Raw genomic sequence first — 72089 nt, 5'->3', positions numbered from 1 at the left:
TCAATCAATGAGAGAGCCTCACCAAAGTAGTCCGGATTCCGCCGAACGTGAGCAAGGTCAATCCACTGCACTGGGACAATAATCTTCTTGAAGGGCTTGATGATGTCGCGATAGATCATGCAGTGATCCCGTGGCCAAACATACTCGATATTCTTGATCTGAGCCTTGTCTTCAAGATAGTGATTGCGGTTCCGGAATAACAGAAAATCCTTAGGGGGCATAGTGCGAGCGTTGATCCCCTTGTTCTTGGAACCAGTCTTCTTGAAGGACCTCTTCTTGGGAGTCAGCCCGGAAGTGGCGGAGTCCTCTGGAGCCTCTGAAGTGTGATACTGCTTCGGTTGGGTGTCACGTGGGGGATTCGAGTGGGGAGCACCACCTGTGACACATAAGAAACACACCAAAAAAGAGTGACAGGAGGAGTCAAGGCAATGGTCACAAGAATCATAAGAATAAACACACATTGCCAAACACAAGGAAAAATATCTTCCTGGCGGTAGTACCGTTGGGGTCCTGGCAGTAGTACCGCTACACCTGGCGGTAGTACCGTTGGGGTCCTGGCGGTAGTACCGCTGGGGTCCTAGCAGTAGTACCGCCAGGCTGGCGGTAGTATCGCTAGGGAGTTGACTTTCAGATCTGAATATAAAGAAACCCACAAGAACTGCTAGATTTGATTGAAAAGGTCCACGGTGAGTGCAAAAACCCACTAAGAAACACCATAGCCCTAACATATGGGGACCTCAAGAACATCTAGATGGATACATGCCTAGTCAAGGAGATTCAAGTTTTAGATCTAATCCAAGAGAAGTACGATAAGAACTATCGATCTAAAACATGGAGAACTAGGGAAAGTCAAAATAAATGCAATGAATCATAGAACCTAAACTCCCCTAGGATATCTCCTTTGTTCCATCCAAAAACTAAGCACAAACCATAGCCATGGCTCCAAATCACCAAGCTCCTAACCCTAGAACAAGAGAACATCAATCAAGGGAATAAAGTGAGGAGCTTTACCGGCGTCCATGGCACTTGATGGAGGAAGGAGAAGTGGAGCAAACCCTCCAACTCAAGGGAGAGAAGGGGCTCCGCATATAGAGATCCAAACGGGGGGAGTTCGGAGTAGAGGAAGGGAGAGCCACGAGGAAGAAACGGGGCAAGAAAAACGGGCTCCCCCTCCTTTATATAGCCCAAGGGGTATGGGCCAGTGGTAGTACCGCTGGGGTCCTAGCGGTAGTACCGCTGCCCTAGCGGTAGTACCGCTAACTCTCACGGTAGTACCGCTGGGGTCCTGGCGGTAGTACCGCTCCCCCTTGAGACAGCCCTAAAAAGCCCTAGTCAAGTCGTGATAGGCTGGGGTCCTCGCGGTAGTACCGCTGGGGTCCTGGCGGTAGTACCGCTAACCCTGGCGGTAGTACCGCTGGGGTCCTCGCGGTAGTACCGCTACCCTGGCGGTAGTGCCGCTCAAAACACAACTAGACATAGGATTTCGTGGAAAGGACATGGGCAGCGACTAGTCAGTGAAATAACAAGAGAACACGAGCAAGGTATACTGACTAGTCATTGTGTATCATTTCTTTCATATGAGAGAAAGGTGGGGGCGGTGGCCGAGGCCACCTATGTTTGAGGCAAAGGTATGACACCGCGAAGAATTATACTTGGGTTCATGACCAACGCTCGTCTTTGAAGCACAAATGCCATTTAGTAATGGCTAAAGTGAAAGACTTGATCGATTTATGCATAATGGGGGGAGGGAAAGCTCATTGAGAGAACAACACTCCCCCTATGTCCTTGCCTACATCTAGAACCGGATGTAATGCATAGTGAGGTGCAAAGTGCCTAGTTTCAATCCACATTACTTGAATCAATGATATTTAGCTGATGCCTTAACACCCGGAATCGTGCTTCATCTAGGGGCTTAGTGAAAATATCTGCAAGTTGCTGTTCAGTGTTGATGAAGTGGACCTCAATATCACCTTGCTTGATATGTTCACGAATGAAGTGATGACGAATATCAATATGCTTGGTCTTTCTATGTTGCACCAGATTGAGGAAAATCTTGATAGCACTTTGATTGTCGCATAGAAGAGGCACTTTGTCACAAGTAACACCGTAATCCTTTAAAGTTTGCCTCATCCATAGCAATTGTGCACAACAACTTGCAGCTGCCACATACTCAGCTTCGATGGATGATAGTGAGACACAATTCTGCTTCTTTGAAGACCAACTTACCAGTGAGCGACCAAGGAATTGGCATCCTCCAGAAGTTGACTTCCTCTCCACACAATCTCTCGCCCAATCTGAGTCAGAATAGCCCACTAGGTTGAAGTTTGCTCCTTTGGATACCATAGACCAAAGTTTGGGGTATGAGCCAAATATCAAAAGATTCGCTTAACAGCCATATAATGACTTTCTTTTGGTGCGGATTGAAACCGTGCACAGATCCCTACACTCAACATAATATCTGGTCTAGATGCACAAAGGTAAAGGAGGGATCCAATCATGGAGCGATATACCTTTTGATCTACTGCTTTACCATTGGGATCATTGTCAAGCTTGCATCTTGTTGGCATGGGGAACTTGACCGGCTTGACATCCTCGAGCTCGAACCTCTTGAGCATGTATTGAATGTACTTGGCTTGTTTGATGAAGGTCCCTTCTAAGCCTTGTTTAATCTCGAATCCGAGGAAGAACTTCAACTCACCCATCATAGACATCTCAAATTTCTCGGTCATTAGTGCAGCAAATTCTTCATTGAAAGAAATGTTAGCAGAATCAAAAATGATATCATCAACATATAGTTGGCATATGAACAAATCCCCTTTAACCCTCTTAGTAAAAAGAGTGGGATCTATCTTCCCAATTTCAAACCCACAATCTTGTAACAACTCAGTAAGATACTCATACCACACACGTGGGGCTTGTTTAAGGCCATAGAGTGCCTTATTAAGTTTGTACACATGATTGGGGAGCTTGGGATGTTCGAATCCCGGGGGTTGTTTGACATAGACCAACTCATTTAAAGGACCATTAAGAAAAGCACTTTTCACATCCATTTGCTGTAATTTGAAATTATGATGAGAAGCAAATGCAAGCAGCATGCGAATAGATTCTAGACGAGCAAGAGGGGCAAAGGTTTCACCGTAGTCGATACCCTCGACTTGGGAGTAGCCTTGAGCCACCAATCTTGCCTTGTTTCAAATCACAATCCCATTGGCATCTTGCTTGTTTTTGAAAATCCATTTGGTCCCGATGACATTATGTTCCTCCTTTAGTCTTGGCACTAAATCCCAGACTTGATTACGCTCGAAGTTGTTGAGTTCTTCATGCATGTCCATAAGCCAATCCTCATCATCGAGCGCTTCCGGTACCTGTTGAGGTTCACAATATGAAACAAACGCGTGATGCTCACAATAATTCCAAATCTGTTGACGAGTGGATACTCCCCTTTTCAAACTGCCAAGCACATTCTTCATAAGATGTGACTTGACTCTTAGCTTGTTCGCAATCTTGGCTGCTCGGCGCTCCAAGAGTTCTGCATTGGATAACTGGGGAGCATCGACTTGATTACTTTTCTTGCCCTTGCATTTTGAACCTCCCTTGGCACCAGTAGTCCTTCTTGGCACTGCGGAAGGGAATTGCGAGACAGTATCCTGATCAACATGATTTTCGACTTGAGCAGGTTCACTGGTTTGTCCTTGTTCTTGTGGTTGCTCTTGATCTCGATCTTGTGCTTCTATTTGGTCTGGATCTTGTAGTTGCACTTGATCTTGATCTTGAGCAGGTTCGGAACCTTGGGTAAGTGCTTGTACATCATGGGACACATCACCATCTTTGGGCAATTGATCTTGTCCTTGAGCTTGTTCAACTTGTTGAGGGTCTTCTCTTTGTTCATCGGAAGAGTGTGGGGCTTGTGAGGGTGATGGCTCCACTTGAGTAGAGCATTGTCCTTCTCCTTCGGCCACAAGGGGTTCCTTAATGGGGAATATTTGACCAATCCCCATTCTTCTTATGGCTTGGGGAGGAATTTCATCACCTACATCACAAAGACCACTTTTCTCCACTTGGGAGCCATTATTTTCATCAAACTCCACATTACACGTCTCCTCAATGAGTCTGGTGGACTTGTTGAGGACACGGTAAGCATGAGAGTTTGTAGCATAACCAAAAAAGATGCCCTCTTGTGCTCTAGAATCAAATTTAGCTAAACGTGCACCTTTCTTGAGAATGAAACACTTACAACCGAATACCCGGAAGTACTTGAGATTGGGTTTGTTTCCGGTGTGAATCTCATATGGAGTCATGTTCAAGCCTTTGAGGATATATAGCCGATTCGATGCATGGCATGCTGTGTTGATGGCCCCAGCCCAAAAGTTATATGGAGATTTGAATTCTACCATCATTGTTCTTGCAGCATCCATCAATGTCCGGTTCTTCCTTTCCGCCACACCATTTTGTTGAGGGGTATATGGTGCTGAATATTGATGTTTTATTCCCTCATCACCTAGAAACTCATCCAAGGTGTAGTTCTTGAACTCGGTGCCGTTGTCACTTCTAACCATCAAAATCTTTGCTTCATGTTGACGTTGAGCTTCATTAGCAAAGTTGATGACAGTTTGTTGAGTCTCACTCTTCCTCTTGAAGAAATATACCCAGGTGTATCTTGAGTAGTCATCAACAATCAGCAAGCAGTACTTTCTGCCTCCAAGACTATCAAATGATGGAGAACCGAAAAGATCCATTTGGAGGAGCTCCAATGGCCTCTTAGTGTAAATGAGAGACGTTGGACGATGAGCAGTTTCATGAATCTTTCCTTCAATGCAGGCACTACAAGCACGATCTCCGGCAAAACTCACATTTGTTAGTCCATGAATATGGTCCCCTTTGAGGAGACTTTGCAAAGATCTCATATTGACATGAGCTAGTCAGCGATGCCAAAGCCAGCCCACATCAACTTTAGCCATTAGACAAGTCGCAGTCTTAGTGGGTCGCTTTGAAAAGTTCACCACATAGAGACCATTTTCGACATATCCAACATAGGCTACTTTAAGAGTCTTGCTACACAAGAGGACCACAGTATCAAGATTAAAGAATGTGGAAAAACCCATAATTGCTAGTTGATGAACCGAAAGTAAATTGTAGGCAAGAGACTCAACAAGCATGACCTTCTCAATAGATAACTCTTGAGAGATGATCACCTTACCAAATCCCAATAACTTTGACGAGGATGCATCGGCGAATTAGACATGGGTGGGCATAGATGGAGAAGGATGCACATCCACCACTAAGTCCTTGCTTCCAGTCATATGATTTGTTGCTCCACTATCGAGCAACCATGACACCCCACCGGAAGCAAACTCCTGCAATAGATCAAGGCTTGGTTTTAGGTACCCATTTTTGAATGGGTCCTTTAATGTTAGAGACAAGGGTCTTAGGAACCCAAATAGCCCATTCAATGGACTCATAGTAAGAACCAACAAATCTGGCATAAACATGCTCATCACCAGCACGACATAAAACATAGGAAGGATTGAGTTTGTCGGCTGTGTTGGTAGGAATCGTTTTGCCCTTCTTGATGCTACCATCGTCCACCTTGTTCATGTTCACCTCCTGAGACCCTTCGCCCTCTTTGACAAAGATGTCCATGAGAGTAGGGGGTCATTTGTTCCTGTTCCTCCTTTATCTTTTTGACTTGGATGTAAGTCCAAGTTCCTCCTTTCCTACCACACCCTTTTGATTGCTCAAGAGGTCGTTCAGGCTCTTCTCGTCTTGGATGCATGACACAAGGCCCTTCTCAAGTCTCTCCTTTAACTTGGCATTTTCCTCCACAAGATTTACATGCTCACAACAAGGGTTAGTTGTACAAGCATTATCAATTAAAACGAAGGGAGGACAAGTAGAGATTTCCTTGGTAAGCTTTGCTTGGAGTTGATCATGAGACTCTTTCAGAGAGAAATGAACACCTTTCAAGACCTTGTGAGCCTTGTCGAGTGTGTCAAACTCCACTTTGAGTCTGTCATGGCCAACCCCAAGAGCATCCTTTTCAGACTTAAGCATACGAGTAAGAACAGTAGCATGATCTAGTTTCTTTTGCATTTTAGCACAGTCATCGTTGTATGACTCCTCAAGAGCCAAACGAAGAGTGTGCTCCTTTTCTAGTGCAATAGATAGTTCAGCAATCTCATCGGCATAGTCACGACTATGTCCCTGAAGCTCGGAGATGGTCTCCTCATGAGACTCGATGAGGTCATTAGCCTCACCCAGTTGTTCCAAGAGAGCAACAAAGTGCTTCTTGGGTTCTCCCTTGATAGTGCACAGAAATTTGTCAAGATCATGCTCATTTAGTTCCACAACATCACTATCATCAACACAATTCAACAATGAAGGAGCAGTAGCGATGTTGGTCTTAATAATGGGGGTTACCTAATCGATACCTTTGGCCATGAGGCACTTGGCGATGTGGTTCTCGTTGGGGACGTTGAAGAGAGACACCTTCTTGGGAGAAGGGGTGGTGTCACATCCCTGGAATTCCCTACTTAGGGTTTAGCAACTTGTGCTCATGCCTTCTTTCATTGCATTTAACAAATAGAAATAAACTCAAAAGAAGTGGTGAAATCCAAAGCAAAACCCTAGACACTCTTTATTCAAAAGAAATCCAACTATTGCCAAAATCAATGAACCCAAAATGGCCATTATAAAAGTTCACCTTTTCTGATAAATGTAGAAAACAAGATATCAGGGGTGAAACTTATATTCAAATTACTTTTGGAATTTTATTTTAAATCAGAAAATCACTGAATTCAACTTTATATTTGGTTTCAAAAAAATTAAAGTTTTCAAAAATGCTGAAAACTTTATGTGTAGTTGGGAATATTCCAACTAACACCCCAGTATATTTCAAACTATTTTTGAATTGGGTTTAGAGCCAAAAACAAATAAAAACAAATGTCAGAAAGAATAAACAGAAACTGAAGGAAGAAAAAAAATGCAAAAACACTATCTAGTGCTCACCTTGGCCCACCCACCTTCCCGTGTCGTCTACCTCCTACCAGTCGGAGCAGGAGGTGGCCGCTCCTCCCGGCGCGCCCACGCAGCTGTGTGCTCGCCTGCCTCGCCCTGATGCGCTGGAGGGGAGGGATAAGATCCCCGCGCTCCATCCCCGAGCTCTCCCCCTCTCCATTCGCCCCCTGCTCTCTCCCCCTCTCGGCCGCCATGACCGCGAGCTCGAGCTCGAGCTAGCAGTCGCTCCAGCCTCTCTTCCTCTCTCCTGATCCGCGCAACAGCTCCGTCGAAGCTCCCTGAAGCTCATAAGCCAGTCGCTCGACGCCGAGAAACTCTGAAATGTCGTGACGCCATCATCTTCCTCCTCGGGTCACGAGAGCTCGCCGCCGTCGTTCTCCCTCCTCAGACCATCCCCGAGCCCACTTTCGTCGCCTCTGCACTCCTCGTGAGCTCAGGAATCTTTCCCCCAAGTTTTCCCCCTCGATTCCTTCCTCTTTCACCTGATCCCACCGGAGCCTGACGAGATCCTTCGCGGGAGCTCGTCGCCGATAGCTCTCCGGTGAACGGCTAGTCGTTCTGAGGCCACCAAAAGCTTCAGCACGATGCGTAGGTGCTCTAGGAGCTAAGCCCCGCTCGATTTTCCATCGGTTTCATCGATCCCGACATAGCCCGAGCTCCGACAACCGTCGATCTCGTCGTCGGCGTCATCTCCGGCCATCTTAGCCTCGGTTCTTTGCAAAAATGAACTGCGGATGAGTGCTGGTTTGTTTGGTGCTCTCTGCCGTGCAAATGGTCGCCGGAATCGAATTCCCGAAGCTCTTCGTCGTCCCTGTGGTCGCCGGAGCTCACCGCCGGCGAGTTCCACCTCGCCGCCGGTGGATCTGAGCATCTCTGTGCAGCTGACATGTGGGGCCAGCCCCCTGGCTAATTAAGTTTAGGTTAATAAAATAATTAATTAATTAAAAAACCTAAACAATCACTAACATGTGGGTCCAGCCCTGTTAAATACCTAATTAAGTTTAAATTTAACTAAACCCTGGCGAGAGTCACTGACCAGTGTGTCCCACTGGTCACGTTTGACTTTCAACGGCCAGATTGACCTGTTGATGTCATGCTGATGCAATAAAACCTTTTCTGTTTAAAAACAATTCCAGAATAAGTCCAAAACTTTGGAAATTCATAGAAAATTGAATATAACTCCAAATTTGACAAATAATATATGTAAAATGATCAAAAAAAATCAAGGAATCCAATGGTGCTATTTTCTTGCATGAAGAACAAAGTTATGAAATAGCATCAGGTCAAATCGATTAAAAGAATTTGATAAATTATAATTCAAATGATATTTGAATTATTATTTCAAATCAAGATCACCCCAAAGGGTTCTGCTAGTCATCTTAAACCATGCTACATTGCATTTCATGCATCATTTTGTTGCATATGTTTGATATTGATTGATTGTTGTTATTCCGGTAGGCTCCGCCCCTCCGGATACATCTGATTATCCGACTGACGAATATCACCCCTCTGCTGAGCAACAAGGCAAGCAACCATTTTGATCATCCCGATAAATCCCATGTTCTCGCTCCTGCTCTTACTTATTGCATTAGATCAAAATGCTTTCAATGCTTTTACCACGTTAGTTGAACCCACTTCCTTTGCATGACCTGTCCTTGTCACAGTAAATAGCTGAATCTTGCAACCTAGCATACCTGGTAGATGCTTGAGCCATGATGTGCCTTATCCTGCTATGCATGCTATGCTTAGAGTTGTGTATGGTCTGTCATTTGGGTGATGAACAGGATCGTGAGAATATGTTCAGTTACTATAGGTTGTGTGTTGAACCTGATTTGGTAAAGGTACCGGTGAAAGGCTATGTAGGAGTACATGGCGGGTTGTTTCATTGGAACCGTCCTCAGGAACTGAGTTCCATGTATGTAATCCAAGACTAGATACTACCACACGTTGGGATACTTAATTGACCCTCTCGACTTATTAATCGCTTAGTACTCGGTCCAGGAGTTGCAAGTAGTTTCTGGTGTTTATAGTCATGCTGGAGGCCGTGCGTAGTGCTGACCTTAGAGGTGGACTATGATGCGATAGGCAGTGGCACGGTGTACCAAGTGGCACCCGGATGGTGGGCTTGGGAACCCTGCGCACATCGTTTGGGGCCGTGGCAGAAACCTCGGCCGGACTTCCGTGCGGGTTACCCTCAGATAGGCGATAAACCTGGACTAGGTATTAGAGTGGTTAACGGTCGTGGCCGACTCCCTCGCTGGGCTTCCGCTTGAAGGTTGTCGAGTTGCATGACGTGCACATAGCGATAAGTGGCGAGAGCGTGTGTGAAGGAGTACACCCCTGGAGGGTTATGATCTATTCGAATAGCCGCGTCCGCGGATATGGACTACTTGGAAACATATGTTGTTCATAGATAACTATAATGGCTACTCATAAAATTGTCAAGATAGTGTGAGTGTCGTGGATGGCATTTCCGTAGGGTGACGGAATGATTCCATGATGGAGTATTGTTGTGGTGTTAGTGGACTCGTGTGCGAGAAATCAAAGTTGTCAAAGTTATTTGAAAATGTAAGTTGTCTAGCCAAGTGTCAAATGTTGGCTTTCCGCATGAAACTCCACAACTCCTTGTTGATACATTGCATGAGTAGATAGATTATCCTAAAGTCTTGCTAAGTACTTTTGTACTCACTTTGCTTAATTAATTGTTGCAGAGGTTGTTAATGACCCTAATGGAGGGTTCTGTATAGACATTGACGATGACGAGTAGTTGGTGTCCCAGCTACGATCTGGCCCTAGGTTGGGTCTGTAGATAGTCAGGCCATGTGCCTTTGACCTTTCCATCTGTCTGTACTCAGACAGTTTTAATCTTCCGTTGTCTTGTAAGACTTGTTTGTATGACTTGTGATGATGGGTCGTGAGACCCCTATCTGTGTAATATTATGTGTGTGGCTCGTCTGAGCTCTCTAAATAAAGTTTGTATGTTTATGGTTATGTTGTGATGCCATCGATATATCTATGCATATCGATATGCCATGCGTACGTGTGTTGTACTTGATATGTATGGGGTTTGAATACCTAGTCGTGTGCCTTAGTAGCACTCCTTACAGGGAAATGTCCCTTTGTGTTTCCACCGAGCCATGGTAGTTCGCTACTGCTCCGGACACATTGGTTGACCGGCATGTGTCCTTCTTAGCTGATGTGTCTGTCCCTTTCGGGAAATGTCTCGCGGTGTAATGGAGTCCTTGTAGCTTGCTACGACTCGTGTACACTCGCTGACGACCGACACCTGCTTTGTTGGGTCATGTATGTCTGTCCCTGTATGGAACTGCCGCTTGAGTTTATGACTAGACATGTCGATCCGGGTTCTTTGACATTGGAATGCTAGCGACACAATTGCATACGCGAGTCAAAAGGCGCAAACGGTCCCGGCTAAGGTAAGGCTGCAGCCGTGGGGATAACCGTGCGTGAGACAACAAAGGGATGTGATGTGTTACCGGCTGGATTCCTATGGCTTAGGATCGGGGTCCCGACAGCGTTGGTATCAGAGCCTGACTGACTGTAGGATTACTAAGCCAAACTGGTCGAAGTTGAGTCTAGAATTGCTTTAGTTATATATAAGGGAATTGTTTGTGGAAGGGAACGTAAGACTCTTGCTTCTCTTCTCAAGTTATTCTATTCTGGTCATCCTCGTCTTTTCTGCGGGGATTAAGGACTAGGTTACTTATTTTTCTCTTACGCTCGTGTTTTTCTGATCGGTAGATTATAGGACAACGAGTCGAGAGTTACTCCGGGTTTCTTTTATTCCAAGGAAAAGAAAGTAAGTTTTGATGACCATGGAATTGAACATGATAGTTGAGTGGTTATGCTATCTTATCTTTGTGGGATGTCTCAAAATTGTTTTTGAGCATTTATAGCCGTTATGTTGCCCAAATTTTGTCTTGAGAGCTCTAATGCTTTTGCATTACTCTCTATTTTCATATGTTTGGATGTCCTTCTCGTGAGGTGGTCCGTCTGACTAGGTGCATTGATGTGTCGGGTCACACGGCCATGCTAGTCCGGATGATGTCAGTAGCCGGTTACCGCTGGTACCCAGAGTACACAGTGGAGGAGCAGTACCGGGATTTCAATCAAAGTCAGTTTCTGTGCACTGTTAGGGTATTCCCAGATTACCCTGGAGCTGAGGAGCCGATCCATTGGGCTTATGGATTGGGGGTTACTGTTGGCATGACAGTACAAGATGTTGCCTATTCAATGCTTACCATCATGAGGGCCAGACATGCACTTCTGCAGAATTCAGAGTTCTGCTATGTTCCTGCCTCTCAGCCAGGAGAAGAAGGATACCTCAATGGGGTCTACTTTGATTCCTCTATGGAGGATCCGCTGCTGCAGTCCACTGCTGAGATGTTAGAGAATAGAGATAGGGATGCCCGTGCCCTTCGTATGGAGCTCTATGCTACACGTGCCCGTCTATGGACGGCTTTGACACAGCTGGCACCTGTAGTCCAGACAGGGTATGGAGATATGGAGATGCTGAACCCTGTTAGGACCCATCTTCCGGCTCATGTTGACTCGCGTGCTATAGGAGGAGTCACCCCTCTTCGGGGGCCTCTACTACCACCAGTCATGGGACCAAGGCCACATCCGTGTCCTTACGGTTCCCAGGGTACTCAGGCTCGAGTATTTCCTGATCCTCAGGTTGAGCTTCCAGGCCATGGAGGCAACCTTTATGAGATGTTCTATGCGGATGCCTGAATTCGTGAGTGGAAGAGTAGTATGGTAGTAGATGTACTTCCATAGTCCTGTGTGTCTTGTGGAGTATGCTTATGTCGTGAGATGAATTCCGGAGGCATGGATAAATGATGTATAGGAAGCTTGGAAAGCCTCTGATGAGTTGTGTCATCTTTTCAGTAGTTTGCTCTTCGGTTAAGGTTGTACTAAACTATGTAATGGTGTGTATGAACCATGGTGTATATATAGCAGTTGCTTGTTACCATGTTGTTCGGATGTTCATTTCTACATTCCATGTGTTCAGTGCATCCTTAATCCATAGTTAGTACTTATGTTGATATTGGTCTAAGCTGTGAGTTTGTTTGTTGGGATGGTGTTCACCAGGTTGAACCGTGCCCCTGCTCATGAGTAGGGAGAGGGTAGTCAAGCATCGCAGGAGGAACTGCCTCACCCGCCCTCTCTGGCGGAAGTTATACTTGAGGCAGAAAGAAACAAAAGGGAGACCAACCGTTTGCTAGAACGTATTGAGCAAAATACGGCTCGTCAGCCGAGGAATGATGCAGTGTCCCTCAATGACTTCGTGAAGCTGAATCCTCTGAAGTTCCATCACTCCGTCGACCCCCTCGACACTGGTGACTGGTTGTGCAGTATATCGCGCAAAATTCGCTCTGCAAATGTTTCTAAGGCCGACAAGGTGACCTTTGCGGCGTACTTTCTGGAAGGACCCGCCAATCTGTGGTGGGAGAACTTTGAAGCTATGCGTCCTGTCGCACCAGTAGCCACATGGGCAGACTTTAGTGCAGCCTTCCGTCTGCACCATATTCCAGAGGGTCTGTTGGATAGAAAGAGAGAGGAGTTTTGTGCATTCACCCAGGGAAAATTGACCGTGGATGCCTATAGCTGCGAGTTCGGTAACCTCGCCCGCTATGCAACTAAAGAGGTGTCAACTAACGCCAAGAAGCAAGCAAGATTCCGCAAGGGTCTGAGCCTTGAACTTCGTTGTGATTTGCGCCTCCACGAATGTACAAGCTTTCAAGCTCTTGTCAACAAGGCGATCAGTGCCGAGACTGGTCATACCGACTATGAAGCCACAAGGAAGCACTCCCGTGACTCTGGCTCGTCATCTAGTTCAGCGTTCCCAAAACGCAGGCTGTGGGTTTAGTTCTCTGCCGCCAAGATATACCCCGAGGCCATCCTATGTGGCACCTCAGGCGAATCAGACCAACCTCCAGCAAAAACCTATGGTGGTCCAGCTAGCAATGCTGCGCCACGTGCCAATCAGGTGATCTGTTACAAGTGTGGAGAACCAGGGCACTATTCCCGAGAGTGTCCACAGAATATGGGTGCCAAGCAACCCGAAAAGTCCGTTGGGCAAGGCAAGTCGGGCAAAGCTTACTATGTGAAGCCAACTCTTGCACCTAGCCGTGTGAACTATGTTTCAATAGAAGAAGCTGCAGAGGATTCCGACGTTATACTGGGTACGCTCCTTGTTAATCATCACCTAGCGTCTGTTCTTTTTGACACTGGGTCATCTCATTCCTTCATTTCAGTAAGTTACGCACAGTTGCGTAACATGTCTTTTTGTGATATGCCAATCCCATTGGTTGTCCAAACACCTGGTAGTAAGTGGAAAACCTCCAGGATAACCTATGATAATGAAATTCTAGTAGACAGGCTAGTTTTTCTAGCATCTTTGATAGCCCTGAAATCTTCGGATATCAATATCATCTTGGGTATGGACTGGATGCCAGCTCATTATGCCAAGATTGATACTCATTCTAGAAATGTTCAGCTTACCCATCCCTCGGGTGAGATAGTCAATGTCTCTACTCGAGTTGCCAAATGTCAACTCTATTCCCTCAATGCCAACCCTCTTCCAGAACTTGCAGACATTCCGGTAGTCCGTGACTTCCCGGATGTTTTTTCAGAGGAACTGCCAGGAATTCCACCTGACAGGGATGTAGAGTTTGTGATAGACCTTGTTCCGGGAACCGTTCCAATAGCCAGAAGGCCTTATAAGATGGCACCTCTGGAGCTAGCCGAACTTAAGAAGCAATTAGATGAGGCCTTGAATAAAGGTTTCATTCGTCCTAGCTCTTCTCCTTGGGCTTGTCCCGTCCTCTTCGTCAAGAAGAAAGACGGAACGGATCGGATGGTTGTAGATTATCGACCAGTTAATCTGGTCACCATAAAGAACAAGTATCCTCTCCCCAGGATCAACGACCTGTATGATCAGCTTGTTGGATCCCCAGTCTTCTCCAAAATGGATTTGAGGTTGGGTTACCATCAAATCAAGATCAAGAACGAGGACATTCCAAAAACGGCTTTTGTCACTCGTTATGGCCAATACGAGTACACTGTCATGTCCTTTGGTTTAACCAATGCCCCAGCCACCTTCTCTCGCTTGATGAATTCAATCTTCATGGAGTATTTGGATAAATTCGTCGTAGTATACCTCGATGATATTCTCATCTACTCGAAGAACGAACAAGAACATGTCGAGCATCTAAGGCTGGTATTGATGAAACTTCGAGAGCATCGCCTTTATGCCAAGTTTTCAAAATGTGAATTTTGGTTACCAAAAGTGGCCTTTCTAGGCCACGTAATCTCTGGTAAGGGTATTGTTGTTAATCCCGAGAGAGTTCAAGCCGTCCTTGATTGGACTCAACCTGAATCGGTTAAGCAAGTTAGGAGTTTTCTTGGTCTAGCGAGCTATTGTCGCCGCTTTGTCGAGAATTTCTCCAAGGTTGCAAAGCCTCTAACCGAACTCCTCAAGAAAGATAAAAAGTTCGAGTGGACACCACAGTGTGAGCATAGTTTTCAGGAACTGAAAAGACGCCTGACTTCCGCACCTGTGTTGTTACCACCAGATTTCTCTAAGCACTTTGTTATCTATTGCGATGCCTCGCGACAAGGATTAGGTTGCATTCTCATGCAGGATCGTCATGTGATTGCATACGCATCTCGACAGTTGCGTACACATGAGGATAATTATCCTACACATGATCTTGAGCTTGCAGTTGTAGTCCATGCACTTAAAACCTGGCGACATTACCTTCTTGGTAATCGTTGTGAAATATTCACTGATCACCAAAGTCTGAAATATATCTTCACCCAGCCGGATTTGAATCTCACGCAAAGACGGTGGGTTGAGTTGATCACAGATTACGACTTAGGAATAACTTACACCCCGGGGAAGGCCAATGTTATGGTTGATGCACTAAGTCATAAGTCTTACTGTAACAACCTGATGCTACAATGAGGTCAACCACATCTCTATGAGGAATTTCGGAAGTTAAATCTTCACATTGTTCCTCAAGGATTCCTTTCTACCCTGGTGGCGAAGCCTACTCTTAGGGATCAAATCATAGCCGTGCAGGCATATGATAAGGGTATATCCCGGATCAAGGAGAATATTGCTAGCAGAAACGCTAGGGATTTATCTATCAATAAGCAAGGTGTTGTGTTCTTTCAGAACCGTCTAGTGGTTCCTAAGAGCAAACGTCTGCGGCAATTGATCCTTAAGGAGGCTCATGATTCTCCTCTCACCATTCATCCTGGTAGTACTAAGATGTATCAGGACCTACGCCAGAGGTTTTGGTGGACTAGGATGAAGAGAGAAATTGCTGAGTTAGTTGCTAACTGTGACGTTTGTCGTCGAGTTAAGGCAGAACATCAAAGGCCTGCTGGCACCCTTCAATCTTTAGCTATTCCTGAATGGAAATGAGATAAGGTCGGTATGGATTTCATCACCGGATTTCCCAAGACCAAGAAAGGAAATAATGCTATGTTTGTGGTCATCGACCGTCTTTCCAAAGTAGCTCATTTTCTTCCAGTTCGTGAGAGTATAACAGCTAGCCAGCTAGCAGAGTTATATATCTCTCGAATAGTGTCTCTTCATGGTGTTCCTTTGGAGATTAACTCAGACCGTGGAAGTATCTTTACTTCTCACTTCTGTGAGAGTTTTCAGAATGCCATGGGGACTCACTTATCTTTTAGCATTGCTTTCCATCCTCAATCAAGTGGTCAAGTAGAAAGAGTGAATCAAGTCCTAGAAGATATGCTCCAAGCTTGTGTTATATTGTTCGGTATGAATTGGGAGAAGTGCCTTCCATTCGCCGAATTTGCCTATAACAATAGTTATCAATCAAGCTTGGGTAAAGCTCCTTTTGAAGTTCTCTATGGACGAAGATGTCGAACACCTCTTAATTGGTCAGAAACCGGAGAGAGGCAACTCTTTGGTCCGGATATGATCGAGGATGCAGAAGAGCAAGTTCGCATTATTCGTGAAAAGTTGAAAACAGCCCAGTCTCGTCGAAAGAGCCAATATGATTGTCATCATAAGGTTGTGACCTTTGACGTTGATGAGAAGGCTTACCTTCGGGTTACACCTTTGAAGGGAACCCATCGTTTCGGTATCAAGGGCAAGTTGGCTCCTCGTTATATCGGTCCTTTTCGCATTTTTGCCAAACGAGGAGAAGTTGCCTACCAATTGGAACTTCCTCCGCATCTTTCCAAGGTTCATGATGTATTCCACGTCTCGCAACTCACGCGTTGCTTTTCGGATCTTATCCGCAAAGTGGACCACGAAACGCTTGATCTCCAAGATACCTTTCATACAGAGAATACCCTGTGCGTATTCTAGATCAAGCTGAGCGTACCACTCGACGTCGAAACCTCAAGTTTCTTAAAGTTCAATGGTCAAATCATTCTGAAAAGGAGGCAACATGGGAAAGAGAGGACCGTCTTCGACTTGAGTATCCCACGTTATTCCCGACGACTTCTAAATCTCGGGACGAGATTCTTTTGAGTGGGGGTGAGTTGTCACATCCCTGGAATTCCCTACTTAGGGTTTAGCAACTTGTGCTCATGTCTTATTTCATTGCATTGAAGAAATGGCAATAAACTCAAAAGAAGTGGTGAAATCCAAAGCAAAACCCTAGCCACTCTTTATTCAAAAGAAATCCAACTATTGCCAAAATCAATGAACCCAAAATGGCCATATAAAAGTTCACCTTTTCTGATAAATGTAGAAAACAAGATATGAGGGGTGAAACTTATATTCAAATTACTTTTGGCATTTTATTTTAAATCATAAAATCACTGAATTCAACTTTATATTTGGTTTCAAAAATATTAAAGTTTTCAAAAATGCTGAAAACTTTATGTGTAGTTGGGAATATTCCAACTAACACCCCAGTATATATCAAACTATTTTTGAATTGGTTTTAGAGCCAAAAACAAATAAAAACAAATGTTAGAAAGAATAAACAGAAACTGAAGGAAGAAAAAAAATGCAAAAACACTATCTAGTGCTCACCTTGGCCCAGCCCACCTTCCCGTGTCGTCTACCTCCTGCCAGTCGGAGCAGGAGGTGGTCGTCGCTCCTCCCGGCGTGCCCACGCAGCTGTGTGCTCACCTGCCTCGCCCTGATGCGCTCGAGGGGAGGGATAAGATCCCCGAGCTCTCCCCCTCTCCATTCGCCCCCTGCTCTCTCCCCCTCTCGGCCACCATGACCGCGAGCTCGAGCTCGAGCTAGCAGCCACTCCAGCCTCTCTTCCTCTCTCCTGATCCGCGCAACAGCTCCGCCGAAGCTCCCTGAAGCTCCTAAGCCAGTCGCTCGACGCCGAGAAGCTCTGAAACACCGTGATGCCGTCATCTTCCTCCTCGGATCACCGGAGCTCGCCGCCGTCATTATCCCTCCTCAGGCCATCCCCGAGCCCACTTTCGTCGCCTCTGCACTCCTCGTGAGCTCAGGAATCTTTCCCCCAAGTTTTCCCCCTCGATTCCTTCCTCTTTCACCCGATCCCACCGGAGCCCGACGAGATCCGTCGCGGGAGCTCGTCGCCGGTAGCTCTCCAGTGAACGGCTAGTCGTTCTGAGGCCACCAAAAGCTTCAGCACGTTGCGTAGGTGCTCTAGGAGCTAAGCCCCGCTCGATTTGCCTTCGGTTTCATCGATCCCGACATAGCCCGAGCTCCGGCAGCCGTCGAGCTCATCGTCGGCGTCATCTCCGGCCATCTTAGCCTCGGTTCTTTGCAAAAATGGAACTGTGGCTGAGTGCTAGTTCGTTTGGTGCTCTCTGTCGTGCAAATGGTCGCCGGAATCGAATTCCCGAAGCTCTCCGCCGTCACTGTGGTCGTCGGAGCTCACCGCCGGCGAGTTCCACCTCGCCGCCGGTGGATCTGAGCCTCTCTATGCAGCTGACATGTGGGGCCAGCCCCCTGGCTAATTAAGTTTAAGTTAATAAAATAATTAATTACTTAAAAAACCTAAACAGTCACTAACATGTGGGTCCAGCCCTGTTAAATACCTAATTAATTTTAAATTTAACTAAACCCTGGCGAGAGTCACTGACCAGTGTGTCCCACTGGTCAGGTTTGACTTTCAACGGCCAGGTTGACCTGCTGATGTCATGCTGATGCAATAAAACCTTTTCTGTTTAAAAACAATTCCAGAATAAGTCCAAAACTTTGGAAATTCATAGAAAATTGAATATAACTCCAAATTTGACAAATAATATATGTAAAATGATCAGAAAAATTCAAGGAATCCAATGGTGCTATGTTCTTGCATGAAAAACAAAGTTATGAAACAGCATCAGGTCAAATCAATTAAAAGAATTTGATAAATTATAATTCAAATGATATTTGAATTATGATTTCAAATCAAGATCACCCCAAAGGGTTCTGCTAGTCATCTTAAACCATGCTACATTGCATTTCATGCATCATTTTGTTGCATATGTTTGATATTGATTGATTGTTGTTATTCCGGTAGGCTTCGCCCCTCCGGATACATCTGATTATCCGACTGACGGATATCACCCCTCTGCTGAGCAACAAGGCAAGCAACCATTTTGATCATCCCGATAAATCCCATGTTCTCGCTCCTGCTCTTACTTATTGCATTAGATCAAAATGCTTTCAATGCTTTTACCACGTTAGTTGAACCCACTTCCTTTGCATGACCTGTCCTTGTCACGGTAAATAGCTGAACCTTGCAACCTAGCATACCTGGTAGATGCTTGAGCCATGATGTCCCTTATCCTGCTATGCATGCTATGCTTAGAGTTGTGTATGGTCTGTCATCTGGGTGATGAACAGGATCGTGAGAATGTGTTCGGTTACTATAGGTTGTGTGTTGAACCTGATTTGGTAAAGGTACCGGTGAAAGGCAATGTAGGAGTACATGGCGGGTTGTTTCATTGGAACTGTCCTTAGGAACTGAGTTCCATGTATGTAATCCAAGACTAGATACTACCACACGTTGGGATACTTAATTGACCCTCTCGACTTATTAATCGCTTAGTACTCGGTCCAGGAGTTGCAAGTAGTTTCTGGTGTTTATAGTCATGCTGGAGGCCGTGCGTAGTGCTGACCTTAGAGGTGGACTATGATGCGATAGGCAGTGGCACGGTGTACCAAGTGGCACCCGGATGGTGGGCTTGGGAACCCTGCGCACATCGTTTGGGGCCGTGGCAGAAACCTCGGCCGGACTTCCGTGCGGGTTACCCTCAGATAGGCGATAAACCTGGACTAGGTATTAGAGTGGTTAACGGTCGTGGCCGACTCCCTCGCTGGGCTTCCGCTTGAAGGTTGTCGAGTTGCATGACGTGCACATAGCGATAAGTGGCGAGAGCGTGTGTGAAGGAGTACACCCCTGCAGGGTTATGATCTATTCGAATAGCCGCGTCCGCGGATATGGACTACTTGGAAACATATGTTGTTCATAGATAACTATAATGGCTACTCATAAAATTGTCAAGATAAGTGTGAGTGTCGTGGATGGCGTTTTCGTAGGGTGACGGAATGATTCCATGATGGAGTATTGTTGTGGTGTTAGCGGACTCGTGTGCGAGAAATCAAAGTTGTCAAAGTTATTTGAAAATGTAAGTTGTCTACCAAGTGTCAAATGTTGGCTTTCCGCATGAAACCCCACAACTCCTTGTTGATACATTGCATGAGTAGATAGATTATCCTAAAGTCTTGCTGAGTACTTTTGTACTCACGTTTGCTTAATTAATTGTTGCAGAGGTTGTTAATGACCCTAATGGAGGGTTCTATCTAGACATTGATGACGACGAGTAGCTGATGTCCCAGCTACGATCTGGCCCTAGGTTGGGTCTGTAGATAGTCTGGCCATGTGCCTTTTACCTTTCCATCTGTCTGTACTCAGACAGTTTGAATCTTCCGCTGGCTTGTAAGACTTGTTTGTATGACTTGTGATGATGGGTCGTGAGACCCCTATTTGTGTAATATTATGTGTGTGGCCCGTCTGAGCTCTCTAAATAAAGTTTGTATGTTTATGGTTATGTTGTGATGCCATCGATGTATCTATGCATATCGATGTGCCATGCGTACGTGTGTTGTACTTGATATGTATGGGGTTCGAATACCTAGTCGTATGCCTTCGTAGCACTCCTTAGAGGGAAATGCCCCTTTGTGTTTCCACCGAGCCATGGTAGTTCGCTACTGTTCCGGACACATTGGTTGACCGGCATGTGTCCTTCTTAGTTGTTGTGTCTGCCCCTTTGGGGAAATGTCTCGCGGTGTAATGGAGTCCTTGTAGCTTGCTACGACTCGTCTACACTCGCTGACGACCGACGCCTGCTTTGTTGGGTCATGTATGTTTGTCCCTGTACGGAACTGCCGCTTGAGTTTATGACTAGACATGTCGATCCGGGTTCTTTGACATTGGAATGCTAGCGACACAATTGCATACGCGAGTCAAAAGGCGCAAATGGTCCCGGCTAAGGTAAGGCTGCAACCGTGGGGATAACCGTGCGTGAGACCGCGAAGGGATGTGATGTGTTACAGGCTGGATTCCTATGGCTTACGATCGGGGTCCCGACAGGTGACAATGGCGACAGTTGCAGTTGCCACCATATCGTCATTGTCATCATCATCGGAGGGGTACTCTTCAAGAGCCACCATGCCCTTTGGGTGGGGTTTCTTGACAAAGTTGTTCTTGTTTGGGAATGACTTGGTTTTGTCTTTGCGAATGAGTTTGCCCCCATTGTCTTCCCTCTTCTCATAGGGACATTCGGCCACGAAGTGACTCACATTACCACAGTTATAGCATGTCCTCACTCGTTGCTTGGATTTGAACCCACTTGAGTTGTTCTTGGTGAAGTTGGGTTTTGAGTTCCTCTTGTTGCCCCAGAATTGCCTTGACGCAAGAGCCATGTGCTCGTGATAAGCATACTTCGTGTCTTCAGGGCATCTCTCATCTTCCTCATCCTCTTCTTCTTCTTCAGAAGCAGCTTTTGCCTTTAATGCAAGGTTGGGTGAAGCTGTCTTTGAGCGAACTCGAGCAAGTGCATTGTCAGCTATCTCGTTCATGATTGACATTGCAATGAATTCATCCAACACGTCACTGGAAGACAAGGAGTGGAAATCTGGTCGTTTGCGAATGACAAATGACATGGCTTTATTGAAAGGCATGATGGCCTTGAGAAACTTGCGCTTGACCCATGTATCATCCACATCCTTGCTCCCATGATCCTTGAGATCCACAGCAATAGTAGTCACCCTTCGATAGAGATCATGAGGGTCCTCATCTTCCTTCATCACAAACTCATCGGCCTTATCAAGTACCACTTCATAGTTGGACCGTTGAATGCTTGAGCTTTCCTTGTACAACACCATAATGTGCTCCCAACAGTCCTTAGCCAGAGTGAAGGGGCGCAAGTGAGGAAGATCTTCAGGTGGTACTGCGGACTGGAGAATAAACAATGCGGAGTGATTATATTGATTCTCCGCTTCTTCTCTTGGAGTGAGGTTGCTTGTCATGGGGATAGTAGCCTTGCTCGATGATTCTCCACAAATTTGTTGAGATGTGATTCAAATGAGACTTAATAGAAAATACCCAGTTAGCAAAATCACCCTTTACAAGCTTAGGAGGAGGACCAACGGGCTTAAGACGCGGTGTGGGAACCGGTCCTCCATAGACCATGGGTGGTGGAACTGAGGCATAAGTTCCATTCCCATCATTTTCGAGAGGAGGGGAAGGTTGCATACCTTTAGCCGTTGCCTTAGAGGAATTGGCCTCCGAGTCTGTGTTGGTGGGTTTAACCACCAACGCCGGCTCGGGAGAACTTTTAATTCCCTCAATTAATTCTTTAAGCATGGTCTTGACCTCGTTCGTCAAGGACGTCTTGAGTGCGGCCATAGCCGTATTCAAGTCGTCCCTTTTGATCGAAGTCAAGTCCATGGCCTCGGTTTTCGCACGGGGAACTCCCTCATCATCTTCCATACTCTTCGGGTGGTGAAACCCTTAATAAAGAGACGTGGCTCTGATACCAATTGAAAGGATCGGTATGGTTGACTAGAGGGGGGTGAATAGGCAACGACCACTTTTTAACTAATCTTAGCAAGTTAGGGTTAGCAACATAAAGGTTCTCTAAAATGTCAACAAAGGGGTGAACCTATATGATGCTACCAACGAAGATAACTAAGACAAGTAAGAGATAAACAACAACAAAAGCATACACAAAGTAAAGGTTAGAGATAACCGCAAGTGGAACCAATGAAGACGAGGATGTGTTACCGAAGTTCCTTCCCTTTGACAGGAAGTACATCTCTGTTGGAGCGATGTGGAGGCACAATGCTCCCCAATAAGCCACTAGGGCCACCGTATTCTCCTCACGCCCTCACACAATGCGAGGTACCGTGATTCCACTATAGGTGCCCTTGAAGGCGGCGACCGAACCTTTACAAACAAGGTTGGGGCAAACTCCACACAAAGCTTGGAGGCTCCCAACAAGACCACGGAGCTTCACCACAATGGAATGTGGCTCCGAAGTGACCTCAACCGTCTAGGGTGCTCAAACACCCAGGAGTAACAAGATCCGCAAGGGATTGGTGGGGGAATCAATTTTCTCTTGGTGGAAGTGTAGATCTAGGCCTTCTCAACCAATCCCTAGGAAATCAACAAGTTTGATTGGCTAGGGAGAGAGATCGGGCACTTTTGAGCTTAAGGAGAAACAATGGAGCTTGGGAGGGTCAAAGGTAGGGTTCTAGAGCAAGAAGAACCCTTTATATAGTGGGTGGAAAAATCCAACCGTTTTCCCACTCACACCCCGAGCCCACCGGTACTACCGCTAGCACTCCGGCGGTACTACCATTGGCTGCAGCGGTACTACCGCTAGCACTCCAGCGGTACTACCGCTGGTTGCAGCGGTACTACCGCTAAGCCCATGGTAGTGCAGAGGCACTACCGGGCCAACCACCGCCAAGAAAGTCTTCGCAAAAAGTCTGACAAAGTACAGCCGCTAGGAAGGCGGTACTAAGTTCCTGGAGAGGTACTACCGCTAACCAGGTGCGGTACTACCGCCAGCACAGCGGTACTACCACCAGCTCTAGCGGTACTACCGCTAGGGCTAGCGGTACTACCGCCAGCTCCAGCGGTACTACTGCCGGCCCCAGCGGTACTACCGCTAGGAGCAGCGGTACTACCGCTAGGGAAAGGGGAAGGAGATAAAGTGTGTGTGCGTGCAAAATTTATTCCACCCAAACCTTTCCACTACGGAACCTCTCTTAATAGTACGGCGTTCCTACGACTCAAAGAAAGAGAATTGTAGAGGACACCGTGCTTCTGTTCCACCGAGGGTGCCGCATCGTCTTGTGCCGCTGACATGTATTATCTGAAAGCTTAATGCACACGATTAGTCCTGTACGGTACTGTCATCAATCACCAAAATTACTTAGGCATGAATATGCCCTAACACGGCTGATATGGTGTCATCTCAACAGATTTCGATGGTGCCCTATTTAAAGTGAATGCAGTTGTTTCTAATGCATAACCCCAAAACGATAACGACAAATCGGTAAGAGACATCATAGATCGCACCATCTCTAATAAAGTACGATTACGACGTTCGGACACACCATTACGCTGTGGTGTTCCAGGCGGTGTGAACTGTGAAACAATTTCACATTGTCTTAAGTGAGCACCAAACTCGAAACTCAGATATTCACCCCCACGATCAGACTGTAGGAACTTGATCTTCTTGTTACGATGATTTTCGACTTCACTCTGAAATTGCTTGAACTTTTCAAATGTTTCAGACTTGTGCTTCATCAAGTAGACATAACCATATCTATTCAAATCGTCAGTGAAGGTGAGAAAATAACGATATCCGCCGCGTGCCTCCACACTCATCGGACCACACACATCGGTATGTATGATTTCCAACAAGTCACTTGCACGCTCCATTGTTCTGGAGAACGTAGTTTTAGTCATCTTGCCCATGAGGCATGGTTCGCACGTGTCAAGTGAATCAAAGTCAAGTGACTCCAAAAGTCCATCGGTATGGAGTTTGTTCATGCACTTTACACCAATATGACCTAAGCGGCAGTGCCATAAAAACATGGCGCTATCATTGTAAACTCTAACTCTTTTGGTCTCAATGTTATGTATATGCGTATTATCACTATCAAGATTCAATATGAACAATCCTCTCACATTGGGTGCATGACCATAAAAGATATTACTCATAGAAATAGAACAACCATTATTCTCTGACTTAAATGAGTAACCGTCTTGTAATAAACAAGATCCAGATATAATGTTCATGCTTAACGCAGGCACTAAATAACATTTATTTAAGTTCATAACTGATCCTCATGGTAACTGAAGTGAAACTGTGCCGATGGCGATTGCATCAACCTTGGAACCATTTCCCACGCGCATTGTCACTTCATCCTTCGCCAGCCTTCGCTTATTCCGCAGTTCCTGTTTCGAGTTGCAAATATGAGCAACAGAACCGGTATCGAATACCCAGGCACTACTACGAGAGCTGGTTAAGTACACATCAATAACATGTATATCGAATATACCTGATTTTTCTTTGGCCGCCTTCTTATCAGCCAGATACTTGGGCCAGTTGCGCTTCCAGTGACCCATACCCTTGCAATAATAGCACTGTGTTTCAGGCTTAGGTCCAGCTTTGGGTTTCTTCATCGGATTGGCAACAGGCTTGCCACTCTTCTTTGAATTACCCTTCTTTCCTTTGCCGTTTCTCTTGAAACTAGTGGTCTTATTCACCATCAACACTTGATGGTCTTTACGGAGTTCTGACTCTGCGACTTTCAGCATCGCGAATAACTTGCCGGTGACTTGTTCATCCCTTGCATGTTATAGTTCAACACAAAGCCCTTATAGCTTGGTGGCAGTGATTGAAGAATTCTGTCAGTGATAGCCTCTTGCGGGAGTTCAATCCCAAGCTCAGCTAGACGGTTTGAGTACCCAGACATTTTGAGCACATGTTCACTCACAGACGAATTCTCCTCCATCTTGCAAGCATAGAATTTATCGGAGGTCTCATACCTCTCGATCCGGGCGTTCTTTTGAAAGATAAACTTCAACTCCTGGAACATCTCATATCTCCATGATGCTCAAAGCGACGTTGAAGTCCCGGCTCTAAGCCATACAAGACTGCACATTGAACTACTGAGTAGTCCTCCTTGCATGTTAACCAAGCGTTCTTAGCATCTTGGTCAGCCGTGGCGGGTGGTTCATCTCCTAGCGCAGCATTAAGGACATAATCCTTCTTCCCAACTTGCAGGAGCAACTTAAGATTATGAGCCCAGTCTACAAAGTTGCTTCCATCATCTTTCAACTTAGCTTTCTCTAGGAACGTATTAAAATTCAGGATGACTCTCGCGTGAGCCATTGATCTACAACACAAATATTTTTAAAGTGGACTTAGACTATGTTCAAGACAATTAGAGTTTAACTAATCAAATTAATTGCTAAACTCCCACTCAAAAAGTACATCTCTCTAGTCATTTGAGTGGTTCGTGATCCAATTCCACTAGCTCGTCCGATCATCACGTGAGTTGAGGATAGTTTCAGTGGTAAGCATCCCTATGCTAATCATATCAACTATATGATTCCTGATCGACCTTTCAGTCTCATGTGTTCCGAGGCCATGTCTGCACATGCTAGGCTCGTCAAGCTTAACCCGAGTGTTCCGCGTGTGCAACTGTTTTGCACCCGTTGTATGTGGACGTTGAGTCTATCACACCCGATCATCACGTGGTGTCTCGAAACAACAAACTGTAGCAATGGTGCATAGTCGGGGAGAACACAATTTCTTCTTGAAATTTTAGTGAGAGATCACCTCATAATGCTACCGTCGTTCTAAGCAAAATAAGGTGCATAAAAGGATTAACATCACATGCAATTCACAAGTGACATGATATGGCCATCATCATGTGCTTCTTGATCTCCATCACCAAAGCATCGGCACGATCTTCTTGTCACCGACGCCACACCATGATCTTCATCAACGTGTCGTCATCGGGGTTGTCGTGCTACTCATGCTATTACTACTAAAGCTACGTCCTAGCAATATAGTAAACGCATCTGCAAGCACAAACATTAGTTTAAAGACAACCCTATGGCTCCTGCCGGTTGCTATACCATCGATGTGCAAGTCGATATTAACTATTACTACATGATCATCTCATACATCCAATATATCACATCACATCGTCGGCCATATCACATCACAAGCATACCCTGCAAAAACAAGTTAGACGTCCTCTAATTGTTGTTGCATGTTTTACGTGTTGACCATGGGTATCTAGTAGGATCGCATCTTACTTACGCAAACACCACAACGGAGATGTATGAATTGCTATTTAACCTCTCTCCAAGGACCTCCTCGGTCAAATTCGATTCAACTAAAGTTGGAGAAACCGACACTCGCCAGTCATCTTTGAGCAGCGGGGTTGCTCGTAGCGATGAAACCAGTCTCTCGTAAGCGTACGAGTAATGTCGGTCTGAGCCGCTTCGATCCAACAATACCGCGGAATCAAGAAAAGACTAAGGAGGGCAGAAAATCGCACGTCACCGCCCACAAAAACTTTTGTGTTCTACTCGAGATGACATCTACGCATGAACCTAGATCATGATGCCATTCTTGGGGAACGTCGCATGGGAAACAAAAAATTTCCTACGCGCACGAAGACCTATCATGGTGATGTCCATCTACGAGAGGGAATTTGGATCTACATACCCTTGTAGATCGCACAGCAGGAAGCGTTGAGAAACGCGGTTGATGTAGTGGAACGTCCTCACGTCCCTCGATCCGCCCCGCGAACCGCCCCGCGAACCGTCCCGCGATCCGTCCCACGATCCGCTCCGATCTAGTGCCGAACGAACGGCACCTCCGCGTTCAGCACACGTACAGCTCGACGATGATCTCGGCCTCTTGATCCAGCAAGAGAGACAGAGAGGTAGATGAGTTCTCCGGCAGCGTGACGGTGCTCCGGAGGTTGGTGATGATCTATCTCAGCAGGGCTCCGCCCGAGCTTCACAGAAATACGATCTAGAGGAAAAAACCATGGAGGTATGTGGTCGGGCTGCCGTGGCAAAGTTGTGTCAAATCAGCCCTAATACCTCAGTATATATAGGAGGGAGGGGGAGGGACGTGCCTTGAGGCTCAAGGGAGCCTCAAGGGGTCGGCCGATGGGGGGAGGAGGAGTCCTCCTCCAATCCTAGTCCAACTAGGATTGGAAGGTGGAGTCCTTCTCTACCTTCCCACTTCCCCCTTTTTTTCCTTCTCCCTTTGATTTTTTTCTTCTCCTCGCATAGAGCCTCTTGGGCTGTCCCACCAGCCCACTAAGGGCTGGTGCGGCACCCCTAAGGCCTATGGGCTTCCCCCGGGTGGGCTGCACCCCCACCCCCCCCCCCCCCCCCCCCCCGCCCGGTGAACACCCGGAACCCATTCGTCACTCCCGGTAATGCCCGAAAACTTTCCGGTAATCAAATGAGACAAACCTATATATCAATCTTCGTCTCCGGACCATTCTGGAAACCCTCGTGACATCCGTGATCTCATTCGGGACTCCGAACAACATTCGGTAACCAACCATATAACTCAAATACGCATAAAACATCGCCGAACCTTAAGTGTGCACACCCTACGGGTTCGAGAACTATGTAGACATGACCCGAGGGACTCCTCGGTCAATATCCAACAGCGGGACCTGGATGCCCATATTGGATCCTACATATTCTACGAAGATCTTATCGATTGAACCTAAGTGCCAAGGATTCATATAATCCCGTATGTCATTCCCTTTGTCCTTCGGTATGTTACTTGCCCGAGATTCGATCGTCAGTATCCGCATACCTATTTCAACCTCGTTTACCGGCAAGTCTCTTTACTCGTTCTGTAATACAAGATCCCGTGACTTACACTAAGTCACATTGCTTGCAAGGCTTGTGTGTGATGTTGTATTACCGAGTGGGCCCCGAGATACCTCTCCGTCACACGGAGTGACAAATCCTAGTCTTGATCCATACTAACTCAACGGGCACCTTCGGAGATACCTGTAGAGCATCTTTATAGTCATCCAGTTACGTTGTGACGTTTGATACACACAAGGCATTTCTCCGGTGCCAGTGAGTTATATGATCTCATGGTCATAGGAATAAATACTTGACACGCAGAAAACAGTAGCAACAAAATGACACGATCAACATGCTACGTTTATTAGTTTGGGGTCTAGTCCATCACATGATTCACCCAATGATGTGATCCAGTTATTAAGCAACAACACCTTGCACATAGTCAGAAGACCTTGACTATCCTTGATCAACTGGCTAGCCAACTAGAGGCTTGCTAGGGACAGTGTTTTGTCTATGTATCCACACATGTATCTAAGACTTCATTCAATATAATTATACAATGGATAATAAACGATTATATTGATACAGGAATTATAATAATAACTTATTTATCATTGCCTCTAGGGCATAATTCCAACAAAATGAAGGTGAAGTTTAAGTCAAAGCCACACGCGGCCATAACATTACGGCTTAGGGTCCCTTTCCTATTCTGAACGGTGCGGCCTTTTGTCCTCAAATTGTTATGGGAACATGCGTCCCATCAATGGCCCCGATGCAGTTCTCCAACAAAATAGTACAAGTTAGCATCTAAAATATGAAGAGTGAGATCTCGATGGACGATGTGGATGGAAGTTAACGAAGCAAAAACCTGAAAATAAGGATAGAATCTCGTGCTCGATTGAATCTTCGGATGTATTTGATCAGGATTTGGAGGCTTCAAGAAATGCTTAGATAGAGTAGGAATGACATTGAAGAAATTCTTCATGTGCCAATGAAAAGTATCACCGTTGTGACCAAAACGAACTTGAAGGTCTTCGAAGGAAGAATTGTGGGGTAACATCCACAGAAACAATGCTAGTTTCTCTTCGACTTTAATTCTAGTGTCGCACACCAAATTCTCACGTCGAAGATAACCAACCAAAGATCTGAAAATATGAGGCTCCATCCTAAATGCTACCAGGCAGTTTTTGATGCGTCCTTGGAGTAACTCATTAACAAACATCTCACGTGTTAGCAACGACGTATGACGCAGAATCCTCGACTCCCTACTAGCAACGCCACGGGTCTCCATCAAATGTAGTGCAGGGAAAACAAATAGCATCATTTTGTCATCCTCCTCCCCCCTCTTCCTAATGCAATCGTCCATTTTATGACTAAAAAAGAAAAAGGCCACTATTTATTACTACTACAGGAGTAATAGTGCAAGGTGTCCGAACAAATGTCCATGCAAAAGTAATTAATAGTAATACACAGGAGTACATTGGTATATATGACAATCACTTATCAACACATGGTATTACTAGATTGTTGGGTCATCATGTTTTTGTAATCAACAGATTATCTATGTGATATCACCATGTTGCCTGGTTAGCACATAGAAAAAGACAAGACCTAACCATCTAGGATTCTATTCTCTCTGCAATGACATAGGAAATATAACAGAGTTTCATAGGTATAAAATCGGTCCCAAAATCACCGAAGCGGCAACAGGGACAACAAGGTGACATTATTACATCCGTGTGGTCGGTGGCCTTGCACGGCCGGTCGAGCTTCTCCCATGTCGAGCTCCTGCCCTCACCTCCTCGCCTTAGCCATCTCCTCCCCTCCTCTTGGTCTGCTCTCTTCCCTTCTGGATCCAAGGAGAGCTCTGCTCTGCACGTATCTGGCCGAGAAACGTAGTTGGCGGCAGCTCTGCGCAGATCAGGCCGATAGACAGGATGTGTGTGAGAGGGAGACAAGGATGAAGGCCAATCTAGAGATGAGGCAGGGCGGCACCGACGGGTCATTGGCGCTCGTCCCCTCCAGCAAGAGGTGGCGGCGGCGCTACGCGAAGTACGTACCTCTGGTCGATTCATGGAGGACAAAGGGAGAACCTTTGCGGAAGACCGATGCTTCTTTGTTCTTGCCGATGTCGTGCCCTCCGTCCCTATAGCTGCCATCTTCGTCACCGTCGATGTCGCCTAGGGTTCGCGAGAGGAGAGGAGCGTTTTTCGGGAAGAAAGGCGGAGGTTGATTCCACAGGAGGAGAGGTGGGGGTTTATTTCCCGTTGAAACCCCACGGTCTTCGAAGGGACCGGACGGGGGACCGGACGGGATGTAACCCTTGTCAGGTTTAACCGAAGACATTTAACGGGCTCACACGGATTTAACCCCAGCCGGGGCAAAAGCCGGGGCAAAATCACGAGGTTTGACCGGGTTTCGGCTTCGACCCCAGCAGAGGTGGGCGTAACCGAACGAAGCCTAAAGGGATATGGGATTATTATTATTATTATTATTATTATTATAGCGTTGTTGGATGGAACGCCGCTGCCCGGCCTTGTCGTCAGGCCTCTACTTCCCATGCCGCTAATTTTAACTACTCCCCTCCACTCGCGTAGAGTAAGTAACATCCACGACGATCAGATCGACCCGGGGAAGAAGAAGATCGATCCATCCATCCATGGAGCGCCTGCTTGGGCTGCTCAAGGTGAAGGTGGTCCGCGGGGTGAACCTGGCCATCGCGACCCCCTCAGCCACAAGCATCGACCCCTACCTTCGTCATCCGCCTCGGACAGCATGTACCGTTTCTTTCCTCTCCTCCAGCCTGAATTCATCACTAGGCCGATCCAGTGCTAAAGCTAAAACTAAAACTGACATGTAACGTAACCATGTGTAGAAAGTAAAGTCCAGTATCAAATATAAATCCACCAACCCGGAATGGAACGAGGAACTCACCTTGTCCGTCACAAACTGGACACTCCCCGTTAAGATTGTAAGTTTCATCAGCATCTCCACCCCAAACAGGATTTCAGGGATGAACATTTCCTATCTGAAACCAACCTTTGGGATTTCACTTTCATTATAGGAAGTCTTTGACCATGATACTTTCACCAAGGATGACAGCATGGGCGATGCAGAGTTCTACATCCTCGACTTCGTCGAGATCGCCAGGAAGGACCTCACTGATGTCCCTGACGACACGGTTATGAAGACGATCCACCCTGACAAGGACAACTGCTTCTCCACCAAGAGGTCCAAGAGCCACATCACATGGAAAGAGGGCAAGGTCTCTCAGAACATTGTCCTGAAGCTGAGGAACACCGACACCGGTGAGATCATCCTGCACCTGGAGTGGGTTAACATCCCAGGCATGGCACGGTGATTTGCAGTGGCCAATGCCTATTGGCTGCTTTCTGTGATTGGAATGTTGCTTCCTCTGAGCTATGAAAATAAGCAACGTCCTGGTGAGATCCACAGATCATTACAATGGATGTGTGTTATGTAAGGCATGCAATAGACTTATGCTACTGAGGGGTAATGTTTGTTTACAGTTTTGGTTCTGCATACGTAACAGAAGATAATGAAGCTAGCATAGAATTGTTCTATCAGCTACGAATATGATGATCCGGATCATTTCTCAGTTCACAATACTCCCTGACTGAACATTTGGAGGTAAAAAGGGAGTATATACACCATCCTGACCTAGTATGTATAATTGTTTTACAACTCAAGCTGACACCAGCATTAACTGAGCATACCGGAGAGAATGCACAATCGAAATAGCGTTACCATTCGCGGCAACTAGGAAAGCAAATGTGGCGAGCTTTCATTGTTGCCACCCCGTGGGCTTTCATGCGGGCGGTGGTGCTTGCCCATTTGCACATCCCGTGTAAACTGGGTCCTTGATTTAGCATAGGGAGCTTCCCTTGCTGCAAAACAGAAGAAGAAGAAAAATACCTAGTCCATTCATATCAAACAAATTTGTACACTCTGCATTCAGATTTAAATGGTTTATTACAGCTTCTTACCTGCAGCTAATTTCTGACCACGGATAATGTTTTGCCTCCTTTTCCACCAGCATGCCGAAAATACAACTAGAAACAGAAAAGCTACAAGTACCCCGAAAGCCATGCCGATTTTTGCAGCTACAGATAAATGAGGGCCACACTCACGTAAACCAGGAATTCCACACAGCCTAGCATTGTCCGTAAAGCTGTCATTTCAACAGTTTGTAAGCTTAACATTCAAGTAATATTAAGACAAACAGGAACTCAAATGTCTATCTAGATTGAGGTTTATGCGGAAATTGCTTTTGGAGGCCGAGCTCCATGAAGGCCTCCAAATGCAAAATTCAAAATTCATGAAAATTCATATTTTTACATTTCAAAAAAAATCTGAAAAAAATACAGAGATAGATGAAGACATAATTCACAAGTGTGTAAATTTTCAGTACGAAATACATTGTAATGACGGCTGTGCAAAAAAAAAAAAACTGGGGCTTTTTGACACATGATACTATTCATCCTCCTAGACCATGAATTAGTCTTTTTTCTACAGGTTGCATTTCAACGTATTTCACAATGAAATTTTACGCACATATACCTCACATCCTTGTTTACTTGTATGAATATTTTCAGGGTTTTTTGAAAGCAAAATTTACGAATTTTGAACTTTTCGAAAATTTGGCCTCCATGGAGGCCGAGATCCAAAAGAAAGGAGTAACTCAGAATGCAAACTACATAGTAACAAATGCCGTGGGTTCTTACTTGAATCTAACTCTGTGTAAAGGTCTTCCTCCCAGGCTGGCTGGAACCCTTCCTGAAAGATCATTGCCATTCAGGTTCCTGCATTAAGGGAAAGTTTTTCTAGTTAACGGAGAAGAAGCACGAAGTAAGTCCCAGACAGAAAAAAAGTGCAGTTAATGTCCTCACAGTGTCTGTAAAGATGTCAGTTGGCCTAGGCTCTCCGGAATAGAACCATTGAGTTCATTGAATGACAGATCTCTACAAATATGATTACAAACTAAGGATTAAAGGAGAAACTGGAACTGCCAATACTGGTGTTACAGAGACTTACAGTACTCGTAGCCCTGGGATGGTACCCAAAGAGAATGGAATATTGCCCTTAATACTATTACCGCTGAAGTTTCTGTTTGACCAAATGAAAGTTTATCTTTGTCAGGCCTAAATCATAGTGCCAGTACTTTCTTAATACAGTAAGAAATGCAGGTAGTTTCATTTAGATTTCGTCAATTAATATCCTCTAATTTAGGATCATTCAATATTGATTTGCTCCTGATTACTCAATCACGTCCATAGGTCCATTTAATTCTGCCAATGGAAATTGGCTTGTTTGCAGTATTGGGACTTTCGAGTATGAATTCTGCACGATTCATGTAATGCAAAGCTTGGACTACTTTGACTTTCAGCATATGTCACTCGAGAATTGTCCCAAAGATTCATTTTATAGTTTTTTTTTATGAGGCGGAATTCAGTTGTTAAAAAAATTATGCAAAATTCAAACACACTCCGTATATTGAGTAGTTGACCCCAGCTCAAAAAAATTATGCAAAATTCATCTATGGAGTAGTTGCCACCAGCTCAAAAATAGCAACATGTAATTCAGAAGACTATACTTCTTGTTTGCGGGGAACAAGGCTTGTATTACTCAAATAAATGGTTGCAATTGTTCCAACATAGCTGATTTCTGTGGATCAGGCATGGAACCCAGGCAATCAGATCTTTGAACAGCCCTTTTGTATCTGATTGAACAACTACAAAGTTGTTTCTAGATACTTCAGTCCATTTCCAATGATCCTTCATGTTGCACACAAGGCTTTTGAGTCATGGACTAATCACCGACTAGATGCCGACTAATCACTGAGAAGGTGCAGGATAGCGACTAATCACCGACTAGGTCCGGCTAATCGCTGAACCGGAGGCATGGTGACTCGACTTGACTCGGCAACTCAAAAACCTTGGTTGCACGGGTTTATGAAACTGCATCCATCAACAGTAACTATAGCTAATGGTGTTACGGGTGTTCAGTACTACAAGATATAGCAAAGCATAACAGTAGCCATGACACTTCGATTCATATTAAGAAATTAAAATGATCATGCACTCATGCATTAATATTGGGGTTGTGAAACAAACTTACATGCTTTGCAGGTGTTGTAGCTTAGATACATCACTAGGAATAACTCCTCTCAAGCCTTGGTTATCAAGACCTCTGCATGTTCAAGGAGTAGTTTAAATACTTGCAGTAAAAATAATTCAACATTAATGGAAATTAATGAAATAATATTGAATATAAGAGCACAAAAGGTGCTGTTAAGGCCTTAAAACAAGGTAACACAACAAATAATTGGAGGGAAAACTGCTCTCACAAAGCCATTTTAAAGTTTAAATCCACTTCACTCTCAGAGCACTCTTAGGGTGTGTTTAGTTGCTGGAACGGACCGGAATGTCACGGGTCCGACCCGTCCCTGAGCCTCGTTCCGGTGTTCAGTTAACAGATGGAAGGATCACTACCTCGTTCCCATAAACCGAATATTCGTCCCAGATCCGGAACCAGGTGAGACCTCCAAAACGAGCGGACAACGCGGAACCGGCTCTCTCCTCGCACTCCCACTCCTCCTGGCCCGCCGCCTCCCCCTCGCCTCTCTCTCTCGCTCGATCTGAGCTGCCCCGCCCCGCCCCGATTCCTTCCCTCGCCGCTGGCGAACTCCTTTTCTTGATCTGCAGCGCTGCTCCACCTCCGGTCCCTGATCTGGCCATCCCGGGCGCATCCCTCGTCTCCCTGTGTAGCGCTCCTCGGTAGCAACGACGACGCGTTCCTACAGGCAGCGGCTGGATTTTTGGTGGCACTCCTTAGCAGCAGCGTCTTGCGGGGAATCGATTATGCTTGCAACCACGGAGCATCTAATTAGTATATATAGTAGCAGCATCTAATTTCTCATGATTTTTGTTTGATGCGTATGTTGGATTGCTGGGTAATGATTTTTTACCTATATATGTGTCATGTAGAAAATAGTGTGAATTTATGTTTGTATATGCTTAAGTGTATTTATAAATTGTTGGCCTTGGAAATAAAATTCAAATGTTTATCAGTATTTGATTACTCTGTTGCTGAAAGTACAAAGAGTAAAATTGTTCATAGTGTTGGTGAAAATCATTCCATTCCCAACTCTCAAACAAACACACAACAGGACCATTCCATTCCAGCTAAATCTCATAACCAAACATAGGAATGGAACCGACCCATTCCCGTGGAATGGAACCATGACATTCCATTCCGCTTCGTTCTTGAACCAAACACACCCTTAAAATACCACCACTAATCACACTGTTATGCTCCATCTGCACTCCTTGTAAATCTCCTCTACCTCACTCTCTTTCCCCACTACCCTTTGGGTCTGTGGGATGCACATCTAAGGCTCTTCTTCAACCTTTAGTACCTCCCCAATTTAGAAAACTCCAACCTGTGATGAAGCTCTGTTCTGTAACGGCCATTGTATATTAACAGCACACAAAGGAGCTTATCCCTACCAAGCATGTAGCACATCTTGAATTGGTCGGCTGGAGCACATTACTGTGAGGTGTTATGTGTAGAGTAGTAGAGGACATGACCTCGGTGCTCCGTGAAATGTTGCCAGCAAGCGTAAAGCCATAGACTAGTGTATAATGCGCGGTGTCGGGGTTACGAGGGCTCCTCCACTATGAGAATGATTTTCTTACTGACGACATCCCCGCTGCTCCAGAAGGGCTCATCCGAGGATGAGAGTGTCCACCATCTGCACAAGGTATACAGTGGCCAGCACAAGGTTTCCCAGGATGCGGATTCAGCACTAAAGCTTGTCAGGCAAGGCGGATCTAGAAATTTTGTGGGGCGGGGCATTTATTGTACAAATTTAAAGAATTTCAAAAATAAAACTTTTAGGATACAAGCAATTCCTATTGAATTTCAAAGATGGAGCGGGGGCCTGGGCACCCACTCAACACTATGTAGGTTCACCCCTGTTGTCTGTTGTCAGTGCGTATCAAGACATCCGAGTAAGTTGAGGCCCGTTGTGACACCATGGCTTAATAGGAATGATAGAATGCTCAAATTTCAATAGGCACCTCATAGTAAGTTGAGGCCCGCTGTGACATCTGAGTAAGCCGAGACCCGCTGTGACTACTGATATCAACAAGGAATTCCTTCTTTTCTGGTAGCCCATTCGCAACGAACCTCAAAGTTAAGCATACTAGGAAGTTGATCCCGGATGCGCAAGGGTGAGGACAAAGTGCACAGGAAAGACTAGCGTTGATGTGTGAGGCCAGTCTAAATCCCACCGAACATAATGGCCTGGAACCGATGGCTATGGTCGGGGCGTTATAAATGGTATCATAGTCGATCCTCACGGTTACACGGGCATGTGCGGGTCAGTGACATGTACATGGCGCGTGTGGCCAGTTTTGGCACACGGCATGGTCACATGTGGATGTTGGCACTTGCACGCATAGACGTGTGCTAAAAGGGAACATTCCTGGTGGGCCGATAAGGACGTCGGTTCCTTTGAGTGGGGGCGTATGTGACATCCTGGCTTAACAACAATGATAGACTCAAGGAATTCCTTCTTTCCGGTAGTCCATTCGCAAGAAACATCAAAGTTAAGCGTGCTTGGCTTTGAGCGATTTGAGGATGGTGACCGACAAGGAAGTTGATCCCAAGGAAGTTGATCCCGGTTGCGCACGTGTGAGGACAAAGTGCACATGAAAGACTAGTGTTGGCCTGGAGCCGATCTAGATCCCACCAGGCGTAGTGGCCCAGAACCGGTAGCTATGATGCGGCATTACACCCGCGCTCACGGTGTGTGCCATAGTTTGCCATCTCTATGATATGTTTTGCAGCATTTGCATAAGTGATCCCAATATATGTTAGAATAATTTAAGTCATGCATCAATCCGTCGAGGACAAGCAATCACATAAGCAGGAAAACGACACCGAAATTTGTTAATGAGGTTCACCAACATGGCTACATCTCCGGGGCATGACTATGGGCTAAACCTGGGCATTCCTTGGGCCAGACCGGGTTTCAGCCGGGCTTGTAAAAGCCCGACAAGCAAAGTCTAGGCCCGAGCCCGAGCAAAAAAACCAAAAAGTAGGCCCGAGCCCCCCCCCCCCACGGAAGGAACTAAAAGGAGCAGTTTCAGGCCGGGCCGGGTCGGGCCTCCATGTAAACTACCTAATTTCCCAAGCCCGAGCCCGGCCCAAAGTACACGCCGGGCCAAAAATTCAAGCCCGAGCCTTGCCCGGGCATAGAGACGGGTTCAGGCTGGGCTGCCCATGCCCAGCTCTACTGTGGGCGCTCCTCCCCATGTACCAAATCACATTATACAGCCCATGTGTCACGGGCTGGTGGGTTGGAGCGGAGGTTGTAGTCGTGAGAGATGGGAGGCCGAGGGCGAATCCCTCGCCGGCCTATCGCGGGAGAAGGGGATGAGGAGAGAAGTCGGGGCGCAGGAGCATAGGGGTGAGAGATTAGATTGTTTCTGCTTAATTTTATTGATCCAAAGGCTGGCTATCTAAAGCCTGATTACAAGACCAGATTACAGACTCCTACTCTAACTGGGAGTTGGCAGGGTAACCTTGTACCGGACTAAACCTTTCCAACTAACCCAGACTCCTAATCTAACACAACTTCTATAATTAAACTAAGCCATAGTTTAGGCCGGTGCAGGCCCAGACCGCGTGGAGCCTGCCTTGCGCCTATAGGGCTGACCACACATGACATCTCCCCCTCCATTCTGAAACAACTCGTCCTCGAGCTGGAAACCTGGATAACGATCACGGAAGGTTGTGACATCCTCCCATGAAGCAGCAGACGTCGGCTGGCCCTCCCATTGAATGAGTACCTGTTGAGCGCCGCGAGCAATACGAGCACGCAATGCTTGGACGGGAGTTGGATGTACTCGACCTTGAAGCAACGGGGGAAGCATCGGCGGAACTTCCGGAGGCTCACCATGGTATTTCTTCAGGACCCCGACATGGAAGACATTGTGAATGCGGGCGCGTGGGGGCAGCTCCAAACGGTAAGCAACCGTATCAATTTTATCGAGGACTTTGAAAGGCCCATAATATTTGGGAGCCAACTTCCCTTTAGCGCCTACTCCAAGGAATGCAGACGGCCGGTGCTGAAGACGTAGCCAAACCCACTCTCCAATATCAAAAGAAAGGGCCCGATGCTTATCATCATAGTAATGCTTGTACTGTTGTGCTGCCTGAAGGAGACGCTCACGGATGTCGAGTAAGAACTGATCGCGGTCAACGAGCTGCCGTTCCGCCGCCTGATTGCTTCCACCGCCTGATTGCGAATTTCGCCCAGCGTATAGTCCCGGAGTGAGGGGGGATCCCGTCCATAAACCACGCTGAAAGGAGTATCCTTCAATGTTGAATGGTACGAAGTGTTGTAGCAGTACTCCGCCCAAGGTAACCATTGTAGCCACTGTCGTGGGCTGCGATCCCCAGTTATGCAACGCAGGTACATAGTGATGACGCGATTCACGGCTCCCGATTGTCCATCAAACTGTGGATGGAAGGCCGAACTCATGTGCAAGCGCGTCCCTACGGCGGCAAACAGAGCCTTCCAAAAGCCCGAAGTGAAAACCAGATCCCCGTCCGAAACGATGGATGTTGGAAACCCATGAAGTTGGACAATGTTGGAGAAGAAGGCTTTAGCAACAGACTCAACAGTGTACGGATGCGCCAAGGGAATGAAATGTGCATACTTGGAGAAACGGTCCACGACGGTTAGGATCACACTCTTGCCGCCCACCTTAGGAAGTGCCTCAATGAAATCCATGGAGATGTCTTCCCAGACACGAGATGAAACTGTCAAGGGCTGCAACAAGCCGGCTGGATGAAGCTGCTCCGTCTTGTTGCGTTGACAAACCTGACAAGCACGAATATACTGCTGAAGTGCTGCCCTTGCTTGCGGCAGATGGAAATCCCGGCAAAGACGATGAAGCGACTTCTGGATACCTTCATGGCCTGCATCGTGGGCTGCAGCCTGGACCTCCCCGACCAGTGGCGACGCGGGTGGCACATAAGCCCGCTGTTGGATGGTAATAACACCATCCACGAGGGCCCAAGGCTGGCCCAACTCACCAGATTCGAGTTGTTCCCGGAATGCGACGAGTGTCAGGTCCATGTGAGCAGCCTGACGAAGAGCTTCGAACAGATCAAAAGTAGGCCCGGTTATGGCGAGTGCCTGGCCAGCAAGAGCATCACGGCGAGAAAGAGCATCGGCGACGATGTTTTGGCGACCTGGTTTTTATTCCACCGTAAAGTCGAACCCCAACAGCTTGCCCACCCAATGATGCTGAGGAATGGTAGCGAGGCGTTGATCCAGCAAAAACTTATGGCTGTAGTGGACAGTTTTGACGACGAACGCACGTTCCCAAAGATAGGGCCGCCAGTGGCGCACGTCATGCACCAGGCCAATGAGCTCCCGCTCGTAAGCGGCGAGTGAAGCATGGCGCAGGGCAATGGTTTTGTTGAATGGGGCCGCCACCTTGATGCAGGACTGCCCCGAAACCCGATCCAGAGGCATCACACTCCACAATGAAAGACACTGCAAAATCCGGTAGCTGAAGCACAGGGGCGGTGGTAAGAGCTGTCTTGAGAGCTTCAAAGGCAGTAGTTGCTGCAGGCGTCCAAAGAAATCCGTCTTTTTTGAGGAGTGCTGTGGGGGGAGCTGCAATGGTGCCAAAATCCCGGATGAACTTGCGGTAGTATCCTGCCAGTCCTAAGAAACCACGCACAGCGCAGACGTTGCGCGGAACCGGACAGTCTACCACGGCGAGAACCTTGTCTCTGTCCATGGCAACTCTTGCAGCAGAGATGACGTGTCCCAGATAAGCCATGGTTTCCTCCCCAAAAGAACACTTGGAACGCTTGAGAAACAGCTGATGTGTGCGCATAGCCTCCAAGACGAGCTTGACATGACGAAGGTGATCCAACCACGACGAGCTGTAGATCAAGATATCATCGAAGAACACAAGCACAAACCAGCGAAGGTAGGGACGGAGGACGTCGTTCATGAGTGCTTGGAACGTCGCGGGAGCATTGGTCAAACCAAAGGCCATCACCACAAACTCAAAAAGGCCCTCATGTGTGCGGAACGCCGTCTTGTGGATATCCTCAGGGGCCATCTGAACCTGGTGGTAACCCGACCGGAGATCCAGTTTGGTGAAAAACCGGGCGCCCTTCAGCTCATCCAGAAGTTCATCGACAACGGGAATTGGAAACTTGTCCTTGATGGTGAAAAGGTTGAGACCACGGTAGTCGATACAGAAACGCCAAGTCCCGTCATGCTTTCTGACGAGTAGAACTGGGGATGAAAATGTCGAAGAACTAGGAAGGATCAGACCACGAGCCAGCATCTCTGAACATTGGCGCTCCAGTTCGTCCTTCTGAATAGTTGGGTAGCGGTAGGGGCGGACAGCAACAGGCGGTGTCCCGGTAAGAAGATGAATATGATGGTCATGGGCACGCTGCGGCAGCAGGCCCTGAGGGTCAACGAAAACGTCGGCAAACGTGGCCAGAAGGTTGTCCAGGAGGTCCTTGCCTTCGCACGCATGTATGTTGGCAGGCCGTCCGAGGGAGCCAAGTCCCGACCACTTCACACGATGATCCGAGTGCCAAAACGACATCCACTGCGTCGTGAAATCCTAGAGAATTGGCCCAAGAGTTTTGAGGAATCGTGTACCGAGGACGATGTCGAACCCGCCCAATGGGATGGCATGGCATGCAGATCCACAACGAAACGCTCCGTGTCAATGGTGATCGCAGCTTGCTGCAGGAGTCCCCGGCAGGTCACCTTATCGCCATTAGCGACCGTGACTCCCAGGCGACGATTGGAGGAGAAAGGCAGCCCGACGACGATGGCCAGTTCTTCGTGGATTAAGTTATGAGTGCTGCCCGAATCAAGCAAGGCGACCAGGTCACGGTCCCCTATGCGGAGAGTAACCTGCATTGTGTTGCTGGTGGGAATGTCGGTGACAGCCAAGAGGGAGATTTGTGCCTCCTGGAAATCCTCAAACTGCTCGTCTTCAGTGTCGGCGGACTGAATGTAGAACAACCGTTTGCAGCGATGGCCCCGCGCAAACTTCTCGTAACAATTGAAGTAAAGACCCTTAGCGCGCCGTTCATCCATCTCGAACGGCGTGAGTCTTTTGAAGACGAGCGCGGGCGAGGGGCTAGAGGAGTAGTAAGGCCAGATTAGGTGCGGCCATGGGGCGGAGTGGACGGCTGGGCCATGCAGCGGGGGCCGCGGCGCTGTTGACAGTATTGAGGTGCTCAAAGGAGATTGCTAAGTCCATGGTCGCGTCCAAAGTCGATGGTTTCATCATCTCGACCTGAGTTTTCATGGGCTCGCCCAAGTTGTTGGTGAAGATATCCCGCTCATCGTCGTCGGCAATGGGGCGCACCCGAGAGAGATTCTCTAGGAAGTGCTTGGAATATTCCGCCACGGTGCCGGAGCGGCGGGTGGAGATCAGCTCGCCAAAGGGGTTGGCGCGTGTTGGCGGTCCGAAGTGGTTGGCAATCAGTTTTTGAAACTTTGTCCAGGATGGCCGCTGGCCCAGCTTTGCCTCGAGGTGGCCATACCATAGTGCGGCGACATCGGTGAAGTGGTAGGACGCGAGCCAGGTTTTATCGGCCTCCTGCGTCCGCTGGCCCAGGAAGAACAGGTTGCAGCGCATCAACCATGGTCGTGGATCGCCTGCCCCGTCATAGATGGGAAAGTCGATCTTGTGGAGGCGCGGCGGCCGATCGGGTGGTTCGGACACGGCGGCCGAGGCTGCGGCGTGGGACGTCTCGGGTGGCCGCAGGAGTCCGAGGCCGCCTAGTTGGGGCGTGCCCTTCCCTTCAAGCTGGACGAGGGCCAGGTTCTGCGTGCGCTGCTGCTGGGACGTATCGGCGAGCTGCCCCTGGAGTGTCTTGAGCGTGTCTGCGATGGATTTGAGGGTGGCGCGGTCCTCAGCGCGCTCCGTCCACGCGGTGTGGTTCTCCTTAGAGAGTCTGTTCAGCGTGGCGACCACGGCCTCATGATCCTCGCGTTGTTTGAGCGCGAGGTCTTCTAGGGTTTGCGGCAATGGCGCCGGCGGCGGAGGCGTTGGAGGTGGTGAAGACATCGCCGTCGGGATCGATGAAGAATCTGATACCAAGTTGTCACGGGCTGGTGGGTTGGAGCGGAGGTTGTAGTCATGAGAGACGGGAGGCCGAGGGTGAATCCCTCACCGGCCTAACACGGGAGAAGGGGATGAGGAGAGACATCGGGGCACAGGAGCATAGGGGTGAGAGATTAGATTGTTTCTGCTTACTTTTATTGATCCAAAGCCTGGCTATCTAAAGCCTGATTACAAGACCAGATTACAGACTCCTACTCTAATTGGGAGTTGGCAGGGTAACCTTCTACCGGACTAAACCTTTCCAACTAACCCAGACTCCTAATCTAACACAACTTCTATAATTAAACTAAGCCATAGTTTAGGCCGGTGCAGGCCCAGACCGCGTGGAGCCTGCCTTATGCCTATAGGGCTGACCCCACATGACACCATGACAAGCTAGGCCATCAGACAGGTCTCCGACCACCCGTTCCACGGGCCTATCAACTTATGTCTAGTCTATTTGGCTATCCCATCGTGCCTTTATATAATAAGCCCGGGTTTAACATGTTCGACTCAAATACCTAACCCTCCGCTAATGACAAGTCCAACTGTAGCAGAACTCGTACACCTAATATTCGACACACATTTTAACACTCCACCTTGGCAAATATGTCCTCGCCATCTTGAAGCCACCATGCGCGAACCTCCATGTACCTTGGACTTGAACCAGCTAGGCATTGGCCCATGTAGCATGTTGCTTCTGTGTTGCACTGCCGGAACCAATCAGGACTCCTGTTGTCGACAATGCGTGTCCACTCTAAGATCATGATGACTCCCGCTGCTGCACGTGACCCAACCTAATGATGACTCCCGCTGCTCAACATGACCCGACCTAATCACGCCGAGATTGATCCAGAACACACCGCCGCCATTGCACGTGCTACTGCCTTCCAATCTCTTGTTTCTGATTGCTTCTTTTCTCGATATAGTCCAGCCGCAACCTGACGACTTACATGGAATAAATCTTCCAACCGACCAGCATTAGCTTGAATAATTGTTTCTTCCACATGTCGTCTTCACACTGAACGCGATTCATCTTCTAGATTAACTTACGGCCGTATCGAAAACTTGCTCTGATACAACTTGTTAGAATAATTTGCGCCGCACATCAATCTCTCGAAGACAAGCAATCACAAAAGCATGAGCACGACACCGAGACTTATTAATGAGGTTCACCAACATGGCTACATATTTGGGGCATGACTATGGGCACTCCTCTCCATGTAGCAAATCACATGATAGAGTCAACGACAAGCCCGCCGAGGCCATAAGATAGGTCTCTGACCACTCGCCATGGCTGGTTCGGCCATCCCTACCACTTTGTGTCGGACCGTCCCTCATGCGATCTCTATCTAGCCTACCAGCTTATGTGTGCCTTACACATGTTCGACTAAAACACCTAACCCTCCACTAATTACAAGTCAAACTGTAGCACAACTCGTACACCTAATATTCGGCACATATTTTAACAAGATACACGCTCGGTGTGAAGTAGAGAAGGAGCCATCTGCCGACGAGATCATGCCAGCCATTATTGCCTTTCAACAATAACAACATCACGGCCACAGACTGCATCACCATGGGAGAAGAGAAGGTCGGGCACAGGAGTAGTAGCATGAGCCATCACATCAATGGAGATTGGCTTTGAACTTCTTCTTGGCTTCATGTGGATTACTTTTCAGTGATGAGGAGAGATCATGTTTAAGACAGCCTTGTCCTTGCACATTTCCTACATGGTAAGTGGAGAAGGGAGGGAGGGGACAGGAGGGAGTAAGGGAAGGCAAGACAGAGCATAGTGATGCGATTAAGTAGGGTTATTTTACCAAACTCATTTTCAAAACGCTATGGGAGTGAAGTGAAGGGGAGCATTGGCGCAGCATTTGTTGCCTCATGACCATGAGATCATGGGTTCGAGTTTTGGAAACAGCCTCTTGTAAAAATGCAGGGAAAGGCTGCATACAAAAGACCCGAAGTGGTCGGATCCTTCCCAGTACCCTGCGCAAGTGGGAGCTACGTGCACCGTGCTGACATTGGAGTGAAGTGGGTTCACATGATAATGAGAGCACTTTCCCCATGACAAAAACCCCAAACCTCTCAATTGAAGCCTGGATATTTTGATGTGCATCAACATGTGTCATGTGATGCTTTTGCGTTTCTCAAGAAAGAAAGACCTGGAATTCCACTAGGAAGCCCAACGGAATATCACATGGACAATAAATTGTTGACTCCCAAAACACATGATGAAACATCTTATATTTAGTATTCTACAAAAAATAGGTGCTAGTTGTTGTACAACTGCCATTAAGCTTACCAGTTACCACAACTCTCACAATATACAGGAAATTTTGTAAGTGATGTCATTTGTGTTAGTTCATGGAAAACTAGGGTTGTTAGTTGATGACTAGTGCGCCTAGGTACAATCTTTGTCTCTGGTCGTTGGTCTTATAAGCGCTTTTATTGACGGTGGGGTTGGCAATTGACATTGCATCTTTAATCTTACTAATGTCAAGCATACCAATGCACTATCTTTGAAGTACATGTTGAAAGCACAACTTCTCCCTAAGGTGGTTTTGGTAATTAATAACAACATATGTGTCATTGAACTAATGATTCTATCTATTATATTTCAGAAAAGTTCAAAGATGCATTGGCTAAGGATTGTGAGAACCCCTAGATGCAAGGAACAACTATAGGCAACAAGCTTGAAGACTCTAAATTTTACATTCTGTGAGAAATTACATTTGAGTCCATAGGAAAGCCACTAATATTAGAAGGGGATGAGGTGACTATGATGATCTGCTTACTCAAGTGCTTAGAGATAGCCACCAAAAATACTCATGAAATTCTCCCACAAATATTCTGTCAAAATCGACAAAGTCCAAAATTCAGTGCCATCAACATTCCATTCGGCCCTACCGAGTTTTTCGACCAGACAGATTCCATGCCAAACCCTAGCATCTCGGCGCCACCAACATTATATTCGGTGCAACCGAAATCAGTGACCAACTTTCTGGTTAGACATTTTCAAGAATCGAAATTTCCGAGTCTTGGAAATCGGTCTCACCGAGATTTGGAAACTGCCTAGGACACCCATATCGATACCATCGAGATTTATATATCGGTCTCACCAAAAAGACAAAAGTTGCCACATTTTGCATCAGTCGATGCCATCGAGTTTCACTTCGGTTTCACCGAGTTGGGCAATAATGTTGTAACGGTTGGATTTTTGGAGATGCCTATATATACCCCTCCACCACCTCTCATTCGTAGAGGAAGCACTCAGAACACATATACATTTGCCATGTCCATTTTTCTGAGAGATCCACCTACTCATGTGTTGAGATCAAGATATTCCAATCCTACCATTTGAATCTTGATTTTAGCCTCCCCAACTTGCTTTCCACCCAATCAATCTCCTCTACCCAAGCTAAATATGTGAGAGAGTGATTGAGTGTTGAGGAGACTATCTTTTAAAGCACAAGAGCAAGAAGTTCATCGTACTACCACATCTATTACCTTTTGGAGAGTGATGTTTCCTAGATTGGTTAGGTGACGCTTGGGAGCCTCCTACTTCGTGTTGTGGAGTTGAACCAAGAAGTTTGTAAGGGCAAGGAGATCGTCTACTTCGTGAAGATCTACCTCGAGTGAGGCTAGTCCTTCGTGGACGTAAGCCGTGATGGAATAGAAAAGGTTGCTTCTTTGTGGACCCTTCGTGGGTTGAGCCTCCGTGGACTCGTGCGGCCGTTACCCTCTGTGGGTTGAAGTCTCAATCAACGTGGACGTACGATAGCACCACCTATCGGAACCACGCCAAAAATCGTTGTGTCAATCTTTGCGTTTGATCTTCCTATCACTACCCTCTATTTACATCTGCATGTCTTTACTTTCCGCTACTATACTTTTAGACTTGCATGTGTAGAGTGTGCTTGACTTGTGAAAATTGTTAAAACTTGTCCACAACTATAATTGAGAAAAGGTTAAGTTTTTATTTCGTCAAGTAGTCTAATCCTCCCCCTCTAGACATCCTTCAGATCCTACACATGTGTATTGTTTTCATGACCCAGGCCAGGCATATAATGCCATGCATGGCTTGTAAACGTCAGATCCAAACCCAGAAGTCTTTATTTCCTATTTTATATTATATGTAATATGAAATTTATTTTTATCTTAAATAATAGATTATGCCTATATATTTGCAAAAACTATTTGGCTGCAGCCGAGTCAAACTTTTGGACTCATAGAACTGATGCCAAACTGGTCAGACTACACATGGACAAGTCTAGTTTTGAGTAACAGAGAACCCAACCAACAACCCAACCAACAGGGAGATTTTTCAACCTCCAATAAATAAGCAGATAGTCCCCGCATATCATCACTGTGATATTTGCATAGATTAGGGATAATTGCACAGGTATTTTAACACATACAGAACTAACAAACTGAATACAATACAGGAAGTTTAGCATCCTGATCATAAAAGACTACAAATGCTTGTGATATCAAGTGGTATGAGGTAGAGAACATACAATCCATCAATGACCCAATGCATTTTGGTATCGTCAAACTGGCAATCAACTCCGCTCCACGGATGCTGCTGAGGAATGCAGGGGTCACCATTCCAGCCAAATCGAAGAGGAAGACCAAGTGAACCCTTCAAAGTCCGCAGAGCAGTCACTGCAGAGCACGGCAAAGGAGAGAATCAAATATAGAAAACTAGTTGCTAAACTCTGGCCTCTGGTGATATTCATTTGAATAGCTGTAAAATAAAGACAGAGAAAAGTTGTCCTACTTGTTCACGTTTAACAAAAGCATCTTCATTGAAAAGTAGATTGTGTTAACCATCAATTGATTATGTAAGGGCATATTTCTGCCTTAGTGGTTTTGGTGATTGATGACAATGCATTTGCGGACTGATCGTGTGCACTAAGCCTTTCAGGTATTTTATCATTTGGCACAAGACGATTCATGCCCCTCGGTGTATTAATATGAAGACGGTTTTCTCTCCTTCGTTTCTTTGTCGATGGACTTGAATCGTAGGAAAAGTCGTACTATTAAGAGGGGATCCGCATCGGAAAGGTTTGGGTGGAATCATCACGTACACACTCCCTCGCACCCCCTTTCCTACCTCAATGGAGCATCTGACCTTGCCCCGGCCATGCCTGGAAGGATCCAAGCGGTAGTACCTCTTATTATCGGTAGTACCGTCCTGGCGGCGGTAGTACCGCTCTGGGGCAGATGAGCTCTGGCCAGTTCCGCTGGCTAGTGCCGCTGCCCGTGGGTCTCGACACTTTTCGTGTCGGACTGAGCGGTTTCTGGAGCGGTAGTGATGGGCGGTAGTACCGCTTGTTACTACCGTGCCAGAATCCCCTTGTTCTTCTGGAAAGGTTTGCAGCTTGTCCTGAGCGGATATAGGAGGCGGTACTACCTCGTATGATCGGTAGTATCGCTCCTAGCAGCGGTAGTACCGCTCTAGGGTACTGCCAGCCTCTGCCTCCCGCGTGGACTGCTGCCCTCTGCCCCAAGCGGCAGTACTGCTCCCCTTGGAGCGGTACTATCCCTTATGATCGGTAGTACCGCTCCCTGGAGCGGTAGTACCGCTCATGTGCGGGCTGAGGAGGTGGGTAACGGTTGAATTTGTCCTCCCACTATATAAAGGGGTTATTCTTCCCTGAGAAGATCACCTTTCCCAACCCTAAGCTCCATTGTTGCTCCAAGCCTCATTTTCACCCGATCTCTCTCCCTAGCAAACAAAACTTGTTGATACTCTAGGGTTTGCTTGAGAGGGTTTTGATCTACACTTCCACCAAGAGAAATTTGATTTCCCCCATCAATCCCTCACGGATCTTGTTAATCCTGGGTGTTTGAGCACCCTAGACGGTTGAGGTCACCTCGAAGTCATATTCCATTATCGTGAAGCTTCGTGGTTTCGTTGGGAGACTCCAATTTAGTTGTGGAGATTGCCCCCAACCTTGTTTGTAAAGGTTCGGTCACCGCCTTCAAGGGCACCATTTAGTGGAATCACGACATCTCGCATTGTGTGAGGGCGTGAGGAGAATATGGTGGCCTCAGTGGCATCTTGGGGAGCATTGTGCTTCCACACCGCTCCAACGGAGACGTACTTCCCCTCAAAGGGAAGGAACTTTGGGAACATATCCTAGTCTTCATTGGTTCCACCTGTGGTTACTTCTTACCTTTACTTGTATTAATTACTTGTTTGTTATTACTGTTGCTAGCATCATATAGATTGCCCACTTAGTTGCATATCTAGACAACCTATTTGTTGCTAACCGTAATTTGTTAAAGAAAAGCTTAAAATTGTTAGTTGCCTATTCAGCCCCCCCCCCCCCCCCCAGTCAACCATATCGATCCTTTCAGATTATACACCATGAAATGGAAAATATCTTATATGACTTCTGAACCATATCATGTATAGCAAGAATGTCATGCAAGTATTGCAAGTGGCTGTTTCATATGGTTCACCAATAAGAAAAAGTCTCCAAGCAACGGCATTTACTAACATAAAACTATTATTGCTTGAAATAAAGGGAAGATAATTTGGAGAGTGTCAAGTACCAACCTTCTTGAGCTATGGTCTTCATTTCAGCTGGAATGATCTCAAAAACCTCAATCGCACTAACAATGGCATGTGTTCCTTCAACAGGCTGCAAGGTGATTTTTACCGTTGTCCCACTGACAGCAACAGTCTTATTCAGAACAAGCGCAGTAAAACGCTCTCCTGTCATACGGATTATATCAATATCCTTGAAAGCAGTGTCACCATTGATAAGTACATCAAACACCCTTTGATCTTCTGCAGTTATTCCGCTCTCAATCTCTGCAAAATGAAGCCATACAGAATAGTTCTTGTTCGGAGTAACATCCATTTCAAAGGATAACGCCGGCTGCCTATCAGTGCCCACAATAGCTGATTGGTACATACTTTGAGGATAAAAATTTGGTGCAAGCAATGTCTCTGCTATAACATTTTCAGTTGATATAGGTTGATCATCAGAACTAGATGATAAAGTTTTCAACCCTAACCAGAACCTGTCACCACCCCAGTGGATACCGTTTAGGTCTTCGTCAAAAGCTGGCTTTCCAGAACCACATGTCAATCTTTTGGTAGTTCTAAGCACTGTTCCCATTCCCCAAAGGGAACCAAACTTATAGGCATTATCATCTATTTGGAGAACTTCGATAGAAAGAATCGATGGATCACCGTGACCGGTGCTGTGGAAACAAATCGATAAGCTTGAGTCTTGAACAAAAACCAGGGCTTCCGCAAATGTCTTCTCATCATCACTACTCCAGCCCGAAAGCAAAGAACTGAATAGAGTGCCCTCAACAGAAACATCAAATATTGGCTCACTGTCAAGATTAGGATCAGCCACAAGGGCAAAGAAAAGCCTAACTTGGTAGTGCCCGTGGGGAACATTGTTGATGTAGTAACAATTTTCAGGGCCATCAGACAGAGGGAAATATCGAAGAGTTTTCAGTGGGGGTACGATAAAGCTCGGGCGAGTGGCATTTGCAAACCTGCCACCAGTATAACCAAAATCTCGGTACCACAACGTGTTGGTAGGTGCTGTGTGGACATCGTCAAAACTCCCACAGCTTATGCGGATGGTAAACGGTTCTGAAAACAAACAAGCATTTAGTGCTACAAATGAATAGCAATGATGAGAAGCATCAAGTAAGCAAGTACTGTAAAACCAATTGAGTTGTACCGAAGGTGCAAGAGGTTCACTGAATCGTGAAAGTACAATATAATAGATAAATAAATTAAAGCTTGGACGTCTGCTTTCGTTTCCTCCTGCTTAAATTTCACTTGCCTCCTTCCTAGCTTGAGCAGATTTATCTTAAATGGCATATTTAGCGAACCAAATTGCACATATGAGCGGGATTACTTTCGAGGGTTAAGGACGCTATCTATATGATTACATGAGCAAATGGATAGAACTAGTGGGTGGGGAGTGGGGGGTGTCCAAAATTTCTGAAAATGAGTCCCCATTCCGTCAAACGTCACAGCGTCAATAGCCCTAAATGCGAGGAAGGAGAAGTTCTCTCCAAGCAAATCTGGAAACGGAATGGTATTCCAAGAAATTCGCTAGCCTGAAACCAGACGACTAATTTTCGCCAACGGTAAAAAATGACGGCACGTAATCTATCGATTTGGGGAAGATCCACCTCTTATTACATCAGCAAAGCGTAGAAAGCAAGAGGGCAAAGTAGGCATGAAATTGCTCAATCTGGAAGGATGCTTGATTTGGGTAAGAATGCAAATACCAGTCGCATAAATAAATGCAAAAACATGGCGAGACTCACCTCACAGTATGCTACATTTAGCAGGATTGAGCAGGGAAATAACAAATTTTGGGGAAAAGCAAAGAGGAAGCAAGAAAGCTTACCTTTGGTGAGGTCGGCCGCGAGAACGCCAAAAAGAGCCGACGATGCAGAGATAGCCAGCAGCAGCGGCCAGAGCTGCACCACGCCAAGAGATCTCTTCTGCATCGCGCCTCCCTCTCGCCCCTCCCTCTCAAAGACGAGCCTTTTCTCCTTTGCTTTGGTACGCCAGTCCTGTCCGAGATACTATATATTTTGCTTTTTCTTCTTCCGCAGAAGGACTGAGAAATCAGAATAAGCCTGGGTTTGGTTGAGCTGCACATTCTAAAAAATCTGTTGTAGAAAAATTGTTGCGGAAAAGTTCTAAAAAACTGTTGTAGAAAAATTGTTGTGAAAAAGTTGAAAGCTAAGAGCATCTTCGCTCAACGCACGGCGCGTTAAAAATGCGTTTGCAACGCGTCGATCGACTGTTTTGACGCGGTGGGAAGCGATGGCTCTAACGGTAGCGTTAAACTTTAACGCGCGTGTGGCTCTAGCACGTGCGTTAAAATGCAGCGCGCGATTTCGTACAAACAACATATGCGTTTTAAAAACAAGTAAAAAGATCAAACACAAATAAAATAAATCAACAAAAATAATTCAATTTCGCAATTTAAATAAATGGTTTATCTTTCAATATGACAAATAGTTCAACAATACAATAAATAATTTAACAATACAACAACGAGCGCACAAATCATGATGCTCTTTGTCGGCCATTCCATGCCCACCATTCCTCAATGAGATCCTTCTGAAGATCATCATGCGTTTTGGCACGTCGAATGGCATGATAGGAGGCAACAAAACGGGTCACCCTTTCAGCCCTCCGCCGCACTCGCACGGGATGTTCCAAGAGCTCATAGTGAGAGTAGTTTAAATTTTGGCCACGTTCATTCTCGATGATCATGTTGTGTATGATCACGCAAGCGTGCATGATGTACCAAAGCATCTTTTGATCCCAAAATCTAGCCGGTCCTCTCACAATAACAAATTGGGCTTGTAAAATCCCAAAAGCTCTCTTCACATCTTTTCTAGCCGCCGCCTGAGCATTATGGAAATCAAGATTTTTCTTACCTTCCGTTTTTTCAATGGCTTCACAAATGTTTGCCACTTTGGGTAGATGCCATCCGCAAGATGGTAGCCGTAGTTGTATGTACGACCATTTGCTACAAACTGCACCGGTGGCAGTTCATCATTTGCACTCTTATTCATAAGTGGTGACCGGTTGACAACGTTGATGTCATTCAAAGATCGCATTCCAAAAAAAAAAAGAACGCCAAATCCAAGTCTCTTAATCGGACACCGCTTCAAGAATTATAGTGGAACCCTTTTTTTGCCCGTGGAATTGTCCATGCCATGCCTTAGGACAATTCTTCCAACTCCAATGCATGCAATCTATTGAGCCAAGCATATCTGGGAAGCCGCGAGCTTTGTTCATCTCCAATAGCCTTGCGGCGTCTTCAGCATTGGAAGATCTCAAATACTCCTGGCCAAACACTTGCACAATTCCAACCGCGAAGCGCTTGACACACATGATGGCTTGATTCTCACCCATGGTCAAGTGATCATCAACTAGATCAGCGGGGATGCTGTATGCCAACATACGCAAAGCAGTTGTCACCTTCTGAAAGGTGCTATGCCCGAGCTCTCCGGCGGCACTCCTCCTTTGCTGAAAAAATCGGTCATGGCTCGCTAGTTTCTCTGCAATGCGTCTGAACAACTCGGTGCTCATCCTAAACCGGCGCCGGAAGTACGACTCAGGGTACACGGGATTATCCGTAAAATAGTGCTTCATCAATCTATTGTCGGCATCGATCATATCCCTCCAATTTTTCTGCCAACCCATAACCGAACCACCGTGCTTCGTTTTTTTATCGATGTGCATAGCTAGGATCATTGCAAGATCCTCCTCTTCCATATCAAATTCTTCTTCGGAACAATCATATGATGAACTCATCTACAATGTTCAATTTAAACTAGGCTATAAAAACTACAAACAACATGCACCAAATTCATGTAAAAATGCGAAGTTTCGTCAAACACCTTGCGGGTGTCGAGCGGCAGTGGATGGCCGGGCGCTGTTCATCGGAGGACTACCGTACGCGAGGGGCGGCGGTGACTAGAAGGAGACAGAGGAAACAGCGATGGCGCGGAGATAGGTCGGGGAAGCGTCAGAACGGTCGCAGGAAGAAATGGAGTGGCGCGGGCGACGGCGGCGCCAGCGGCTGGATGGGGTAGGTGGAGTTGCGAGCGGGTGCTCGAGTGTCCAGCGCGCGGGAGCGGGTACAACAAATCAACGACGCGTGATGGGGTTTCTACCCCCGTGCTAAACTAGTTATACCACACGCGCGGTTTTTACGCCTTCGTTGGAGCGTCCGGAACGGTAGCGCGCGCGCGAAAAAACACTAATTTTTCAACGCGACACTTATATAACGCGTGTGTTGAAGATGCTCTAAAAGGTTGAAATATCCCAGCTTTTAAATTTACACTATGAAGAAAATACAGATTCTCAAAAGCTACTTTGAATATTTATTCTTTTGATTAGCTTTTAGCTTTTTAAAACAAAAATTGGTAAAAAAAGCTAAAGCAAACACACCCTAAAGTTAAGACTCAAAATGGATCGGGAGACTCACGGAATACCAATGAGAACTATTTATATTAAGGACTCGTTTGGTAATCATCGGCTCTTTAAATTTTAAAATTTATAACATGTGCAGCCGCTTTATAAATTTTAACTACAACTCCATCCACTCCGGGAGCAAAGCCGCGGAGCGAAATAGGGCCTAAGTCTAATAACTTGTATGCGTGGTATTATTACTTCACGAATGAATAGTACTAATTCTTTTGTATATATATATTTTTTCTTATAAAGCTATAATACGTTTAGTCATACTCTTAATAAACATTATTACTCCAGGGTATATATACCCTTTCACATAGGATTTGGCTTTTGCATTGGCTTGCACGTAAGAGTTGTAGTATGAACCTTCCGCAAAAAAAAGAAAAAAAAAAGAAAAAAAGAAGAGTTGTAGTATGAAGGTTAAGCAATAATAAATCATCGCTTTCTAATTATTACTATCCTTTCACATGCAACCGGCTAATGTAGCAATGGCTAACGAACAATGACATGGTACTGTTGAAGATGCCCTAATAATGATGATTGCAGCCGGTTTTTTTAATGTTATGATTATAACGGTTGTTGTGAATCACTGTATCCCTTTTCCATTGTTTTAATGGAGGCATGGGAGCCGGTCATGCTATTGGCCACGATACACAACGCATGCAGTCACGAGAAACACACCACCCCGATTAAAAAAAAATGGATGGACGCAGGATTTCTTTTTTCTGTCTGGTAAGTTCAAAAAAATAATTTATTCATTCTAAAATAAATGTCGTTAATTTGTACTGCCTCCGTTCCTAAATATAAGTCTTTGTAAAACTACTAATAGACTACATACGGATGTATATAGACATATTTTAGAGTATAGATTCACTGATTTTGTTCTTTATGTAGATTTCTAATGAAATCTCTTAAAAGACTTATATTTAGGAACGAAGGAAGTATAAATTTAATATAAAATTATACCAAGTCATCGACGTTTATTTTGAAATGAAGGAAGTATTAATAAAGACTCTGTTTGGATACTCTAACTTAGCTAGAGGTTAGAGTTAGTTTCTACTCCCTCCGTTCCATAATATATGTCTTTTTAGAGATTCCACTAGAGGACTACATACGGATGTATATAGACATACTTTAGAGTGTAGATTCACTCATTTTGCTATGTATGTAGTCCCTTAGTGAAATCGCTTAAAAGACTTATATTTAGGAACGGATGGAGTAGTTCATGACTAACCATAAACTAACTCTAACTAAAGAGGTGTTTGGATTACAGGGTTAAATTGACAATAGATGTACTTGATAGAGAGAAAAAAAGTGATTTTTCAGTGGGTTTCATGAAAAATAGCTTCAATTGGCACCTCTTGTCTGATGGGATAAAGAGAGAAAAATGTTTTTTTAGTAGATCCTATGAAAACTAGCTTCAACTAGCATTTCTTGGATGGGATAGTTTTTTTAATGATTTAGATACAACTAGCTTTAATCTAACCTTCATGTTTAAATACTTTAAGGCTATTTGTGCCTTCAACTAGCTCAAACTAGCTTTAATCATGGATGACCAAAGTACGAAACTGAACATGCTTTGTCTCTACAAATAACCTAAAAAAAACTAGCTCTGGCATGCCCTGTCTAGTTTGCCGGATGTGAATGCTAGTCACGTGGGAACAGGGTCAGCTCAAAGCTACATCGTACATGTGACAGGCGGCCGATGCGGTGACGGTAGTAGCGATGTAGTGCGGCACAACACAACCATCCGAGTGAGATCTTGCGCGTGGACGCAGCTGAGACGTGCGCACCGCACGGTTCATAGTTTCGTCCACTGGTACGGCGGAAATTAATGCGGCGTAAACAAATGGCGGGTTCAAGGGTACCCGATTGTTGTGGTGAGATAAGCCCTGGGGACAAATATTGTGCACCCATCAACGTTACTTTTTCTTTAGAACCACTCTAACAGTCTAACAGGCCCACTCATTTCGTCAATATGTATTTGTTTGGGTCATCATGAACAGAAAACACGGCCTAACGTGTGGATTCAAGACGAGGCGTGTTCGTTTTTTATCCGTCCGTGACCCGTTTCAGACTTGAATTTGGGTTGAATTTGCATCGGTGCGGACACGGGACAGATGTCTGCGTCGCTCGCCCTTCTTTTCTCTTGGACACTATCTAGCTCATGGTATCTATCCGTAGTGGTCTATTCTTATAAACGCATTCTTCAATCCTATAGGAGAGAATAGAAAGAGATTTGTCCAAGAGCAAGGGAGTGTTTGCAAAGACGTAGAGCGTGTCTTGGGCGTTCCTCAATCTCAATGGGGCGTCGTTCGGTATACCGTTAGAACTTGAAGCACCAAAAAATTATGGGAGGTGATAACAGTTTGTGTGATCATGTATAATATGCTCGTAGGCGATGAGACCCACAACGTCTCTCGGATCAAAGGTTTCAGCTTTAGGATGATAATGTTATGTGTGAGCATATACAAGGGCTAATATTTGCACAGTTCATCGAGTTTCATCATAAGATGCATGATTGAAAACTTATATGCAACTGCAAAATGATTTGGTTGAGCATATGTGGATTCATGTTGGTAACCAATAGATGTATCGGCGATCTTTCCTTTTAAATGCATTTCACACAATTTAATATTTATTTGACTTGTAAACTATGAGATATTTATATGGTTCCCGAACTATGAAATATTTGTATTTTTTAATTTTTAAATGTATTTGAGAAAATTTAATATTTATTTGTGTTTTTCTTTGAACATATGTAACAAAAGATTAAAAATGGCCGCAAGCTTGCCGCGAGGATAAAAATGAATCGACGCGTTAGATGCACGACCGACCCAAACGAAAAATGGGATGGACATGCAGACCCAAACGGACAAAATACGGACAAATCACATATCCGTTTGGGTCGCCCGCTTGAAGTTGCTCTTAGAGCATGGTTAATAGCATGGGTAGTACTGGGCGCCGGCGCACCGACCCAAAGTTTCGGTCGGGCAACCGTACGATGCGGGCATCCTAACCGCACGATGTGCACTCCTTCTTTCGTGCCACTCTCCTTCTTCTCCTTCAGCGCCTGCTTCCTCGTTGCCTTTGTCACAGATTCGTACTCGCCGGGCGCTCGCACTTTACGGAGATCCTGCGTTCATCGGTTGCCCGCACTCGCCGAAGATCCGTGCTCATCATGGATGTAGCTCTGCCACATGCTATGCTCACCGGAGATCTGCGCTCGCCATGGATGCATCTCTGCCCTCACGCTCGTCGAAGATCCTCGCTCTCAATAGATGCAGCTTCGCCGCGCTCTCGCCATGGAAGGATCCTGCGCTCGCTGCCCGCACACGCCATGGATGCAGCTCCGCCTTGCGGATATTGACTAATTCCACCAAATATAAATGACGTTGTAGCATTTTTGTTGTCGGTCAAAGCAAATGGAAACAACGGTTGCGATAAATATGTTGTCATCGTCGTCGCCGGTTGTAGCTCGTCATCGTAGTTACTAGCATTTGGGTCTAAAAATGAATGGCCGTAGCAAAAATTGTTACTAGATATAGCAAAAAACTAGTACGGTTGCAGCAAAAAATAGTCGTCGGCTCCGTCGCAGCTAATGGATGTAGCAAAATGTCATGCCGATTGTAGCAAAAACTGATGTTAGTTGTAGCAAAACAACGACGACGCTACTTATTGTAGCAGAAGGTGATACCGATTGTCGCAAAATACGACGCTGGTTATAGCAAAGTGCAATGCATGTTGAAGTATGTAGCAAAAAAAACTGCGACAGTAGTTTCGTTTTAGGAGCAACGTGCCCCTTTTTGTTTTAGGAGCCGTGCACCCCGTCAACTTCCGGTTATACAAAGTTGTCCTAATGGCCTAGAAAGAAAACTAGAACTAACCTAATAGCCTGTTAGCATAAGTGGTGCATATGCATGTGCGTTACAACGGAAGAGATAATTGACGTGTCCATTAAAATATCCATCGACTCACTCAATAAAATCTGAATTGTGTCCGACCACGGTAGTGAGGCGCACACTAAGGTCTAAGAAAAAAATTATATTAGTAGTACATTAAGAAACATGCTATACAACTAATAATTTTGATATGGTTTGTGTACAGTGATTTTGATCTTAAAGAGTCTAATTTTCAAAAAAATATACCAAGTCATTATTTGTAGGGTGAAGCAATGTTTGGAATTGGCACCAAGTCGTAAAAAATCTCAATAAAAGCATTCTATTATAAGTAGTATCTCCTTCATATTTTTTAGAATCTCTCATGTTTTTATCCGCACTGATCACGCCCTTTATTCTCTCTTTTCTTTATTACTCCTATATGTCCATTAAAATATGTCAATCATACTCTCCCTAATCCTTATATACCCTCCTAAATACTTCATATAAAAGTTAAATTGTGTGTTGGCATTTTCTAAAATACACCACTCCAATTAGTTAGGTTAATTAAGAATTTAAGATTATGCCCTAAACATAATCTTAAAGTGCTTAAGAGAAACAAATAGTAGCATGATTGAAAACTATCCACATTTTCTAATCAAATTACATATAAAAATTAATTTAATCCAAGTTAGGGTTGCAAAATTATAGCATTATAGTATTTGATCTATTCTCCGCAAATAATAAATAGTCAAGGGCCTAAATGGGCCAAAAACAGAGTAAACTGGGCAAACACGAAATACTGAACAAGGCCTAGGGGCACACGTTAGCTGCTACCATAGTTATGTCGAAGCCCAACAAAAAAAGTACACTTAATGTTGGACCACAGGTTATTTAAAGGAAAATGAGGGACGTTTTGTAAAATATGACACAAACGGACAAAAACATTCCATACTTTATTGGTAGATAGGTATAGATAGTTAGTCAGAGTTATATATCATTATTAATATCTCACATCTTTGTCTCACAAAATATGAACTCGCGCTACACAAGGCTACAAGTTTACACCTCGTTTAGCTAGCGGTTCATCGTCAAACATGCCCCCACGTTTCCTCTCGGAACCACGAGTTTTCGTGTGATGCTCCGCTTTGTGAGAGTTATGTGTCAAAGCTTATCTAAAGAAAGTCAATACTTTTACCATGACGTCGGCCCCATGTCAAGAAATCATGCTGATTTTCATGTACTTCATAGCAATTTTTTTATATTTTGAATTTCAAAACCTATATTCTCAATGCTTGTGTCTAAAATGTTACTCAAGATGTTCGGGATTCCTTCCTATTTATTGCATGTAGCATAAATACACAAGCAAGTAGTACATAAATATGATTTTTTTTTCTACCAATTTTTGATTCATCTTGCATGTTCATGTGTTTCAATTTTGAACTATGGCCATTAAATGGCTATAAACTAACTTAATGTCTAAAAATGACAACTGAACCAGGAAAGTTTTCAAATTTTAGCATGCAAGTCGTATTCGTGAATTGTAACAACGAAAAACAACTAGGACGAACGAGGCAGTGACTAGCGGTTCATCGTGAAACAACCATGAGCCTTCGTGTGATGCTCGAGTTTGTGAGAGGTGGTTCACAAAGCTTATCTCAAACTAACTAATACTTTAACCACGATATATTTGCCCCATGTCGAGAGATCATGCATATCTTCATGTACTTCAGAGCATTTTATGAATTTAAAAACCTAGATTCTCAGTGTTTGTGTCCAAATTGTTATTCAATATGTTGGGGATTCCTTCAAATTTATTATATGTGGTATAAATACCGAAGCAAGTAGTACATAAATATGCATTTTCTCAAACAATTTTTGCCTCGTCTTACATGTTCATGTGTTTCAATTCCGGATATGGTCATTAAATGACTAGAAACTAACTTAATGTCTAAAAATGCCAACTGAACCTTGAAAATTTAAAATTTTAACATGTTCGTCGTATTCGTGCATTGTAACGCTGAAAAAAAACTAGGCCGAATGAGTCAGCGACTAGCGGTTCGTCATTAAATATGCCCTCATGCTCTCTCTCGGAATCACAAGCCTTCATGTGATGCTCTGGTTTGTGAGAGGTATGTGTCAAAGCTTATCTCGAACAAGCCAATACTTTTACCATGACATCTTGGCCCCATGCAGGGAAATCATGTAGATTTTGATGTACCTCATAGTATTTTTTTCAAGTTTTGAATTTAGAAACCTAGATTCTTAATGCTTGTGTCCAAACCATTACTCAAGATGTTCGGAATTCCTTCCAATTTATTGCACGTGACATAAATTATGAAAGCAATAGTACGTAAATATGATATTCTCCTACCAATTTTTACTTCATCTTGCATGTTCATGTGTTTCAATTTTGAATTATGCTCACTAAATGGTTAGAAACTAACTTAATGTCTAAAAAATACCAATTGAACCCCATTTTTTCAAATTTTAGTATGTCGATCATATCCATGCATTGTAACGATGAAAAAAACTAGGCCGAATGAGGCAGCGACTAGCGGTTTGTCATCAAGCATGCCCCTACGTTCCCTCTCAAAACCATGAGCCTTTGTGTGATGCTCCGGATTGTGAGAGGTATGTGTCAAAGCTTATTCGGAACAAGACAATACTTTTACCATGACATCTTGGCCCCATGTCGGGAAATCTTGCAGATTTTCATGTATTTCAGAACATTTTTCCATTGTCTTGAATTTAAAACCCTAAATTTTCAACGCTTGTGTCCAAATCATTACTCAAGATGCTTGGAATTTCTCACGATTTATTTCATGGGGCACAAAAAAGGACGCAAGGACACAAATATGATTATTTCCAACCGATTTTCGCTTCATATTTCAAATTTTAATTACGGACATTTAATGGCTAGAAACTCACGTAATGTCTTAAAAGGCTAAATGAACATTGAAAAATTTCCGATCTTAGTATGATGGTTGTATTTGTGCATTTAATGGTAGGGATGTTTTTCTTACAATTAAAACACTATTTGTTACTGATGTGTTTCAAACTAGTTTTACAATTCAATACAAAACATGAACTACAACACACGGTTATATATAGGAACAGTTTGCGATGAAAATTCATGGACCTATTTATGGCTTACGCCGAAAGCTTCCTCTAGCTCGGATTTCATTCATCCTCGATCTCCATTCCCCAACAAACCCTTTTTGCAAATAATGACGCCGCGGAGACGCTTTGTGAGGATGCATACGACCGCCGCCTCTGCCCTGAGCGGTCCCGCATCTACCGAGAGCACGGCCACCTCCGTCAAGAGCGCGGTCACATCTGACTTGAGCGCTTCTACATTGGTCGACAGAGTGCGTGCAGCCGCAGAGACAACAACTACAGCTGCCACCCGGGTTGAGGCCATCCAAGCCAATATCAAGAACACCCACGCCAAGATACTCCAGGCCTCCTAGGAATCCAGCATACGCCCCATGTACGAAGAGGCGGAGGCCGAGATGCATGTCTTTAATGCGGCGGCGGATGCCATGGAGCCCCCACCCCACGAGATCGCCGAGCGAAGTCAAGAAGTGCACTACAACAACGTGAGCTCTATCGGTGCCACTACTAGTGTACTACAAAAACGAGGGCGATGTCGAGGACGAGTGCGATGAGGGTGAGTATGTTGCTGTGGTCGAGTTCAGTCTGGGGACGCTGAGTCCATCAGCGATGAAATGTTGCCCGAACAAGTCATGACATCTTATCGAACATCGATAAGACATAGGGCGATGGCGCATCGATGTCTTTGTTAAAATTATTCATAGTAATAATAGCCTTTGTTTAGAGAAACTATATGTTGTTAGAGCTATGTCTAGGTCAAGCAACTCTTTTTATTTAGTAAACTTGCTTGATTTAGTAACTGCGAGCTATTTGTCGGCTAATTTGTATACGCAAATTAGCATTTGATGTTAAATTATTCAATGACGTGGATAGACACTCTAACCAAGAAATATAGGGAGGGAAAATTTTGTATGTTATAATTCATCGCACATGCTCAAAGCAGAAAAACCATGTATGATGAATCTTTGCGCGCTAAGTTTCCCTGCCCATGCACATCGCACATCGCACATGCTCAAAGTAGAAAAACCTAGCAAAAAAATTCGTCGATCACCAAATATCTGCCTCTCACCCCTCCCCCGCCCAAGGGCCACATTTCCCGTGTTTCCCCTTCCTCATGCCGCCACATCTCTTCGTCTCCCATCTGACCGCTGAGGACGCCATGGTCTCCTCGAATGAACCCTTAATCGATATCTCTTTCGACGACAAAACTCTCACCAGACATCTATTCCTCTCTCCTCTCTCTCGCTCACCTAGGCTTATGGTTTTGGTTTGGAATTGGGGATTTTAAAGCAGCGACCGCTTAGAGCCATTTCTTCCTCTTGTAGCTCCGTAGGAAATCATTTACAAGGAATGGAGTGAGGTAACTAAAGACATGTCTTCTCGTGGTCAACATCAATCTCAATTCGTGAAGTTAGGTGCTTTTAAATCTGGGACAATGGGAGGAAGTTTCTAGGACGTGCAAAGAAGGTTAGCCCAACTCTCGTTGTTAGAAATTATTTGTTATATTCAATGTGATGCGGACACTTTTCGTGTGCTATTTGATTCTGGATGTGATTAAGACAGTGTCACAGTTCTACGTATGTGAGTGCTATTTTAATCGATATCATCAATACTATGTTATTAAATTTGTGCATGTACATACGTGTCAATATTAATTTATCTCATTCAAACACTATCGTTGTGCATCATGTACTACAAAGATTGTTGCATTTATATTTAGCCTCCTTGTAAAATTGGCAATTTGTTATTACACATGACAGAAACAGAGGAGGGGTGAGAACAAGAGCATCCTACTACAAAGACTCTTCGACCAGAACCACGACATGCCCGATGAAGAAATTGGCATGACACTATTTGAGACTAAAGTGGACACACTTGAATGGCACAAGTACAAGCATGGCCAGCCATTTCTTGTTGGTGAATACTTTGACGAGTGCAGTTCCAGTTGCCGCAAATTACATACATATTGGATGGAGAAAATATGAGAAGGTCATAACAATCTGGAAGTCTACTATGACTCTAAGCATTTCTGTCACTTGTCGGGTACCATCTGTGTGGACTTCGAAGACTTTTATCTCTTATTCAACTTTGATATGCTCGTTGGCACTCTTGTTAAATGCTTGATACTGTAAGTACTTCACAAACTCTGATCAAACTTCTCCATAGAAGGTTGTTAACGAAATAAAGCTAACTTTATCGTATTCCTGTGAGGGGATTGGCAGTGCAGAGATCATTAAGGGAGGATGTGTATTTCATAGATCCTGAATTAGCAAACAATACTTTATTACGTACCAACTATACACGTAAATTGAACATGTCACCAAGATCATGCATATGTTACACGTAGCAGAAGTCTTCATGTGGACATATCATGAAGGGTAAGTTAAATGTACAACCACCCATACATTGATCGTCTTTCAGTTTTTGACATAGTTTGTAAGTTCAGGGTTTTCTTAAACATCAACCATCCCTCGATCTTGGTGGTCATTGTTCCAAAGTACAACACTATTTACTAGCTGGATTGTGTGAGAGAGTGAGAAAAGCCTCAGTATCCGGAGCATCTTCAGGAATTCATGGATATGTATTGAATTCTTCGATGTTCATATTTTGTATTCATATCTCGTTCAAGAAATGAGTATGTGAAAAATCGTCTTCATTTGTAGTGTATTGTCAAGGTACATAACTTTACAAGGGTCATGGTTCAACCGCCAACTACCTCTGCAGCATGAGATCGTTTCCCCGGTAAGACACCAAAAAACCTATATTTTCAGAAAATGCTAGTGAGATGTTCAAGTTTCTAAGTAATCCTCTTTCTATTTCTCTAAAAAATGGGCAAAAGGGCAACCCGGTGCATGTAGCTCTTGCTTGCATAGGGTCCCGGGAAGGGTCCGACCCTTTTGGGGTCTATTTCTCTTAAAAGAAAAGAAAAAAGGAAAAATCTACACCGGTTAGGTTGTTCCTAACACGACAAATAGATGACTAATTATGTACAAAAAAATTCAGTGTCCTCAACAACAGGAAGGGACCAACCTTTGTGTATACTACGTTTGCAAACACATGATGTGACTATGGAGATCTCCTGGTTGTTGTATGGATGTTGACAACATAATATCACTAAGTATGTAGCTTCATTACTATCTTCTACTCCACACGTATGGGACATTGTGATCTAAAAATCCCGTAGTTGATCTTTGGACCGATGGCCTCTGAACTACTCCGTGCACATGAATTGTTGGCTATTAGGAAATTTATGAACAATTTCTTCGTGAAATGCTATATCAAGTAAGTTCAAGAACATGAAGATTTCAGACTTCCTTTTCCTTGAACAATAAGTATGCGTTCAATTAGTTCTATCACCTAAACATACATGCATGGATGCATTGTTTTCCATGTGATCAGGTCTTCGTATTCCGTACACTATGATTATGTATTGCATATGTCCATACATCCGTGGAATTTAGCTAGCATTGTTCAATTACATATTTTTGCGAATTTTGATGAATGTTCTTCATGTGGACACTACTTGTTCAATTGCATATCGTGGTGAATTTGCTTTCTGCATGGTGATTCACATGCAATATTTTTACCTCAACCTGGTCATTTAAGCGTACACGGTTCAAGAAACGAAGTGTGTACGGTCCATAATGGAAAGCACACACAACTCACAGCGGAACCATGTGCGATCTATAGGAAAAACACATGAGATATAAACTAAAACGTTGGTGATACATAACAAATCACAAACGATTTCCAACACTTCTACATGTGCGTAGGAGCTCCTCAATCGTTTGTGATAGCACGTTATCTCACATGTGACCCTAGAGGAAACCATACCCGATGCAAAGTGCAATCCCACACGTAAATTGTTCAAGAAACGTGTGAGATGATATTATCCATAGCACACGCTTGCCAAAGAAAACTTGTGTGTGATGATACATACATCACACATAGTTTCTATGATGGCCCGTGTGGCTTAGTTAAAATTTCGCAAAAAGGTTAAAGGTCAAACACCATTTTTTAAGAACAACCAGACGTGTTTTAGTCATGATAGACACATGCAATTGGTCCCCAAATCCCACGCATGTGCCCAAAGTATAATGTTTGTAATACGTTACTACATCACAGATGATTATTTGGTAGAGCATCTTCACCATGAGTCACCATCGGAGATGATTTCTATGTCGTGTGGGATGGACCCCCCCCCCCTTATCGCCCACACAAGTAAGGCAACAGTTCAGAACTACGTCATGGAAAGGGGTTAAAAACTGTTTGTATAGGATGTTGTTGCACCAGTGATGGTACTGAAGATCAAATAGAGATAAGAATCCACCTAGGTACTAACTATGGGCCCGTAGGTGTATGGTGAACTACTCACACATAATCACGGAGGCAACAATATTGATGTAGACGGCCTTCGTGATCGATTCCCCCTCCAACAGATTACCGAAAAGGCCTCCAAATGGATCGCGGCGGAATAGAGGCTTGCGGTGTCGGAAAAGTATTTCAGGTATCTCTTTGTTGGTTTTGGGGTATATGGGAATATATATAAGTGGAATTAGGCGAGGAGGGCGACCGGGAGAGTCACGAGCCCGTGTGGCGCTCCCTACCCCCAGGGCGTGTCATGCGAGCTCGTGGATCTCTCGTGGATCCTATGGCCTCCTCCCTAAACTTCTAGGGTGTCTTTATGTCCAAAAGTAACCTTTGTAAAGTTTCATCGTGTTTGGACTTCATTTGGTATTGTCTCTCTCAAAAGGCCAAAAACGCGCAAAAAAAGGAACTAACACTAGGCACTAGGTTAATAGGTTTGTCCCAGAAAATTATATAAAATAGCATATAATTGCATATAAAGTATCCAAGATTGATAATATAATAACATCAAACAATCAAAAATTGAAGATACGTTGGAGACGTATCAGGAATCAATAAGCGATTTTCAACATGGTATTCCGTGCAAGTGATGTAAGATAGTTTTGATAGCAAGATAATCGGTAGCAACTAACAATTAACCAAAGTAATAAGGTGCAACAAGGTGGCAAATGGCTATTAGTGCTAAGTACAAGCCGGAGTAACTTCTTATAGTGATTAAAATGCTCTTGAGGACACACGGGAATTACATTTACTTACTTTCATCACGATTCATTGACTAACGTTAATTGCTTTAGTAAGTTGTTATGTGGATGGACCGGAGCTAAGGTGTTGTTCTTACTTGAACAAACAACCCACTTCGATTAATCTCTCCAAGCAAGCATCCACAACTACATGAGAAGAATTAGGATAAATCTAACCATAACATTAGCCATATGGATCCAATACAACCCCTTATGGAACAACTCATAAACTGGGTTTTAGGTTTCAGTCACTCCTTGTAACGCCCAAGATGAGGTACTATCCTCATCCGGGCCCAAAGCATTGATAGGGATAGAATCGCATCTCGTTGTTTCACAAGTATAGATATCATTGCGATACATGTAATAGAAGAGGGGAGTATATGATTTAGATTACACTCGCCACATGCTACCATACATAGTCCATACAATCATCCATACAAACATCCAGAAATGGAGGGTCCGACTACGGAAGAAATCAAACGATAAAAGCAAATGACATCTATCTCACTAAGCCCGGGAAGACGACCAAGGATCCTGCTACACGTCCGGATAGGTGACGTACATACGCCCACGCTCCTCGTCATATCCCCACCGGAGCTGGGAAGCATCACCTCGATGAACCTCGTCTGTACCTGTACCTGTTGTGTTGTAGTAATTTGTATGCCACGAGGTCTCAGCAATCTCATCACCCAAGATGTCAAGTCTAATTAAGTTATTAGGTGAGGCATGGTTAAGTGTTGAGGTTGGAGCACTACCAAGCATAAAGTTGGGTGGCTAACTTACGAGTACAAGAATAAGATGAGAATCTATGCATAACATACGTGTATTTAATATAATCAAGAAGTGATCTTGAACACCTACTTATGATTCAAACATAACCCCATCGTGTTCTCTTTCAGAACTCCCTCAAAAAGAGTCAGTCGCGGGTATGCACACGGTTGGTGTCGTGGTTTTGTCACGACAGCTGTCAGAGTGAAACGACTTAGGTGGGAGGCCATCGCAACTAGGTGGCGACTTGAACGGGGTTAGTCGGAATCGAGAGACACAAGTTTACTCAGGTTTGGCTCCTCCAATGGAGGTAAAAGCCTACGTCGTGCTTTAGTGTTTATTTATGATCAACTCAATTACAAGGGTGCAGAACTGCTAACCGAGCTCTTGAGTCTTTCTTACCTGTCCTTTCCACCTCAAGTGTCATGGTTTTGTCATGGAAGATGTCCTAGGGTGAGGACTTAGACGTGAGGCCATTGTAACTAGGTGGTTAGCTTGTTGGGGTTGATCGGGATCGAGAGACATGGTTTACCCTGGTTTGGTCCCTCACGATCAAGGTAAAAGTCTACGTCCTGCTTTATGTATATTGCTTGGAGACCAATTACAAGGGAGCAGGTTCGCTTGACCTAGGTATTGATCGATTGTAACTTAAGTCTATTGGCCTTAGGGACCCGCCTTTATATACAGATCGAGGCCCTAGGCTTACAAGGGTCCGAGTCATGATACGACTCGTGACTGGATATGTTTCTAACTCGCATTGCCTATTGAGCAAGGAAACTCTCAACTACCTTCCACCTCTTGGTCCTTGAGTCGTCATCTTCAGATATTGGGCCGCTGGGCGGTTTAATGGATAAACCATCCTGCCAGTCTTGTCTCTTCACGTCTTTGCCTATCCGCCATCCCCCCTATGAGCCGCCATATGGCGACCCGACCTAGTAAGGCGGGCTATATCGTGGGGTTATATCCCCAACTTTAGCCCCCATTGATTTGAATTTATTCATGTCAATCTCCACCATCTTAATTTGGCGGCTTATCTTCTGATCACATATGCCTCTTCTCCAGGTTATAAAATGTCGACTCTTGATGCTTCTAGGCTGATACTATTATGTATTTGATCCATGACACCATCCATTTGTCATTCAGGAAGCTAATGATGACCTCACAACAAATCTTTGCGGATACTCATTTATCCCAAAAATCAAGGCGCCATAAGATCCAAAATTTACCGTGCCTCCTTGATTCCCGCGCCTGCTTGTTAGACTTCGGTCTTTTCATTATAAATACCTGTGGGGGGCCTCCCATTTCTTTTTTACTTCGTCTCCCCCTTTCTTCTTCCTTGGGCTCATGACTTGGCTGTGCTGCTGCTATAGCTCATCAGTCACCGACCGCCCCTTCCTGGACCACGACGTCGCCCTTTTTCTGTCCGGGCCTCACCAAGCATCTCCACAGCTCCCTGCAGCTGCCAGGTAAATTATCTTTTCCTTCTTAGATATACATTTGTTCATCAGAGTTTGTCGGTGTTTGTTGGAGTTCATCACCCCTTTAACTTCACTACTCATTCGGCCATGGGTTTGATACTCTTTCCCGCTAAAATAGGGCGATATGACGAGCGACACCATTTCATGCATAGGAAAATTTAGATCTTCCTTGATAATTTTCAAACTTAGGTTGATGCTGCTTCAACGCCTCTCCATTAGGTTTAGAAATCACTTTACATTTTCAACCATACGTAGATCCGTAATTGCAGCTATCTTGGTAGAAACTTGTTATTTTCACACTTAGTGAAAACCAACGAGCCCTGATATCATAAGACACCCATATGACTTGCCGACTTATCTTGTGGCCTTCACCATTGTTGTATTACTAGACAACTCTTTTAAGCAAGTTACTGTTTCCTTAAATAACCCGCTATTTATACTTCCGCATTTTCTTGTTTTTACTAAGGCGACTCATCATGTCAAAGCCCAACAAATGCAACTCGGTTCCTTCTCAAGTTTCTGATCTTATACTTAAAGATTATGTAGACCAAGGCCTTCTGCTGCCTAAAAATGTAATTGGCCCGCGAGGTGTCGTAGGAGAAGAAATTCCTCAACCCGGTGAAGGAGAAGTAGTAGTATTCATTGGTCACATTTTCTGAGCCCCCCCCGGCTCAAAATTCTTCCGGGATGTTTTGACCTTTTTCAATCTTCACCCTCAAGATTTAGCTCCCAATTCCATATCCAACTTATGTCAATTCCAAGTGTTCTGTGAAGTATACTTGCAAATGGAACCCACCATCCTTCTCTTTAGAGAATTCTCCTACCTCAACCGCCAGGCAGAATGTGTTGACGAACTTAGTTTAGAACTTGGTTGAATCTCCATTCAAAGGCGCAAATAATGTACCTTTCCTACAGCTACCTTGCCAAGACACCCCGAATGATGGGTCAAAACTTGGTTCTATTACCGAAACACAACCCCCGCTGATGAAAATCCTTTGCCAGTGTATAGACGTCACCATATCCCCATGACCTTTGAAGTTCCAGGCTGGGCTTCAGCAGAAGAACATGCTGAAACTCGCCCTCATATACCCAAAAGTGAGGGCTTTACTCGCCAACGGATTGACTGGGGTTGATCTAACACGATGTTGGGTGTCTTGGAGGATTTTGCCATTGAGTCGCTGCGACTACTTAATGTATAAATATTCTAGAGTTTTAAATGACGCCCAAAGATATAGCAATGGAACCTTGGAACCTAATGATGTCAACCGGATTGTAAAGAAGCTGCTGGGAGAAAAACAAGAACTTTGCAATAAAACTGGACTAAGACCCTTTTATGCTCTTAACCCGGTTCCTCCGGTAACAATCTTTGACAACTCTTTATCTAATTTGTAGAATTCTTTGACTCCCAAACTTATTAGCTGTTCCTATTGATGACTTTGCAAGCAGAATCTTCATTTTGGAACAAGAAAAGGAAAGTTCCGGCAACTAAGCCCAAACCCACCCCCAGCAAAAAGAAAAACAAAGCGTCCGCCAAAAACCCGCCAGCTAGGGCGAGTCACCAATCACTGACGTACCATCAGAGGTAAATATTTGGCTCCTTTATTCATCTTTTTATCATACTTGATGATGCCCCTGATTTCCAGGGTGATGCTGAATCAAGCCGGGCTGAAGATGTTGAGGTAATTACCGTTTCCTCCAGCTTAGAATCCTTGTCTCCAAGGAAAACAAGGCTCATCATTCGAAAAGTAAGTTTTTCTCATCCGGATGCTTACTTGGATCCCAATTTTATTTTGAAGAAAACTCAGCATGAAACAAGGCGCCGTACTCGGAGCAGCTCTGGTGGCCTAGTGACGTGCTTACCCAACAAGTCAGACACGAGTAAATGACAGAATGAGGTGTCGGGGAATGTTGCATGGGAAACAAAAAAATTCCTAGGCACACGAAAGACCTATCATGGTGATGATCATGTACGATAGGGGATATCGGATCCACATACCCTTGTAGATCGTTAATAGGGAAGCATTAAGAAAAGCGGTTGATGTAGTCGAACGTCTTCACGATCCGAATCGCAAGCGTCCCACAAACTCCGTCCCGATCTAGTACCGAACGAACGACATCTCCGCGTTCAGCACACGTACAACTCGATGACGATCTCTGCTTTCTTGATCCAGCAAGAGAGACGGAGAGGTAGTTGAATTCTCTGGCATCACGACGGCGTGGCGGTGATGGTGGTGGAGCTACTCCGGCAGGGCTTTGTCGTGTCGTACAGAACTAGCTACGGGGTGTCATGAAGTGGTGGAGGGAGAGAGGGCTGCACAATGGCTTGGGGGTGCAAAAAGCCTCTCAAACCTACACTATATATAGGAGGAACAAGAGGGAGGGTTGCCTTGGCTCCTAGTCCAAGGAGGAGCTTCGACCGAGCCAAGAGGGAGGAGTCCTCCTCCAATTCGGTTTGGTGGAGGACTCCTTCCCCACTTGTCCACCTCCTTCCTTTTTTTCCTTTTCCTTTTTTTTTTCTTTGGCCGAAATAGGTTATTGCGCTGGCCTCACCAGTCCACCAAGGGCTTGTGCCCCACCCATAGGCCTATTAGGTCCTCTCCCGGGTGAGTGGCCCCTCCCGGTAAAACCTTGAAACCCATTCGTCACTCCCGACACTTTACGGTAATGCCCGAAATCTTTCTGGAAGTGAAATGCAACATTCCTATATATAAATCTTTGTTTCCGGACCATTCTGAAAACCCTAATGTCATATGGGATATCATACGGGAATCCGAACAACATTCAGTTACCAAACATCAATAATTCAACTATACCAAAACGCAGCGAACCTTAAGTGTGTAGACCCTACGGGTTCCAGAACTATGTAGACATGACCGAGACACTCTCCGGTCAATATCCAATAGCGGGACCTAGATGCCCATATTGGATCCTACATATTCTAGGAAGATCTTATCGGTTCAACCTCTATGTCAAGGATTCAGTTAGTCCCGTATAATGTTCCCTTTGTCCTTCGGTATGTTACTTGCCCGAGATTCGATCGTCGATATCTCTATACCTATTTCAATCTCATTACCGGCAAGTCTCTTTACTCGTTCTATAATACAAGATCCCATGGTTAACTCTTTAGCCACATTGCTTGCAAGGCTTGTTTGTGATGTTGTATTACCGAGTGGGCCCCGAGATACCGCTCCATCATATGGAGTGACAAATCCTTGTCTTGATCCATTCTAACCCAACGGACAGCTTCAGAGATACATGTAGAGCACCTTTATAGTCACCCAGTAACGTTGTGATGTTTGATACACACAAGGCATTCCTCCGGTGTCAGTGAGTTACATGATCTCATGGTCATAGGAATGTATACTTGACATGCAGAAAACAATAGCAACAAAATGACACGATCACATGCTATGTTTATAGTTTGGGTCATGTCCATCACATCATTATCCTAATGATGTGACCCCGTTATCAACTGACAACACTTGTCTATGGCTAGGAAACCTTAACAATCTTTGATCAACGAGCTAGTCAACTAGAGGCTCACTAGGGACATTGTTTTGTCTATATATCCACACATGCATTTGTGTTTTCATTCAATACAATTATAGCATGGATAATAAATGATTATCTTGAAATAGGAAATATAATAATAACTATTTTATTATTGCCTCTAGGGCATATTTCCAACAGTCTCCCACTTGCACTAGAGTCAATAATCTAGCTTCACATCTCTATGTGATTTACAATGTAATGAATCTAAGACCCATACAATTCTAGTGTTGATCATGTTTTGCTCGTGGAAGAGGCTTAGTCAGCGGATCTGCAACATTCAGATCCGTGTGCACTTTCCAACTATTTATGTCCTCCTCCTTGATGTAATTGCGGATGGCATTGAAGCATCGCTTTATGTGTCTGGTCTTCTTGTGAAACCTTGGTTCCTTGGCTAGAGGAATGGCACCAGTGTTGTCACAAAATAGATTGCTTGGGTCCAGTGCACTTGGCACCACTCCAAGATCTGACATGAACTGCTTCATCCAGACACCCTCCTTAGCCGCCTCTGAGGCAGCTATGTACTCCGCTTCACATGTAGAATCAGCTACAACGCTTTACTTGGAACTACACCAGCTTACCGCACCCCCATTAAGAATTAATACGTATCCGGTTTGTGACTTAGAGTCATCCGAATCAGTGTCGAAGCTTGCATCGACGTAACCCTTTACGTCGAACTCTCCGTCACCTCCATAAACGAGAAACATTTCCTTAGTACTTTTCAGGTAGTTCATAATATTCTTGACCGTTGTCCAGTGCTCCACTCCTTGATTACTTTGAAACTTGTGTGCCATACTTATGGCAAGGCTGACATCCGGTCTTGTGCACAACATTGCATACATGATAGACCCTATGACTAAAGCATAGGGGACGACATTCATCGTTTCTCTATCTTCTGCAGTTACTGGGCATTCAGTCTTACTCAACTTTATACCTTGTAACACAGGCAAGAACTCCTTATTGGATTGTTCCATTTTGAACTTCTTCAAAATCTTATCAAGGTATGTGCTTTGTGAAAGTCCTATCAAGCGCCTTGATCTATCTCTATAGATCTTAATGCCCAATATGCAAGCAGCTTCTCCCAGGCCCTTCATTGAAAACCTTTTA

At 45.0% G+C, this 72089-nt stretch overlaps 1 protein-coding gene and 1 pseudogene across 2 annotated transcripts; one reads left to right on the top strand and one right to left on the bottom strand.

Moving 5' to 3' along the window:
* Nucleotides 1–29363: 29363 nt before the first annotated feature.
* On the top strand, nt 29364–31447 carry LOC123425965 (annotated as a pseudogene).
* Nucleotides 31369–50722, bottom strand: LOC123425964 (receptor-like protein 4). 2 transcript variants are annotated; one of them, XM_045109743.1, is made up of 9 exons: nt 50491–50722; nt 48660–49718; nt 46609–46756; nt 34026–34097; nt 32943–33014; nt 32798–32869; nt 32633–32710; nt 31895–32079; nt 31369–31795 (listed from the first exon to the last, which is right to left on the bottom strand). In XM_045109743.1, exons 1-9 carry the CDS (start codon nt 50591–50593, stop codon nt 31668–31670), a joined length of 1917 nt encoding a protein of 638 aa, XP_044965678.1. In that variant the 5' UTR covers nt 50594–50722; the 3' UTR covers nt 31369–31667. The 2 variants fall into 2 exon arrangements, with proteins under 2 accessions (XP_044965678.1, XP_044965679.1); XM_045109744.1 differs by having other exon boundaries at nt 31675–31823.
* Between the last annotated feature and the right edge of the window lie 21367 nt (nt 50723–72089).

This window comes from Hordeum vulgare, chromosome 2H (assembly GCF_904849725.1).
Source record: "Hordeum vulgare subsp. vulgare chromosome 2H, MorexV3_pseudomolecules_assembly, whole genome shotgun sequence".
NCBI classification, from domain to species: domain Eukaryota; kingdom Viridiplantae; phylum Streptophyta; class Magnoliopsida; order Poales; family Poaceae; genus Hordeum; species Hordeum vulgare.
This window is presented reverse-complemented; position numbering and strand designations above follow the sequence as displayed.

Bases quoted from the DNA above. Each gene is read 5' to 3' on its own strand.
- LOC123425964 (XM_045109743.1), bottom strand. From the start codon at position 50,593: ATGCAGAAGAGATCTCTTGGCGTGGTGCAGCTCTGGCCGCTGCTGCTG. The intron at 49,719-50,490 runs GTAAGCTTTCTT...GTTTGTTTTCAG, and splicing joins CGCGGCCGACCTCACCAAAG to AACCGTTTACCATCCGCATA. The intron at 46,757-48,659 runs GTTGGTACTTGA...CGTGCTCTGCAG, and splicing joins GAAGACCATAGCTCAAGAAG to TGACTGCTCTGCGGACTTTG.